Source organism: Globicephala melas, chromosome 4, assembly GCF_963455315.2.
Source record: "Globicephala melas chromosome 4, mGloMel1.2, whole genome shotgun sequence".
Taxonomy (NCBI): Eukaryota; Metazoa; Chordata; class Mammalia; order Artiodactyla; family Delphinidae; genus Globicephala; species Globicephala melas.
Genome location: NC_083317.1, coordinates 5627472 through 5699560, shown reverse-complemented (window position 1 = coordinate 5699560; position 72089 = coordinate 5627472). Strand labels below are relative to the sequence as shown.

At 43.7% G+C, this 72089-nt stretch overlaps 1 protein-coding gene across 3 annotated transcripts; it reads left to right on the top strand.

Annotated features, from left to right (window-relative positions):
- The first annotated feature begins 16061 nt into the window (after nucleotides 1-16061).
- On the top strand, nucleotides 16062-59341 carry IGSF5 (immunoglobulin superfamily member 5). Of its 3 annotated transcripts, none has more exons than XM_030835443.3 (9): nucleotides 16062-16359; nucleotides 19949-20024; nucleotides 26907-27224; nucleotides 32268-32567; nucleotides 43568-43705; nucleotides 46478-46502; nucleotides 49770-49882; nucleotides 51065-51138; nucleotides 58367-59341. In XM_030835443.3, the coding sequence occupies exons 2-9, from the start codon at nucleotides 19961-19963 to the stop codon at nucleotides 58460-58462; spliced, it is 1128 nt and encodes a 375-aa protein (XP_030691303.1). In that variant the 5' UTR covers nucleotides 16062-16359; nucleotides 19949-19960; the 3' UTR covers nucleotides 58463-59341. The 3 variants fall into 3 exon arrangements, with proteins under 3 accessions (XP_030691303.1, XP_030691302.1, XP_069901489.1); XM_030835442.3 differs by lacking the exon at nucleotides 16062-16359 and adding an exon at nucleotides 16373-16497; XM_070045388.1 differs by lacking the exons at nucleotides 16062-16359; nucleotides 19949-20024 and adding an exon at nucleotides 16381-16497.
- Nucleotides 59342-72089: the final 12748 nt, after the last annotated feature.

The following is a 72089-nucleotide window of genomic DNA, read 5'->3' as shown; positions in this document are numbered from 1 at the left end:
AGAGAAGGAAGGACTCTGGGAACTGGTCCAGGACTTTTACCTCTGGATGTTTTTCTGCGAGAGAAAATGCCTACATGAATGAGCCCCTGTTTTCTGGGGTTTCTCTCCTATATATCTGAAGCATATGTGGCTGCAACTAATCCTGACACATAGGGGATATTTACAACCTAAGGATGCGTCATAAAGAACAATTTGCCATCTCATCAAGTTAGCAGTGAGGCGAGGTGCTCAGTAAGACTCAGGTGGACTGTATTGTGTTTTCTGCTAAATGTGCCTGATTGATCTGTTGTGATTTTCTGCTCTTCCAAATCAAGAGATCATGACTCACTCCCCTGGTGGCTTTATTGCAGAGCCTGCTGTACCCATCTGGAATGTAAAACTCTGCTTTTGTATGAGTGCCAACATGCTTAAGCATGTTTTAGATATTTTTGCAGTCATTAAACATGGGAAATGGTAACAGCTCATAAATACTACTTGGTGTTAATCACTTCAAATGTCACTGCATTTACTCAAAATGGAACCAGGATATTTTTTCTTCCATTGTGTAAAATCAAGCCCCTTTGTTCCCCTGACATAGAAACTCCCAAATGATTTTCAGCATTTGAAAATGGTTCCTCTTTCTTCTCTGCTGTGGTTACAATAAAAGAGCTTCTAACAGTCCCAACATGTGAACCCCAAGTCCAAGTTTTAAACACTTTAACCGACCCAAAAGAAGACAAGTTTCCTCTTCTAGAGTAAAAAAAGGACTAAATATATAAAATCTGACTTTGGGCCAGATGACCATTTTTCCTACAAGTGGTCTATTAGATGATTCTAGATAGGACAAACACAATTTTAATTTTCATAGTTATGACTTTTATTTTAGTGTCAATCAGGAAAAAACATTACAAGAAAAAATCATGGCCTTAATTTCATGGATATTATGATTTAGGATGAGACTAAAGTAGGTAATTGTGCAAATTAAAGTAAAATATGAAGTGAATATTGGCTGCGGGTGACAGCTGCTGTTTCGGAATTCTGGACTCCATGGAGGGTGAAATTGGTCGAGATGGTAAGAGACCATGAACTCAGGTAACCTGCAGGATCCCAGAGGGAGTGCAGACAAGGAGGCCCCAGGGGCTGGTTGATGCTTTACATCCCATCAGTCTATGTGAATGAAATGAGATTGAAATGTTTAATATGAAATTCACATTGATATGATTGATGTGAGATTGATATGAGAATGACATGAGGGTTGTGATTTTCCTTCACTGAATGCGGTCTGCTTCCTAACTCCCTCTAATTATACTAATTTATAACCATATGAGTGTGTGTGCAGGTACATGTGTGTGCCTTCAACTCCAGTGATGGGGGGTGGGGAATGTGAAGAAAGGGGGCTAGAGTAGGAGAGATGATGAGGAAAGGCCTTGATCAATAGATATGGACTTTGAGAGATTTCCCCCTCATTTAGTCTGTGGGTTGGAATTATTTAAAAAAATTAACTGGAAATTCAGAAATTGAATGGAGACCTCTGGTGGAGACCTAGAAGAAGTAGGGTTGTAGATCAGAGACTGGATGCTATGGACTGAATTGTGTCTCCACCCCCTCCCCCTTCCAAAATTTATATGTTGAAGCCCTAACCTGCAATGTGATGGTATTTGGAGATGGGCCTTGTGGGAGATAACTGGGGTTAGATGAGGCCATGACAGTTGGCTCTTCATGATGAGATTAGTGTCCTCACAAGAAGAGACCAGGGAGCTCTCTCTCTTTCTTTGTTATGTGAGGACACAGCAGAAGGTGACCATGTACATTATTGGAAGTCAAAGTCAATTTAACTCTCACCCTCAGGAGCAAGAAAGATCCCACTACCAAAGCCCATGTTAGCATCCAGGGAGTATCATTTCCCAGGCAGCTCTGAGCCCCTGTGCAAGCACTGATTGCCAAAAAAGGGCGATGTGATCGTTTCCCAGACACGTGCACTTGTGATGTGTCAAGCCATTTTGACATGCCTAAAATGAGAATTCCGCCATAAAAATAGAATAGAAGAAATTAGATAATGATGTTCCGAAGGCAATTTATGCTTTCCCATGCTCTGGAATTCATTTAAAAAATAATTTATTTGTCTTTGAAAATCTAAGTTCACTTTCAAGGACCACTTTTATTTTGCTTTGCATACAATCATTAGTGTGTGAACTGTATCAGTGTGTGAACAGGATGGTACCTAAGAGGGGAACTCCTGGCTTGGGGCCAGGGTACCAATAGAAGCCCTCCAATTTAATGACTGCTTTTAAAAGATTTTGCACATTTTTAAAGTCCACTCATCCATCAACAAGCACTACTCTGCCCAGTGACAAAGCCAGGTTGACCTCACAGAGCTTCTTGTCACGTGGAGGACACCTGACACCTGAGGTCTAGGCTGCTTGACAAGGATGTACTTGTCAAGGAAGCCACCAGTCATTTGTTAGCAAGTTGATAACATCGGAGTCCTTCAGTTACAGCAGGAGGAATTTATCCTTACTGGAATTGACATCTGCTCTTAATATAAGTTTGCCTTTCCTGCTCCTGTCCTGCCAGCACCACCATCAGAGGGCCACAGGATGAATGATTTATCAAATTGGATCTGCATGACATCAGCTCAAACCAAGGACCCATTTTATGGACAAAGAAGTGTGTCATGAGTACATGACCATATAATCCATTATCTCTACCATGTACTACATAACCTGGAAGCAATCAGCCTAAATCAACAACAGAAAAGGCCATTAAAGGCTCAGCAACTGTGCCAGCTCAGAGCTGATGTCCCCTGGAGTCGGACACGTCCTCTGGGGCGGCAAACATATGGTGTTGCAACAATAGCCAACGTGATGCTGAACCAGCAGCTAACATCTGGTGCTTGGCTTCTAACGGTCAGAATCTGCAGGTCTGGAAAGCAAATCTTGGAAGTGGGATCAGCTGCCCTCACTGTCACTCCCAGTAGATTTTGCCAGAAAAATTACATTCTATAGGATTAGAGATTCTGGGGTTAGAGTTTGGGGGCTTCCACTCAGGTTCACAGTAAAGATTCCATTGCACCTGAATATGACATCACCCCGTCTTTTGGGCCTCCCCTGTGGATGGACTAGTAGGCAAAGAAAGAAGATACTCTTCCAGCTAAGATCATTAACCTCGGTTACCACCGGGGCTATGGTTGCTGCCATGCAACTGAAACAGGGGAGGATGCCTGGGACTTGGAGGTTGTCTGGGCTTCTCTTGGTGCTCCCCCATCTGGTGATAGCGATGACTGGACAGCACTTAGGCAAACAGCCTGGACCAATGGAAGAGCTGATGGAGCATGAGGGAAATGGAGAGCCAGCGGTGGAAGAGTGGGGATGACACATTTCAATCACGGTCCCTGCTTAGCTGCAGGTTGCTTACTCACCCACACCTTCTCTATGGAGTCATCTATAGAGATTGTGGCTTGTCACAGACTTGAAGATTGAGTAGAATTAACATAGAAAAAGAGCAATCTGAGAGGTGCGAGGGGTGTCCAGCAGACATGTGACGTTCTGACTTGTGTCCTCTTGGCCTGGCCTCTGATTTCAGCAGGGGCCAGGACTGCATTTCTGCTCTGTGTTCAAGTCACTTCATGCTGATAACAGCTTACATTAAGCATGTCTTTCAGTGTTTACTTTCTACTCCGGGGCTCCTTGGATGCTGTGACTTGGGGGAACTCAACGTGGGGAGTTATGTCCTTGGAGAAGATACTCTACCTGCGGGGGCAGAGGCTGGCGGGAAGTGCTCACTCCTCCTGTCCTTAGGTGAATGGTTCTGGAGGCAGTGTGTACACGTCTCAGGAGGTCCAAATGTGATGGAGTACTATGATCCACAGTGGTCTCCTTGATAAGATTGTTTCTTCCAAGAACACCTACTGAACACTGACAGAAGACCTCAGACTTCCCAAAAGGCAAGAAACTCCCCACGTACCTGGCCGTGTTGCTGACAGGGTCTTGGTGCTCCAGCCGGGTGTCAGGCCTGTGCCTCTGAGGTGAGAGAGCTGAGTTCAGGACATTGGTCCACCAGAAATCTCCCAGCGCCATGTAATATCAAAAGGTGAAAGCTCTCCCAGAGATCTCCACCTCAACGCTAAGACCCAGCTCCACTCAACGACGAGCAAGCTACAGTGCTGGACACCCTATGCCAAACAACTACTAAGACAGGAACACAAACCCCAACCATTAGTAAAGAGGCTGCTTAAAATCATAATAAGGTCACAGACACCGTAAAACACACCACCGGACGTGGTCCTGCCCACCAGAAAGACAAGATCCAGCTTCATCAACCAGAACACAGGCACGAGTTTCCTCCACCAGGAAGCCTACACAACCCACTGAACCAACCTTAGACACTGGGGGCAGACACCAAAAACAACGGGAATTACGAACCTGCAGCCTGTGAAAAGGAGATCCTAAACACAGTAAGGTAAGAAATATGAGAAGACAGAGAAACACGCAGCAGATGAAGAAGCAAGGTAAAAACGCACCAGACCAAACAAATGAAGAGGAAATAGGCAGTCTACCTGAAAAAGAATTCAGAAAAATGATAGTAAAGATGATCCAAAATCTTGGAAATAGAATGGAGAAAATAAAAGAAACGTTTAACAAGGACCTAGAAGAACTAAAGAGCAAACAAACAATGATGAATAACACAATAAATGAAATTTAAAATTCTCTAGAAAGAATCAATAGCAAAATAACTGAGGGAGAAGAACGGATAAGTGACCTGGAAGATAAAATAATGGAAATAACTACTGCAGAACAGAATAAAGAATAAAGAATGAAAAGAATTCAGGACAGTCTCAGATACCTCTGGGACAACATGAAACACACCAACATTTGAATTATAGGGGTCCAGAAGAAGAGAAAAAGAAAGGGACTGAGAAAATATTTGAAGAGATTATAGTTGAAAACTTCCCTAATGTGGGAAAGGAAATAGTCACTCAAGTCCAGGAAGCACAGAGAATCCCATACAGGGTAAATGCAAAGAGAAACACACCAAGACACATATTAATCAAACTATCAAAAATTAAATACAAAGGAAAAATATTAAAAGCAGCAAGGGAAAAACAACAAAAAACATATGAGGGAATCCCCATAAGGTTAAAAGCTGATCTTTCAGCAGAAACTCTGCAAGACAGAACAGAGTGGCAGGACATATTTAAAGTGATGAAAGGGAAAAACCTACTACTAAGATTACTCTACCCAGCAACGATCTCATTCAGATTTGAGAGAGAAATTAAAACATTTACAGACAAGCAAAAGCTAAGAGACTTCAGCACCACCAAACCAGCTTTATAACAAATGCTAAAGGAACTTCTCTAGGCCGGAAACACAAAAGAAGGAAAAGACCTACAATAACAAACCCAAAACAATTAAGAAAATGGGAATAGGAACATACACATCAATAATTACCTTAAATGTAAATGGATTAAATGCTCCCACCAAAAGACATAGACTGGCTGAATGGATACAAAAAGAAGACCCATATATATGCTGTCTACAAGAGACCCACTTCAGACCTAGGGACACATACAGACTGAAAGTGAGGGGATAGAAAAAGATATTCCATGCAAATGGAAATCAAAAGAAAGCTGGAGTAGCAATTCTCATATTAGACAAAATAGACTTTCAAATAAAGACTATTACAAGAGACAAAGAAGGACACTACATAATGATCAAGGGATCAATCCAAGAAGAAGATATAACAATTGTAAATATTTATGCACCCAACATAGGAGCACCTCAATACATAAGACAAATGCTAACAGCCATAAAAGGGGAAATTGACAGTAACACATTCATAGTAGGGGACTTTAACACCCCACTTTCACCATTGGACAGATCATCCCAAATGAAATTAAATAAGGAAACACAAGCTTTAAATGATACATTAAAAAAGATGGGCTTAATTGATATTTAAAGGACATTCCATCCCAAAACAACAGAATACACATTCTTCTCAAGTGCTCATGGAACATTCTCCAGGCTAGATCCTATCTTGGGTCACAAATCAAGCCTTGGCAAATTTAAGAAAATTGAAATCATATCAAGTATCTTTTCTGACCACAATGCTATGAGACTAGGTATCAATTACAGGAAAAAATCTGTAAAAAACACAAACACATGGAGGTTAAACAATACACTACTTAATAACCATGAGATCACTGAAGAAATCAAAGAGGAAATCAAAATATACCTAGAGACAAATGACAATGAAAATACGACGACCCAAAACCCATGTGACACAGCGAAAGCAGTTCTAAGAGGGAAGTTTATGGCATTACAATCCTACCTCAAGAAACAAGAAACATCTCAAATAAACAACCTAACCTTACACCTAAAGCAATTAGAGAAAGAAGAACAAAAAACCCCCAAAGTTAGCAGAAGGAAAGAAATCATAAAGATCAGACCAGAAATAAATGAAAAAGAAATGAAGGAAACAATAGCAAAGATTAATAAAACTAAAAGTTGGTTATTTGAGAAGATAAACAAAATTAATAAACCATTAGCCAGACTCATCAAGAAAAAAGGGGAGAAGACTCAAATTAATAGAATTAGAAATGAAAAGGAGAAGTAACAACTGACACTGAAGAAATACGAAGGATCATGAGAGATTACTACAAGCAACTATATGCCAATAAAATGGAGAACCTGGAAGAAATGGACAAATTCTTAGAAAAGCACAACCTTCCAAGACTTAACCAGGAAGAAATAGAAAATATAAACCGACCTATCACAGGCACTGAAATTGAGATTGTCATTAAAAATCTTCCAACAAACAGAAGCCCAGGACCAGATGGCTTCACAGGCAAATTCTATCAAACATTTAGAGAAGAGCTAAAACCTATCCTTCTCAAACTCTTCCAAAATATAGCAGAGGGAGGAACACTCCCAAACTCACTCTATGAGGCCACCATCACCCTGATACCAAAACCAGACAAAGATGTCACAAAGAAAGAAAACTACAGGCCAATATCACTGATGAACATAGATGCAAAAATCCTCAACAAAATACTAGCAAACAGAATTCAACAGCACACTAAAAGGGTGATACACCATGATCAAGTGGGGTTTATCCCAGGAATGCAAGGATTCTTCAGTATATGCAAATGAATTAATGTGATAAACCATATTAACAAATTGAAGGAGAAAAACCACATGACCATCTCAATAGATGCAGAAAAAGCTTACGACAATGTTCAACACCCATTTATGATAAAAGCCCTCCAGAAAGTAGGCATAGAGGAACTTACCTCAACATAATAAAGGTGATATATGACAAACCCACAGCCAACATCATTCTCAATGGTGAAAAACTGAAACCTTTTCCTCTAAGATCAGGAACAAGACAAGGTTAACCACCCTCAGCACTATTATTTAATGTAGGTTTGGAAATTTTAGTCACAGCAATTAGAGAAGAAAAAGAAATAAAGGGAATCCAAATTGGAAAAGAAGAAGTAAAGCTGTCGCTGTTTGCAGATGACATGATACTACATATAGAGAATCCTAAAGATGCTACCAGACTACTACTAGAGCTAATCAATGAATTTGGTAAAGTAGCAGGATACAAAATTAATGCACAGAAATCTCTGGCATTCCTATACACTAATGATGAAAAATCTGAAAAGGAAATTAAGGAAACACTCCCATTTACCATTGCAACAAAAAAATAAAATATCTAGAAATAAACCTACCTAAAGAAACAAAAGACCTGTATGCAGAAAACTATAAGATACTGATGAAAGAAATTAAAGATGATACAAAGAGATGGAGAGATATACTATGTTCTTGGATTGGAAGAATCAACATGTGAAAATGACTATACTACCCACAGCAATCTGCAGATTCAATGTAATCCGTATCAAACTACCAATGGCATTTTTCACAGAACTAGAACAAAAAAAATTCACAATTTGTATGGAAACACAAAAGACCCCGAATAGCCAAAGCAAACTTGAGAAAGAAAAACAGAGCTGGAGGAATCAGGCTCCCAGACTTCAGACTATACTACAAAGCTACAGTAATCAAGACAGTATGGTACTGGCACAAAAACAGAAATATAGATCAATGGAACAGGATAGAAAGCCCAGAGATAAACCCACACACATATGGTCACCTTATCTTTGATAAAGGAGGCAAGAATATACAATTGAGAAAAGACAGCCTCTTCCACAAGTGGTGCTGGGAAAACTGGACAGCTACATGTGAAAGAATGAAATTAGAACACTCCCTAACTCCATACACAAATATAAACTCAAAGTGGATTAAAGACCCAAACGTAAGGTCAGATGCTATAAAACTCTTAGAGGAAAACTTAGGCAGAATACTCTATGACATAAATCACAGGAAGATCCTTTTTGACCCACCTCCTAGAGAAATGGAAATAGAAACAAAAATTAACAAATGGGACCTAATGAAACTTCAAAGCTTTTGCACAGCAAAGGAAACCATAAACAAGATGAAAAGACAGCCCTCAGAATGGGAGAACATATTTGCAAATGAAGCAACTGACAAAGGATTAATCTCCAAAATTTACAAGGAGCTCATGCAGCTCAATATCAAAAAAACAAAGAAGCCAATCCAAAAATGGGCAGAAGACCTAAATAGACATTTCTCCAAAGAAGATATACAGATTGCCAACAAACACATGAAAGGATGTTCAACATCACTAATCATTAGAGAAATGCAAATCAAAACTACAATGAGGTATCATCTCACACCAGTCAGAATGGCCATCATCAAAAAATCTACAATTAATGCTGGAGAGGGTATGGAGAAAGGGGAACCCTCTCATACTGTTGGTGAGAATGTAAATTGATGCAGCCAATATGGAGAACAGTATGGAGGTTCCTTAAAAAACTAAAAATAAAACTACCATATAACCCAGGAATCCCACTACTGGACATATACCCTGAGAAAACCATAATGCAAAAATTGTCATGTACCACAATGTTCACTGCAGCTCTATTTACAATAGCCAGGACAGGGAAGCAACCTAAGTGTCCATCAAAATATGAGTGGATAAAGGAGATTTGGCACATATATACAATGGAATATTACTCAGCCATAAAAAGAAACGAAATTGAGTTATTTGTAGTGAGTTGGATGGACCTAGAGACTGTCATACAGAGTTAAGTAAGTCAGAAAGAGAAAAACAAATACTGTATGTTAACACATATATATGGAATCTAAAATAAAAAACAAAAAAAAAAAAACAAAAGAAAAACTGTTCTGAAGAACCTAGGGGCAGGACAGGAATAAAGACGGAAATGTAGAGAGTGAACTTGAGGACACGGGGAGGGGGAAGGGTAAGCTGGGATGGAATGAGAGAGTGGCATGGACATATATACACTACCAAATGTAAAATAGCTAGTGGGAAGCAGCCACATAGCACAGGGAGATCAGCTCAGTGCTTTGTGACCACACTGAGGGGTGGGATAGGGAGGGTGGGAGGGAGACGCAAGAGGGAGGAGATATGGGGATATATGTATATGTATAGCTGATTCACTTTGTTATAAAGCAGAAACTAACACACCATTGTAAAGCAATTATACTCCAATAAAGATGTTAAAAGAAAAGACTGTGGCTTCCTCCTTCTCCATCTCACTGTTGTAGGTTGAATTGTGGAATTGTGTCCCCATCAAAAAGAATGCTTAAGGCTCAACCTATGGTACCTGTGAATGTGGCTTTATTTGGAAATAGGGTCTTTGCAGATGTAATCATGTTAAGACAAGTCATACTAGATTGGGGGGGTCCAACCTAACATGTCTGGTGTCTTTATCAGAAGATGAAATGAAGATATGGGGAGAGAAGGCCATGTGACAACAGAGGCAGGGATTGGAGTGATGCCGCCACAAGCACAGGAGCACCAAGGATTGACAGCAAACACCAGAAACCAGGAGGAAGAATCAAGAGTCTCTTCTACGGGTTTCAGTGGTTGCACCGCCCTGCCGACAACTTGATCTCAGACTTCCGGCTCCAGAACTGGGAGAGAATAGATTTCCACTGTTCCAAGCCCCCAGTGTGTGGTTACAGCAGCCCTAGAAAACTAACACACTGGTTCTTTTCATTTCCTCTCTCTTGCCCTGGAATCACCTTCCAAATAAACTACCTGCTCACAAATGCTTTTTTTCTCAGGATCTTCTTTTTTAGAAACCCAGGCCAAGAAACCCCTATGCTGTGTAAAGAAGGTTACACTAGTGTCTAATAGAGTTAAGTTTATGCATAAACTCCTTTTTTCCTTTTTTTTTTGAAATATTTAATTATAATGATACTTGCCCATTGCTGGCCATCTATTATGTGCCTGGCGCTTTACAGACATATCAAATTTAATCCAATGCAAGCCCATGTGCTAGATATTAGTATCACTATTTTACAGAAGAAAAACTGAGTCTGGTAAGGTTAAGTAACTTGCACCATTTATGACCACAAATCATTGGTCTTTCTAACCATCTAGGACCAAAACCTTGGCCAGTAAATCTTGAATTTTCCTTATGGTCTCTAGCTTTTATCTATGAATCCTCTTGTATTAGTTGGTGTATAAGTTTGGCTGCTATAGAGACCAAAATAGCAGTGGTTTCAACATGGTAGACATTTATTTCTCTACGTATGAGGCAGTCCGGCTCTTCAGAGTCCCCGAGGGCTCAGATTCCTTCTACCTACTCTCTCTGCCATGGATGTTGGGCCTTGCCAGTAGCTGTGCGTGGGGCACCCTTTGGGCTTGGCACTGTATCAAGCCTTGCTGGGAACAGAAAGGTGAACACATCGTGGTTCCTAAATCCAGAGGAGGGAGACCACAAAGGTAAAGTTTTGCTAGCAGGTAGACACAGCCAATGTGGTCCATGGAATGGGAAGAATACCACAAATGGAGAGAGTAGATATCCAAGTAAGATCAGCCAACAGGTCCTGGCTGGGAGAATACACAAAATAAACAAAGTAATAAAGAGGTCTTTTGTTGTTTTTGTAATTAAAACAACAATTATTTAAGTATTTTTTTTGCCATTCAAATTGACAAAAATTAAAATAGCTGATAGTGTTGATTGCATTGGACATTAGCTGCTAGGGGCAATATAATTATCTTGGAGAGCCTCTTGCTAATCCGGAATGTTTCAGACTTCCTGAGATGTGCATGTCTTCTGACCCAGGGATTGCATTAAAAAAAAAAAAAAAAAGGAAAAAACCCACTTTATCTTTTAGAGCAGTTTTGGGTTCAGAGCAGAATGAAGCAGCAGATTCAGAGGGTCTATCCCCTGCCCAGCAGCTCTCCCCAGCCTCTGTGTAGAGCCTCCCCGCTATCAATCCCTCACCAGGGGAACGTTTGTGGCAATTGGTGAATCTGCATTGAAACATCACAACATTCAGAGTCCATAGCTGACTTTAGAGTTCACTCTTGGTGTTGTACATTCTATGGGTTTTGGCAAACGTATAATGACATGCATTTCCCCTAACAGTATCATGCATAGTATTTTCACTGCCCTAAATATACTCTCTTCTCTGCCTATTTATCCTCCCACCCCTAGCAGTCACTGAACTTTTTACTGTCTCCGTAGTAAAAATTGCATTTTTCAGACCTGATCCTAGGGAAATCACTAGGTGTTTATGCTCTGATCCAGCCATGACGATGTTCACCACTGTGATAAAATGTGCCAGTCATGTGACACCCAACAGCAGGAATATGCTTAGATAAGTGATGCACCTTCCTTTGATGGAATTTTGCTTAGCCATTAAAAATAATGTGAGTGTTTACTGACTGGGGGCAGAGGCTTACAATATATTAAGTAAATAAAATCTGGTTCCTAAACAGTAGATAAAATAAGAATATTTTTTAAACAGATATATGCCATGCTACTAACTGCTTGTCTTTGCATGTTGGGCTTAAGAGAAATCTTTAAAAATTTTCCTCCTTTTCTGCTTACCTGAATCTTCTAATTTTTCCATAGTTAATATGTATCACTTAATGAGGAAAAACAACAGAAGCTATGCATTAAAAATTCCTAATGCTTATCTAGGGGTGATACTTTCACATGGGTTTTATTTTCTTCTTTATAGTAGATTGAGCCTAATATGAAATTGCTGTCTATGTAAGTGAAAAACAGTTAAATATGGGCACTTTTCTAACAGGGAAGAATGTATCTGACTGCGTATTGGATATGTTTCTTTAACCTTTGTATTCTATTGCTTTTGTTAATGTTGCCTATAGCCTGAAATATATAGGGTAGTCCATTCTCAAGGCTCTGACCTTTAAAGGTATAACCCTTTCCCATTCATATAGAGATAAAAATTGCAGAACAGAGAATAGCATTTGTCTTGTGGGAGCTTTATAGGAACATTGTGACCAGACCCATGTGGACAGTTGCAAGAACAAAGGATTCTCAAGAAGTTTGCAGCAACCATCCCCACCTCCCACCCCCTTTTAGTACAAAAGCAGCCTGAATTCTAACTCGGGGAAGATGGTTCTTTGGGACACCAGTCCACCTTCATCTCAGTCTGCTGCCTTTCTGAATAAAGTAGCTATTCTTGCCCCAACACCTCATCCCTTGATTTATTGGCCTGTTGTGTGGTGAGTGGTATGAGCCTGGACTTGGTAACACTTTCATGATTCAACCTATTACTTTTAATATTTAAAAAATATTCCATAGAGATCATGCCACTCATTCACTTAAATTCCTCAGAGGGCTCCTTTTAAAAGTTCTAAAATCGCAGCTCTCATACAAATCTAAAAGAAACATGTGTCCCAGATTTTATTTAACTCACTAATTAATGAGGGAACCAGCAAGACGTTACAACAGACTGAATGGACAATTCAAGGGACACATATCTATGTACCATCAAGAATGTTAAAAAATTTACAAATAGATGCAAAACTAGTCAATATCTGTAGGGCAAAAATCAACTGCATTTTTGCCAAAGGTCATCGGTGTTTCTACAGACTAGAATCATTTATATTACTGTCAGTTTCTTACAACTTTGTATTAGTCAGTGTTAGGCAGAAACAGAACCAATAGGTTATTTATTTATTTATTTGTTAATTAATTATGAGAAATTGGCCCATGTGGTTATGGAGGCTGAAGAATCCCATGATCCTCTGTCTGCAGGGCGGAGGCCCAGGAGAGCTGGTGGTGTAGTTCAGTCCAAGTCTGAAGCCCTGAGAACTGAAGGACCGATGGCCTAAGTTCCAGTTTGACTCCAAAGATCTGAGAACCAGGAATGCCAGTGTCTGAGGGCAGGAGATGACCAATGTCCCAGCTGAACAGTCAGGCAGAGAGCAAATTCACCGTTCCTCCACTTTCTGTTCTTTTCAGACACTCAGTAGATTAGATAAGGCCCACTCACATGGGCAAGGAATCTGCTTTACTCAGTCTACTGATTCAAATGCCAACCTCTTCTGGAGATGCTTTCATAAACACACCCAGAAATAATGTTTAACCAGCTATCTGGGTGCTCCATGGCCTGTCAAATTGACACATAAAATCTACCATCCCAAACTTAAAAGAGTTTTCAATACCTCAGAGGCAGCTCAGGTCCTATTAAATCAGATAACCCCAGAATCTTTTTTGCCCATTTCAAAGTTTTCATCAGTTTTCCTGATGTTTCTTTCTATATTAGAAGATCAAGACCAACCTCTTGTCTGAACCCTTGGTCTGGACCCTGCCTCCCCTCTGGGCTCATCTGAGGCCCCCCTGGCCCCCCAGCTAACTGCATTCAGGTCCCATGAGCCTCTTTAACATCCTCAGGGTACCAAGTCTCCTGCCATCCATCCTGCTGCCCAGATGTACATTGTTCCCTCTGCTCCAGGAGTGGTCCTCTGCGCCCTCCACCTTCCTGCCCAATTTACTACTGACATCCTCCCACTCCAATCTGAGCTCAAACCCAGTTTCCTCAGGGAAACTCCTTCCTCACCCCAACCTTCATCAGAGTTCCTTCAGAGATTTTACTGCAATAGGAATTACAGTGTGAATATGTTTTATGTAAATTTGAATTTTACAATTTTAAAATAGCACAGGCTAAAAATATTAGTAAAATCTCTCTTTATGTTCAAACTTTGAAATAATGCAAATGTCCCAAATTAAAAAAAAAAAAAGAAAAAAAAAATCCGTCAGGACCACACAGTTTGAGCTGCATTTCCAGTGACCTGTCAGTAGTGTTTCCACTCTTGCCCTGGGGGAACCTCTCAGTAACTGGTAGATAGGAATACGCCGAGGAGACCGCGCATCTTCGGTGGAATTGCTGACAGTGCTTTTGATCATTATGTATGCGTAGTTGTTATGGCACTTGTGGGGAATCAGAACATGCCACCCTAAAATATTCCACTTTGGCATATGCATTCTTTTAAGTTGAAGATGAGTGAGAAACAGCAGACACCAAACTCTCCACCCTCCACTCTTTTGTACCATGAAGGGCAAAGGGATCTTAATACTGGAGACTTTTATCAGAATCAACACAAACAAAGCTTATCAACACAACACTTACCTTCCATTAGTCTCACCCATGTACTCACCTTCCCACAGGTGGCCACCCCAAAAGCCTCAACTCCTTTTTCTTTCCTTGTCACTTCTCTAAAATTTATTTTCTTGTTAGACACTAGGTAAGCCCAAGTCCTAACCGCCCCTTTGAGCTACCCGGCAATGAGTTTCCTCTGCCTGTATTTGTACTGCATGTGTTAATAAATTCTTGTTTTCCTCTTGTTAATCTGTCAGTTTAATTTCCAGCGTCCCAGCCACAGACTGAGGAGGGTAAAGCTTGTTTTTCCCCTCCCCTTTGTTATTATACCTTAAATTTTTCTAGAAGCTCTAATGATATTCTCCAGCAGTACTGCTGAGGCTGAGGGTAGGGCTGGAAACCTTGGCTGGTAGTGTGCTCCGAAGGCCGGTTCGCAGAACTGGTGAATGAAATTCTAAATGTCAGGAAGGAATGAAGCCAAAAAATATTTAAAAAGCACATTAGGGCAAACATGAGTGACCCTGGCCTTCAATTTTTATTCCTGCGGCTCACTGCCCTGGAATTATTTGAGTTTTCAAGTATGTTAGGCCTTCGGGACACAGCTCCTAAATAAGATGCTATAACCCTGTGTATATGTGTGAGATTGTTTGACAAACATATCGACTCTCTAAGTCTATCTGCTTGTTCACCATTTTTCTGACCAGCTCCTAGCACCAGAGCCTGGTAGGGAGGGGAAAAAACCTTTTCCTCTACGCTCTTATGTTCCTTTACTGAGACCTGATGAATTAAACTGACAAAAGAAAGGTGACTAGGAGAAAAAGGTTTATTTTGTGTGCACATGGGAGCCTACAAAGGAAGTAACTGGCTCATTGAATGGTTAAAGACTTATGTAGCTAATTTAGTAGGAGAAAGGGAGGGGGTGAGAAAAGGTATTTTAGGGGAAGAATTTATGGCAGCCTTATTTCCCAGGAGGTCCTGCTTTTAGTCAGAAAAGGGAAGCTCTGAGAAAGCTTTTTTTCTTTATTTCCTTTTTTCTTTTTTTGCATCTGTTGACTCTCAAATGTCTTCAGCTTAAAAATAGTCTTTATGCCAAAGTGACATGTCTTGGGGTGGCATGTTCTGATCCCCTTCAACTGGAAGACACAGCATTTCCCCTATTTATTCGCTTCAGGGTCTTACTCTAAGTATATGGTCCATACCTTCTGTTGTCACCTCTTCTGTGCAGATGCCCTTGACCCTAAGTCCCATGACAGGATTAGAATGTGATGGGGGAGACCAACCAGATACTCAAAAACAACTGTAAGAGAGCAGACAATTCAGTACACTGCTGCTTCGGGATTTTGGGGGATGGTTTTTTCCCAGGAATTCTCAATGCTCTGAAAAGCCAAGTTCCTCAGTTCGCTTGCCAGGGGCTGGGAGTGGGGTCTGGGATGCCTGCAGAAAACCTCTTAGCAGTTCTCCTGCAAACGCTCCACAGGAAACTGGACTTGACTTCTAAAGCTGGCCCCGTTCCAGAGGACGTCACTCTCAGGACTTTTTTTTTTTTTCTTTCACAAAAGAACCTGTTCTTGTGGATGTGGAGGGGCCGGGCTGCGAGAAGAAACCCGCTTTGCCAGCTCCGGGCCTGTGCCGGAGCCCAAGGAGCAAGGTTGGCCGGTGGCCGGCCACGTCCACGTCCAAGGGCAGGAGGGGGCCGCCAGCCTCCCACTGGCCTCCTGCAGGACACAAGAAAGGCTTGGGGCAGGAACAGGGTGTGGAGGCCAAGTGCGAGGGCAGCGTTGGCCCTGAGGCAGAGCGTGGTCAGCCTGGCCGGACCTGGGGCTGGCTGATGATTAATGGGGAGTCTGCGGCTCCAGGGCCCTGGTGCACAGCCCGGCCTGTGACGTGAGCGACTTCCTGGTTACAGGTGAGAGCGGTCCGGATTCTCCGTGGCCGAGAGATTTGTTCCTGCGTTTCTGTGGGGAGAGCTGAGAGGCAGGAGAGGGGCCTTTGGGGACCGCAGTACCTTCGCTGAAGCCCCAACGGGCAGATCCACCTGTCACAGGTGAGACACCGCGTGGGCCTGGTGTGTGGCCAAAGGACTCCCCGCAGGTATCCGCTTCCTCCTGGGGAGCCGGTACTCAGCCCCTGGCAGGCCGCTTGCTGGTCTGGGGTGGGGGTGGAGGGGGAAGTGCTGGACAATCCAACACGTATCTGTTTCCCAAATTCCACAGAGTTAAAAATTGAAAGATCGGGCTGCTCTGCGAGCTTAGGAATTTGAGATGGTTTCTAATCAAGCTTCACAGGGAGCTGTTCTCCGAGTGTGTTGAAAGCCGAGACTCGCTGGAATTTGGAAGGTCTGGATTCAAAGGCTGGGAAATTCCTGGCACTCCCGTTATTGACTGGACAGACTTTAAATGCCATTTATTCTTCCCCAATGAGAGGCCTGACGGAAAGGAAATTGCTCTAAACCTCTGGAAGTTCTAAGACTCCCCACGCCTGGCAGGCAGGGCCAAGGCGCCTCCAAATACGGGGGCGCCCAGAGCTGGGGTACTGGGGTGGAGGAGGGACCCTGGTGCCTTTGTATGTGCACATCGAGGTTTGTGGAGAGCCCCTTGTGTGCATTTAAATTCCCTCCTGTCCTACCTGTTTTGGGGCTTAGGGTTTATGCTGATGCCTAAAAACAGGATGTCTGCAGCCTCTGGATTTTATGATTTCAAGCTTTTTCCAAAAACGCAGACATAAGGGTTTGTGTGTGTGGGTAAATAAGTGAAATGATCTCATCTGGCAACTTTCTTCCTGAGATAACCAGCTTGGTGGGTGCAGACGGGTCTCCTGAGTGTTTCTGCCTTGCCTGGAGAGTAGGAAGTGGTTATGATTTAAATCCTGTCTTGATGCAATTTTCAAAAATATTTTGATATGTTGTGTTAGTTTCAGGTGTACAGCAAAGTGAATCTGTTATACATATACAGATATCCACTCTTTTTAAGATTCTTTTCCTGTAGAGGTCATTACAGAGTATTGAGTAGAGCTCCCTGAGCTATACAGTAGGTCCCTATTAGTTATCTATTTTATATATGGTAGTGTGTATATGTCTATCCCAATCTCCCAATTTATCCCTCCCCCCAGGTAACCATACGTTTATTTTCTACATCTGTAACTCTGTTTCTGCTTCAATGCAATTTAGTAAGATTTAAGATTTTTGAAAGACTTTGCAGTTTTTCAACTAAAAGTAGATAATCCAAGTCTTCTGTAACAAGATGAATGAGAAGTAAAATCTCAAACTACTCCATAGAGATATGAACTTGCAAATTACCTGGCAAACCTTCCTTTAATTAAAGCAAACTGTCAGAGTTCAGTTACAACTTAGAATCAATCTGGTGACAGTTCCTTCCTGTACACACCCTTCAAAAAATACTGTCCCCTCAAGATCCACGTCTGGGTTCCTGTAGCACTCGGGGTGTTCCTACATGCCCCCGCCCAGGGGGTTCTGCTGGGCTCTTAGAAATGGACTCGTTCTGTCACACACAGAATAAGCGAGTTAAGTCATCTGGTGCTAGTCTGCAGCCTGGCTCACTAGACAATCAGTGACTAGAAGCCTTTCCTAGTGGACCTTGAGCTTATGCTGCAGTTTCAGTAATGCTGGGTCCGCACTTCACATTTATTGCTTTCAGGAAAATGTGTGATTTTTATAACTCGGCAGCTCAATCTCTCCTCCATCCTCCTCTTGAGCCTAGATTTCTAGGTGACTCGTAGAGCGATTGACTGGTCCTCTTGTGTTCATCGAACCTTGAAAATTAGTAAATGGTTTATTTGGCGCTTGGTAATTTGGGATCTTGGATCCATCTGGGAAGGCCATGATTTCAGTTTGGTTTGTGTTCAGCTGCTGGACAGCTTGGTATCAAGGCGTATTTGTAGGGATTTACTGAGTCTTTTTTAGATGATGTCAGGAGCTGAGTTGCTTGGTGGGAAGGTCCTGCAGAACAGATGCTGGGACCCTTCTATTACACACACGAGCAGTTATGGTTTACTATACAGGCTGAATTTTGCTTTCCAAAGACATCAGAAAACGGGGATGGAAACCCCACGTTCCTGCTCGTGAGCTGTGAGCACCCCGTGCTGCAATTACATGTAAAGTGGGGTCACGGGCCGGGCATCCCGCTCCCTCACCCCCACTCTATTGGATTCAGCAGCTTGTATGAGGTGCTCTCTGAGGGAGCAGGCGAGGCAGCTCTTACCTGTGTCTATTTCAGTTATTGTATTTCGGCTTGTGGGTTGTGGTGGCCTATGTTCTCTTAGAGACGACGATATGGAGCCCGGGGGTGTGTGGCAGCTCATCGCGGAATCCTGCATGGGCTCGCTTAGGGAACCCGCTGCCCCCTGATTTGGGGGGAAGGGATGCATCCCTACCAGCGGAGCTGTGAAATCCACGTGGAGGCCAAAGCCAAAGTGAAAACTCCCCACAGCTCGGGTCTCTGTGCTAAGGATGTGTGAAATAAAGAAACCCCTTCCTGGGTGGAGGAGCCGGCGTTTTTGTAGACAGTTCATGATGTGTTCAGTGGGAGATTTAACTTATGTGCTCTAAGCAGCGCTGGTGGCCTCCCCGGATAGGCCTGTCCCAAGGAGAAGGAAAAAAAAAAAGCAGGGATGGAGAGTGAGCCAGAGGGTTATCAAAGAGCAAAGGAAGGGCCGAGAGAGGAACATGACAGGATCCCTGGGTGCTGCCAAGGGGCCAGGAAGGCCTTACTTGGCCTACCCTGACCTCTCTCCTGTCCCAGCCCCAGAGCCCCCTCTACGGTTCCCCAAACGTGCCAGGCACGGTCCCACCCCAGGGTCTTTGCACCTGCTGTTTTGCCTGGGAAGCTCTTCTGTACATACCCGTGTGCCGGTCGCCTCACCGCCTTCCCTGTTCACTGGGCACCTTCCTGGGGGCCTTTCTTTGACCTCTGCATTCGAAGCACCAGCCAGCCCACCAAACACACATCCTCTCACACACACTGCTCTCTTCTATTTGTCTCCATACCTCTTACCACTTAATAAGCTTGTGATCTAGTTCCTCCTTTTGCTGTCTGTCTTCCCTTTTGCTAATGTACACTTGTTGTGAGTAGGATTTTTTTTCTCAATGATTAAAGCATCCCGATTGAAGTGAGTAGCAGTATGCCCACGCTCAGACCTTTCGGTTAGTGATTCTGTGGTCGTGGTACAGCACGTGCTTCCCACGACTTATACATGGGCTTGGGAGGAAGATCGTTGAATACACTGATTCTCACACAGGAGCATCTACAGGAATCTGTACAATGTTTAACTTCAGGCAGATTTCTGAGCTTGCCCCCCAAAGCTTCTAATCCAGCAGGTCTGGGGTGGGCCCGAGAATTTGCTTTTCTAACAAGTTCCAAGATGAGGCTGGTGCCACTGGCCAGGCTGACTTATCTCTCCAGGGAAACACACGAGCTGGGAGGGTCCCCATGCGCCTCTGGATGGAGACAGGCTGTGACCTGCCCGCTTTGCTTTCCCAGGTGTGGAGGAGCATGCGAGATGCGGGCCGCTGCCGAGGCATCCTGGCCGCGCTGGTCGTCCTGGCTGGGCTGGCAGGTAGGGACCGCGGAGCTGGCTGGCACGCTCCCGGGCATCCACCCGGAGTGGGCGGGAGGGGCTCGGAGGAGGCCACGGGGGCGCGTGGCTGCCAACAGGTTCTGCCTTAGGCTCTTCCTGTTGGGTCCCCTCCACCCCACCCCCTCCATTTCCTGCTGCGCCGACCTCACTCCGGAAGGGTCCTTCAGGTGTGCAGGAGCCCACCAGTCCTCCTCCAGGGGTCCCTGCTTGGGTACCTTCCCAAGTTCATTGCTCTTGTTGAAGCATCCCATTCCCCCGCCTGGATATTCTCCCCTTCCATTTCTACCTAGTCTTCGAGGAAGACCTGACTTGGGCGTCACCTCCTCCCTGAAGCCTTCCTGGCCTTGCAGTTTTCTGGGTGATAACCCCACATCTCCCATTGTTGGCAGAGTGAGGGGCCCATTGCCTGTGAGACTTCCCAGTCCTCCCGACAGTCCCTCCTCATCCTGGAACTTTCCCAGAGTATCAGTGGAAATAGATTCCAGGTGCCCCAGGCCAGGGTCTCTGGATCAGATTCTGCGTTGCAGGAGATGGAGTGTGCAGACCCCCGGGTGCTTAGGGTAACAGGAGTTTGTATGCCAGCTTTCTTTTGACTATGTCTTGTCTTGATTTCATGGCTTCTGTCTGGTGTGATGTCTTGTTTTCCTAGCTAGGTTTTAAAGTCCTCAGGGTATTCTTACTTCAGGGATTTCAAGGCGCTGTATTGAAGAATAATATACATACAGAAAAGTACACAAGTCATAAAGGTACAGCTTGATGAAATTTTACAAACTGAGCACCTTTGTGTATCAACGATGAGCCCAAGAACACTTCACAAATGCTTTCTTCAGCCCCTCCCCCCCCCAAAGTGATCATTATTCTGACTTTTAGTTGCGTAGATAAGTTTTGCTTGCTTTATACTTTACACACCTATAAACTCTGTTTCAGACAGCTAGATAATAGGTTTTTTTCTTTTTTTTTGACTCCATCCACGACAGCTTGAAAAAATAAAACAGAATAAAATAGTATAGGAATGATCAGAGTGTGTGAGGTGCAGTAAGGACTGTCTTACAAAGTTTGGTTTTGGGTGTGTTTACACATTAAGACAAGGGACCCAGGCTGTGGTGTTAACATGTATTTAGGGGCAAAGATGTCTGGAAGCCCATGCCTTCTAGTACGTGGTGCTAAGCATTTAGTAGGTGCTTGATAAGCATTTGTTTGCAGGGTGGAGAGGAAAACATTTTCCCTGCTTGTGTAGGGACTCATGTGGTTAGCAAACCAGGCTCAGCACACATTTTAGGGATATGGCTCCAACGTGGCTGTCTCAGCCACGGTGGTAAAAATCTCTTCCGGCAGCTTAGTGGGAAACTGATGAACTCTGCATCTACAATTTTTCTGAGCTATTTTTCCTGAAGTACTGTTTTGAAGGCAGGGATGGCTTGGGTTGAGGTCTGGAGATAGCTATTCCAGGAGGGGAGAGGATTATGGGTAATCCTAGAGCCCTTTGGGGGATGGGGTCCATTGCAAAAGCCTGAACTCCTAGGATGCTTCATCATGGAAAGTGTCGGGTAGAGACACCTCCAATGGCTTTGAAGAGCTGAGGACAACCTCCACGTGCCCGCAAAGGACTCCTGCCAGCACTCACCTGTCCACCTTGCTCCTAGTGTGATGGGTTATTTGTTCACTCGGTGAATATTCACTGGGATCTTCTTACATGCCATTTAGGTGCAGGCACTGGGATGAGCAAAACCAGGCGCAGTCTCTGCTAACAAAGAGCTTAGACGTCAATTGATAGAAAAATCAATACAAAATCACCACCATGACAATTGCTTCACTCATCCGAAAGTCTGTTATGGATAATTTGACCTGCACAGGGTGGTCTGGGAAGGCTTCCTGAGGAGGAGACGACTTGGCTGGGAGCTGAGGAGTAAGCGAGACTAGTTCTTCAGGCAGTCACTGCCTGTGCAAAGGCCCTGGGGCCAGAAAGAGTTGGTGAGTTGGATAAATTGAAGATGGTCTGGTGGGCGGAGTTTGGGGCAAAATGAAGTTGGAGAGTACGTTGATGTGAGACTAAGAAGGGTCTTAAGGTATGGTAGTGTTAAGGGTGATCTGGTCTGTATCCTAAAGGATGGAAATATTTTAAACGAAGTCTGGGGTGTTGGGGTGGGAGGTTGGAAAGGGTACCTGGTCACATAGGCATGTTGAGAAGACCCATCTGGCTGCCCCGTGGACAGCGCAGTCTTGGGTGATGGCGGTGGCACAGCGGTGGTGGTGGCACCTCCTGCTATGGTCAGCGGGACATGGGGGGCAGCTCTGATACACCTCGGGACCCCCTCCCTCACTTGCCAGTTTCCTTCTGATGCTCCCAGCCCCCGATGTGTTTTGACTACCATTTTCTCCATCGGAACTGTCTTACCTGGGCACTTCCCTTCTACTGCCCTCTGCTTTATTTCCCTTTCTCCCTTCTGCTTTTAATTGTCTGCTTGTCTGTTCATTTCCAATGTTAAGTAAGGGATGGGAGCAGGTGAGGGGTCTACATGTGCAGGAGGGAAGCTGGAGAAGAAGTAAGTGGAAGAGTAGAGGGGTTAGTGGGTGCAGACCCTCTGTGCCCCACATGCCAGGGAGACGCCTGGCTGCTACTCCAGGGAGCTGAGAAGAAGCAGTTGCAGAAGAATGGTACTTATGTTTAGGATCTATCTGCAGAGGATTGGGAGGGGCCGGGCATCTGGCCCACATGCTACCGTGTGAGTGATTTCAGTTTTGCAGCTGTTAGGGCACAATGAGTAGAAGAGAACCTTCTCAGTCCTGGGTGGCAGCCAGCCATTTACACGGAGGTGCCTGGTGGAGCGGGATTTGCAAGGCAGGAGGAAAGCAAGGGGGGGCGGGGCTGAAGCCCTGGAATTGGAGGGTGTTGGCATGAATGAGCATCTTGCAAGTTGATCATCTCCTGCAAGGGAGGACCCGGTGTTGGGTGATCACCGTAGCTGGTGGCCGAGGTGGGTGCGGGGACACTCATCGTTCCCGTGGCTCTGCCCCTGGTTTGGCCCTTTGCTCTACAAAGTGAAAGGGAGAGCAAAGGGGAAAGCGGACTGTTTGATGAAAGGTCTTATTTACAATTTTCTCATATTTGTCCTGTGTGGGGCAAGTTACACACACCACAGCTGATAGGATGCAGGTGAGAGAGCAGTGAGATTCCGGGGCCTCACATTACTGGAAATAGAGCTTCTGAGTCACGAGGCAGAGCTGGAGGGGAGTTTACTCATGGTGGCAGCAAGGATCGCAGGCAACGACGTCAGGGGAGTTTAGTGATTAGGATTTGATGCCGCCTGTTTAATTTAAAGGCCAAGTTCAAAGTGGAAGAGTTTCCATTTGGTCCAGGTCCCTCCCAAGCTCCCACCTCCTGAGCTGCACAGTAAGGTCTGTACCTGGTGCATTCTTTCTCCTATGTGCAGTCCGCAGGGAATTTAAAGACTGGCTTGGAGTGAACAGTGTTTTGGAGTGAATAACCTACCCGGCACCAGGAAGTGATGGAACCAGGGTTTCAGATGCTTTGCTTATCCTGCTGGAGTGTCCTGGACGGAGCAGCTGGCCGGGCAAGCCCTGGTCTCACCGTCCCTGTGCTCCCAGCACCCAGACCCATGGGCTGTGTTCAACCTACTCCCATGGACCCGAGTCCGAGATGGGAAAGATGTTGTTATTACAATGTGGAGTATGAGGACACGTCTCGTCTTTTCTTCCTCGGGGTGTAGATTTGGCTGTTTCTTTCCTTTGAGCTTTTTTTTTAAAGATGCAATTCAGGGCTCGTGGAAAGAGCCAAGTTGGCACAGAGGCTGTGGCTTCCCTGGGGAATCATTTCTGCCTTCCCTTCTTCAGGCTTTTCCCCCTTTTTTAAAAATCCCGGATCAGAGTGATCCTTGGATCAGAAAGATGTGCCCAAGGGTAAGGGAGAATACCCAATTTGAGTGGTTATTAAGGGTCATACTTTCTCTCTCTTTCTATCATGCCCAGAGGCAAAACAAAGAATAGTGATCATGTTTACCCCCAAACAGGATTAGTCCTAGTTAATTCTGACCTTCCCTCAGTTCTGCCTCCTTGGAGCCTGGGATCTCCTAGTTGACCCAGTCTTACAGGTCTCAGAGACACTGTACACCCCATCCTCTCCCATTGACCTGGCCCTGCTGTGGGCACCATCCCTGCAGTGCATTCTGGGTACTCAGGTGAGTGTCAATGTGTTAATGCATGTCTGGTGGGGAGGTTCCTTCCCAGAAGTCTTTCAGGTGGTAATTAGATTCTTCTAGAACCTGCCTTACAACTTGACCTTATAAGATTGGAAGGAAAGAGGGGCTGCAGTTATTTGGGGGCACCCAGTGTGGATGGGGGCTGCCTGGTAGACCTGCAGGTTCATATCGCTCCAGAAGGTGATAGAAACATGTAGTCTTTATTTTTTTTTTTAAGATTTTTTTGATGTGGGCCATTTTTAAAGTCTTTATTGAATTTGTTACCATATTGCTTCTGTTTTATGTTTTGGTTTTTTTGGCCGTGAGGCATGTGGGATCTTAGCTCTCGACCAGGGATTGAACCTGTACACCCTGCATTGGAAGGTGAAATCTTAACCACTGGACAGCCAGGGAAGTCCCTGGAACATGTAGTCTTACTGATGGTGGCAGGCGTGGCTGCCAAGAGTGTGGGCTGTTGGGGGGTCTTTTTACTATAATCTCTGAGTGAGATCAGAGGGCAAAGAGTGGGAAAGAGGGAAAATTCAGAGTGGGAAGGACTGAGTTTGTGTCTCAGCCCCACCACTGTGATCACAGGTCTTGAGGCGTTGCTGGTCTTGGTTTCCTCAGCATTAAAATGTAAGAGGTAACAGAAGAGAAATCTTGGAGATTATCAATTGCTCTGTAAGTTCTACTTTGAATTATTATTACAAACATGGGAAAGTCTAGGAAAACTCTGACCACCCATTCGCTCTTCTGGGGTGATAAGAAAATCAGTCCTAAATGGCCGAAAGATTTCTTGAGTTCTTCAGGCGCAGAACACACTCCATCTTGAGTGTTTCTGACTGAGTTCCCATGAGCTGGAGAGGTCTTGATGCCCTCCTTGGGGAAGGCCAGTTAGGAGTTGTCATTCCAGTTAAAACCAGTGTCAGAGTGCATCTGGTGAGCAAAAGGTAGAACGTTGTGAGAAGTCTGAAGGAAACATTTTACTTTCCTCTATGATTTTCTTGGTTTGTGTTGTACGTCACATAGTAGTGACTGCTTACTGAGTGCTTGAGGGTCATGTTAAGGGCTTTATGTGGATCGTCTCATGTGGTTCTTAAAACTAGTTGCTGTGGTACTTTTAACCAACCTTGGGTCCACTTGTGCAACACGCGGCCAAGCCAGTCTACTGACATGAGGTTGTGGTGAAGGAAGGTGTAGCGTTTATTCCAAGCACCAAACAAGGAAAACAGGCAGCTAATGCTCAAAAGACCCAGACTCCCTGATAGCTTTCAGGGAAGGGCTTTAAAAGGCAGTGTGAGGGAGGGGGTCATGGGGCTCATGAACAGCTCTTGGACATTCTTCTGGTTAGTTAGTGGAGAGATAACAGGGTAGTATTTCAGGAGTTAACATCATCAGCCTTCTGGTTCCAACTGGTCTGGAGTCTATGTGCTTGTGGTCAGCATGCACTTAACTTCTTTCACCTGGTGGGGGTTTCAGTATCTGCAAAACAGCTCAAGAATATGGCTCAGGATATTATCTGTAGCCCTGGAGGAGGAGCTAAGTGTCCTTGACTTTGTTTTATGGCTAAACTATTATTATTTTGTCTTGTTTGACTGTTTTCCTTTTTTAATGCATTTTCTCACTTCTCTGGTTAAATTTGCTATTTGGAACTCAGGGAAGGTCTAAGAGGTTAAAGTTTTTATACAAACAAGAGGCAAGAGGGATAGGGGAGGGGAAGGCCTGTCTCTGGGAAGGCCCTGTAGCATTCTGCTGGGTTTCAGTACTAGTGTCCCTGTTGTGCAGTGAGGGGAGTGGTCAAGGAGAAGTGTGAAAACTTTCCCAGTGAGGCAGGACTCTGGAGTTCACAGTATTATGCTCTAGAACTACCTGCCCACCCGCTGGAGTTTTAAACACAACATTAGATGCTCTAAGACTCTCTACGAGGCTGCCAAATGCATCCCCCCAGTGTTGTCATTGAGGGATCCCACTCTCCTGCATCCTTTACATCCCCACAGGGTTCTCCTTGAGGGGTCGCATTCTCCTACATCCTTCTATGTGTTTTCCCTCTCTGTGTCTCCCCCACGTGTCTCTTCTCGTCCTTAGGAAGTGGGGTGTGGCATTAGTGACAGTTCCATCCTAAGGGTGCAGGGGGCATGCAGTGGACCATGGTCACGGCAACCTGGGGTCTCCACCCTCTATGCAAAGAGCAGCTTCTTTCCACTTCCCCCTTTGAGCCTTGGGATCTCCTCTGAGGTGGAAATCACATGTCCTTCCCACTTCACTGGGAGGAAAATTCTCACTTCATGGTGAGGCTGAAAAACTTGCCCGAAGTCACAGAGCTAAGCTAGTGGTCGCTCTCTGGACAGGCTGGGGTCAGATACTTAAGGTAACAGCCCGCAGGAGGTGGAGGAGGGACACTGCTCCCTCCAGTCCCAATCCCACTGGGAGTTCCGTGGACTGTGGACTGGGGAGAGGGCCATGGAAAGGAGGGCATGGGTGTGGCTTCCTGTTCACTGGAAGCTCCTGAGCTACTGGGAGACCTGGTACTGAGACCAGTAGGACATGGAATCTGAGCCACGGGATGGTCGCCCAGTGGCCACAACTGGTACACAGAAGTGCTACATTGTACAGTCGACTTCTGTAGTCATCCCCTCACCACCTTGAAAAATTGGTTGTCTTTTAGCTTGTGGATCCAGCAATGAAATCATAGAGGGTCCCAAGAACGTCACGGCACTGAAGGGCTCGGAGGCTCGCTTCAACTGCACCATCTCGCAGGGCTGGAAGCTCATCATGTGGGCTCTGAAAGGCACAGTGGTTCTGAGCATCACACCCACGGAGCCCATCATCACCAACGACCGCTTCACCACCATGAGTTATGAAGAGGGCGGTAACTTCATCTCTGAGATGATAATCCACGACGTACAACTCAGTGATGCAGGGCAAATCAAATGCAGCCTCCAGAACAGTGACCGGGATGGATCTGCCTTTCTTTCTGTCCAAGGTGTGTATGCAGGTGACTCCAATGGGAGCATTTGGAGTTCACTGGGTTAAATGTCAGGGGGCTGGAAGGGACCTTCTGAAGTTCATGTCGTATATGGGGACATATAGGGTCGAACTTCAGTTGGTGCTATGCTTAGAATTATTCTGAACTGATGGATATTTTGTTACTTATCACCATGCTCCCTCCCCCTCTCCCTTCTTCCTGGCCTTCCTTCCTTCTTTCACATGTGGACTTGCCTTCAGCTGGTATGCTTAGAGCTATTCTGAACTGACTAGTGTTTGTTGTTTTTAGGTGTTTATTTCTCTCCTCCCATCCTCACTGACTGTCTTTCTACTTTCTTTCTTTCTGCTTCTCTCCCTTTCCTGTTCCTTTTCCTTCCTTTCCCTTTCCTTTCCTTTTTTTCTTATTAAGACTATTAAAGACAGCTTTTATCACTTTTTCATCTGACCAATTTCAGTACTAATAACTTTTCTGGAAGTACATCCCGGAATTCTGGGGCCAGTTGCAGTCACTTGTCTTTGATTTAGAGAGAGAGTTGGTGATCATTGCCCTTTTTCTAGCTTTTTGTATACTTGACTCTATTTTTTTGCCTGACATCATTTATCAACTTTGGATCATGCTTTAACTTTTTCCTCTTTCCAGCTGAATTTTCCTAATCTATTACTTTTCCTTCCCACAGTGGTTTTTATAATCAAAGGTGTGTGTTCACTAAGCCCTACCAAGTCTTTTAGATAAAATAAAAGAGTAAACAAAATTTATAATAATGGATAACTTATTTTTCCTTTTATCATTTATTCATTTTCATCATAGGGCAGTTGTGGGATCAAAGGTAATTTTCAGGTGCTGAAGATTATGCTACTTAGTGAAAAAAAAAGGATACAAGGATTCAGAACATCTTTATCAAAGTTTAATCATTTTGCATTCCTTAAAAATGTAATTATGTACTATTTGTAGATGCATTGGAGCTTTTAGAGTTCCTGATTTCTATAGCAGCATTTCTTTTAACAGACTACATTGTGTCTTTGAAATTTTTTCTTATGCCTGTTTATTAGTTTGTTTAGGAGAAATTTCCAATGATTTGGTCTATATTCATATTGCTATCAAATCAAATTTGATAACGTTTGGTGGAGTTACATGTCTACTTATTTCTACTTGCATTTTTTAATTTAGTCAAATTGTTGTATCTTTACTTTTATGTGTCTTTAATTTTGTGTGGTTTAATTAGGGGCACAATGATATTCTCTAAATAAGTGATTCTGTGAAGGTACCTGGATTATTGACTTAGTTTGCATGACCAAATTATTATTCTAATAATTTGTGGTATAAAGGAAAGAACACAGGACAAGGAACCAAAGATATGAGTTCTGGTTTTGTTTTCATCAGTTACCTTCCTTGGTGACTCCTGAAATGGCTCAATTTCTTTATCTTTAAAGTGAGGATAAGGCTCCCCTGCCGACATCACAGGTTTACTATGAGGATCGGATGGAAAAATGACTAGGGATGGTTTGAAGACTCCAAAGCCCTGTCTGTTTCAAGTTACTGCAAATGAAGCTGGTGGGGCAGAGAGGTCTAGTGGTAAATAGCACAGAGATGGGAGCCTGACTGCCAGGTTCAAGTTCCAGCTTTATCACTGACTAACTGTGTGACCTTGGACATGTTACTTAATGACCTTGTGTCCTAGTTTGCTCATCATAGGGCAGTTGTGGAATCAAATGAGTAGGTCTATATAAAGCCTTTAGAACAGCACCTGGTTCATAGCAATGCCCATAAAGTCATTTGCTGTTATTTGTTGCATTCCCAGTAGGAGCATGCCATTGTGTTAGGCATTTAAGGGGCACTCAAGGTGAATGCAATAAGACACAGTCCTGCTCTCAAGAATCTTACAAGAAGAGTAGATAATGCAAGTGCATGAATAACAGTGGTGCAATGTAGATGCTGGCAAGTGCAAAGAGAGGGAGACAAGGTAAGGTTCAAATTGGGAAGGGAGATGAGAGACTTAGTGAAGGCTTCTAGGATGACTCCACAGAGCAGGTGCCATATGAGATGTGCCTTGAAGGTCTGTAGATAACAGGCAAAGTGGGGAAGAAAGAGGGGAGGAGGGCACCCCTGGATCAAGGAAACAGGGTTAAAGGCATGACTTATTATTGCTATGCTTATGGCATATCAGATTCATAAATCCATGTGGTTTTATAGCATCTTTCCCAAGATGCAACTATGAAGTTGTCTGAATACCCCTAACATGCATTTAAAAAAAATTAATTAATTAATTAATTTTGGGCTGTGTTGGGTGCTCGTTTCTGTCTGAGGGCTTTCTCTAGTTGCAGCAAGCGGGGGACACTCTTCATCGCGGTGCGTGGGCCTCTCTTGTTGCGGAGCACAGGCTCCAGACGCGCAGGCTCAGTAGTTGTGGCTCACGGGCCTAGTTGCTCCGCGGCATGTGGGATCTTCCCAGACCAGGGCTTGAACCCATGTCCCCTGCATTGGCGGGCAGATTCTCAACCACTGCGCCACCAGGGAAGCCCCCCTAACATGCATTTTTAAATGTTGGTAATTACTGTAGCTTTTGGTTTTAACACAGATGGAAGAACAAGAATCTAGGGGAGTTAAAGTCTTCCTCAAGGTCATGTGGAAGGAACCCATAGATCGAGACAGAACTCCATCCGTTTACCCTGGTTGCACTGGGCTGAATGGCACTTTGCTCTTAGAGAAACAGAAGTTCTCTGAGCAACAGGGTCTCTTCAATGGAAAAGAGCCATGAAAAAAGAGGAAGCATCCAGTTTATTTTGAAAGTGAATTTTCTAAAGTTTGTTTTTTTCTTCCCATATATCCACAAGAAAAAGAAAGAGAACTTATATAACTCCATGTTGAGTCATCCAAAATCTACGTGAATATTCTAGCCATCACCCTGTGTAAAGTGCTTGTCATGCCACTGGATGACCTTTGTGAACGCCAGTGGGAAAGGTGGATCACAAATACTGAAAAAGGAAAGGCTTCAGATTGCTGTATTTTTGCCCATACACCAATTAATCACACACCAAACTCTAGATCTCTTGTGTTTTGAAGTCCACTAAGCCTTGAGTTCAAGATCAACTGTTACTAAATGAAGCAATACCAGCCCCCTACCCCCAGTTTCTGTCATCTTAAACCTCTCCATCAATGAAACAATGAATGAACTAAAAAGAATAAACACAAGATCCTGTAGTCTGAGGGGACAAATCTGTTCCCTTTTCACTGCTGCGTTTACAGTAATCCTTGAAATAGCTAAGGTGCTTTACTTGCTCCAAGACATTATTCAAGAAACGAATAACTGGAAATTAACGTTTCAGAGTAAGAAGAGCTTTCAGAGCTGATCCAGCTCAGTCTAGCCTGGAAACTCCCAGGCAACCCCTAGATTCTTTCAGGGTGGTCTCTGTGGTCATGACTGTTTCCATGGTAATACTAAGATTTTAGTTGCCTTTCTCACTCACTGTCATGAGTGTACAGGGATTTTCCCACTGTACATTGGAAGGTCTGCCTAACTCAGTGGACCGGCGTTTTCCAGATGACTGATGTACAATGATACAAAATCGTGCAAGGGTAAAAAAGATCCATTCAAAATGCCATCTGGAGCAATGGATTCTAATGTAATGGCATGAAAGTGCCTTAATACGGTTTCAGTTTCCACAGTGTAACTAACCGTTAGGCAACCACTGCTTGTCAAGTTTTGGTGTATCAGTAGTATCAAAGAATATCCATGATTATCTGAAAAACTTCCTAACCATTCCAACCATATATCCGTGTGAAGTCAGATTTTCTTCATATACTCCAAAGAAGGCAATATATCGCAACAGAATGAAGGCAGAAGCAGATATGAGAGTCCAGCCAGATGTTAAAGAGATTTGCATGAATAGAACACATGTCATCTAATTTATTTGGGGTTAAAAATAAAGATATTTTTCATAAAAATATGTTAATCCATATTAACAGGTAATAGGTTATTCATGTTATTTTAAAACAAATGTTTGAAAAGAATAAGCAAATATTTAATTCTTATTTCAAATATGGAAAATATTGATAGAACCCACGTAAATCAAAGGTCTTTGGAGTCCTCAGCGGTGTTTAAGAGTATAAAAGTTACTGAAACCAAAATGTTTGAAAACCACTGATCTTGTTAAATCATCTTGTTCACTAGGTAGTAAACAGAGAGCCTGAACATTTCAGTGACTTACCCACGGTAACGGCAAGTTTGTGGGAAAGCCGATATCGAGAACAGATCTTTTGATTCTTAGTCCAGTGTTCTTTCCATTATATTACATGGCAGGGAGTTTTAGGGCATTTTAATCTGAATGTTTCACTGTCTATGTAGTTCGCTAACGCTGTGTTTTTACCGGGGCCCATCCTCAGGTTATTTTAGTAACATTAGCAATACAGGTGCTATTTTCAGATGGGTCATTTACAGTGTGAGCCCTGGCACATGCAAGCGTGTCTTTACTAAAAACTTTAAAATAATTGATCTAAGTAATATATTCTGATACAGAATTTAAGGTAGTTATTTCTATAATTAGATTAGATTAGATTTTTATTTAATTTGTACCTAGAAAAATATTTTAAGGCAATATCATAGGAAATTATCCTTAAAAATGTGACTCAAAAATAAAATGAATCTGACTGACCAAAGGCCAGGAGAGACTTGCTTCCCATGAAACTTTGAGATGTGTTCTCCTTACGATGAAAAGAATGTAAAGGTTGTTTCCCGTTTTACTTTGGCTCCTAGGGCAGCCCAGGGCAAGTTTGCAACTCCACTGCAGACGTTGTGCAGCCCTCCATGGTGGGCACATCCGCCCTCTCTTTCCCATGTAATTTATATTCCCTTGGATCCTGATTTTTATTTATTCATTTTCTCTGGAATCTATGTTTTCTCATGAGCCACCTCCCCTTCTTCTGTGAACCTGACAGGTATAAGTTAAATACACAGATCAAACCTGATCTGAAGGAAAATTTTAAAGACATCTATCACCGAGAAGCATGATCATTCCTTCCAAACATTTCTCTTTTCTTCTTTAGTTATGGGGCGGTTGTTCATTCCTGAAGGCAGTCTAGTAGTCATGGAGGATAAGCCTTGTAATGTGACTTGCCGCGCCTTGGGCTGGACCCCACTCCCACGTCTTTCCTGGGAGATTGGGGTTCCGGTGAGCCATTCGAGCTATTACTCCGTCCGGGAGCCTGAGGACCTTCAAAGTGCAGTGAGCGTTCTGGCTCTGACGCCGCAGGGCAATGGCACTGTGACGTGTGTGGCTGAGATGAAGCGGCTGCATGTCCACGAGTCTGTAACTGTAAATCTTACTGTGGTTCAGCCTCCCTTGGGTAAGTGAAGACTTTTTGCTTTATACAAAGTGGATTATTATTGCATGCTTTACATTTTGTATGTTGTGCTGCTTAATCAGTGATGCCCAGGAGAATCGCACGGTGATCTTGATCTCAGGTGGGGATGGTAATGGAGACAAATGACTTGTGTCAGCTTCATGACCTTGTAATTTCACTTTTAAAACTCCGTCTTCAAGCGCTTCTCTCTTTTCTACTTACATATGTAAACCATTGAGAATCTTGACAACTACTTATAAAATAGCATCAAGTTCAGATGTAAATACTTGAATTCAATGTTTTTCTCTAGCTTTCACTCATTGTTCCTGTCTGATCCCATCCCCTGGGCCAAGAAAGTGAGCTCTTTCAGTATCTGAGGAGGTCATGCACGTTCTCAAGGATTCCTTCCAATCTTAGTGGGATTAGAAGAGCTCAATTTTTTACCCAGCAAATCCACAGTGTATCTCAAAGTACCAGGTCTATGTTTTTTTTTTTTTTTTTAACTTCACAAAATGACATAAGTTTAAAGTTTAGATCCTGAAGAAAATCTGTTGCAGGGTCCTTGGGAAACACCAAACTGACCAAACCTTCATGGGGCCTCTGAACCTGCTTGACCCCTAAGGCCACCTGGGCCAACTAGAAAGCACAGGGGCGGGGGCTGAGTTTCATGCCTTTATTTTACAAAAGAGGAAAGGAAGGGAGGCCCAGAGAAGGACTACACTCCATTCCAGGTCTTATGCTGATGGCACAAAGGGATCCCAAAGCCAGGAGGAACTTCTCCCTTGGTCCAAAACTCTTCCCACTATGAAAACACTTCTACTTAGATCTTCCAAAGTTTGGAATAAAGTTACAGCCATAGCAAGATTGATAATAACAATAATAAAAATAAAAAACAGTACTACATAGCTCTTATTAAGTAAAGATGCATTTTTTTACCCCAAACTCAGTGTTTCACTTTATTTTTAAAAAAAAATTTATTGGACTATACTTGATTTAAAATGTTGTGTTAGTTTCTGCTGTACAGCAAAGTGAACCAGTTATACATGTACATATATCTACTCTTTAAAGACGCTGTTTTAAGCAGTTCTCAAATGTTAACCAAATTACACAACGTTCTTATGAGTGGATGCGGTGGTTATTCCTGATGTAAAGATGAGGCGACAGAGACACAGTGTTTGGAACTTGCCCACATTGATAGTCGATGGCAGAGGTGGCCTCGCCAGTGTGTCTCCAGAATCTGCTCACCCGTCCCCTCTGCCCTCCCCCTGGGGGCAGCCCTGGAGGGTTTGTGAGTGTCCTGGGGCTGCTGTAACCTCAGACTGGGGACTTAAACAACAGACATGGTTTCTCTCACAGCTGTGCAGGCTAAGAGTCCAAGATCAAGGTGTGGGCAGTGTTGGTTCCTTCTGAAGACCCATCTGTTCCAAGCTTCTCCCCCAGCTTCTGGTGGTTGGCTGGCAATCTTTGGTGTCCCTTGGCTTGTAGACCCTGCATCACCTGATCTCCGCCTTCATCTTCACATGATGTTCTCCCTGTGTGTGTGGCTCGTGTCCATATTTCCTTTTTTGAATAAGGACCCCAGTCATATTGGATCAGGGGCCACCCTATGACCTCATCTGAACTAAATTCCATCGGCAACAACCCTGTTTCCAAATAAGGTCACCTTCTGAGGCACCAGGAGTTAGTATTTTAACAAATGAATTTTGGGGACAGACAATTCACCGCATAAGAGATGATGTCTCTGTGAACCTGTAAAAAGCCATTTAGAGCCTAAGCTGTGGTTAGCGCCAGTCATCCTGAGCTTTGCACGGCAGGGATTGATCCCCACTGCAGTACCATCACAAGCTTGCACTCCTGATGTCTGGCCCTTGTCTCCAACTCAGATGTCTCCAGAGACCAGGCAGACAACAGAAATTAAAGCATGAGTGAATCCACATGTCAGGTAGAAGACAGAGTGCAGGGGCCTGCTGGGAACCAAACAGCATCCCCATCAACACGGAGCAGCTGTACAGGCACCAGCTGGTTGTTGCCATTAGGAATGGGGACTCAGCCTGCCAGAGCTTTGACCTGGTTCTGGTGAATATCAGTGTCTTTGAGGGTAAAGGACACAGAAATCTGTGTTTTCTTTGGTTTTAAGTCGAGGTTAACTTATTTCAGCTTATTAAATTCAAAGGATTTTAGCTGATTTCCTACCAAGACTGTATATGAAGATGAAGCTAGAATTCAAACCTAGCTTGCTTTCTTATTATTTTGGACAATTAAAAAACCTTTAGAAAAGTTGGTGCAAGAATAGTACAATGAATACCAATGTATCTTCACTTAGATACAACAGATGTTAACATTTTCTCATGTTTGCTTCTCTCTTAGCTTTTCTTTCCCTTCCTCTCTCCCTCCTTTCTTTCCTTCCTTTCTTCCTTCCTTCCTCCATCCTTCCCTCACTCCTTTTAAAATTTCTTTCTTTCTTTCCTTCTTCCTTCCTCCCTTCCTTCCTTCCTTTCTTCCTTTCTTTATCATTTGAGATTTAGTTGGAGATTTTATGACATTTTACCCCTAAATACCCCAGCATGTGTATCATAAGAACAAGGCCATTCTACATAGCCCCAATGTAGTTGGCAGTCAGGAAATTTAACATTGATACAATACTATTATACAATATTCAGTCCATATTCAAATTTCCCCTACTGTCCTTTCTAGATTTTTTTCCCCCAAACCAGTATCCAGGTAAAGGCCATGCGTTGCCTTTGGCTGTCAGGTCTTCTTCTGTCTCCTTTAACGTCCAGCGGTTCCCCCACTTTTTGTCTTTCCCAATATAAACATCTTTGAAGGATCCAGACCATTTTTGCAAGATACCCTTCAATATGGATTTGTCTGAATTTTCCCAACATACTTTGACTGAGGTTAAATATTTTTGGCAAGACATGGGTAATTTCATGTGGGCATGTGATGCCAATTTTCTCTATTATTGGTAATAAGTTTGATCATTTGGATAAGGTGGTGTCCCCCAGATTTCTCCATTGTAAAGGTGCCTTTTTGGCCTTTATAATTAATATCCGATCTACAAGTACAGTGTGATTATCTTGTTTCTTGACTGTCTATCACATAATAACATTTGCATTCATGGATAAGTCATTGCCTGAATCCCTTATTTCTATAGTGGTTGTAAAAGAGAGATTTTTCTGGTTCCATCATTTTTCTATATTTATTAGTTTGGCATTGTTCTGTAAAGAAGAGGCATTTCTTTTCTTCCTTTTCTTATTTTTTCAAAAAAATCTTTACAGTTTTAGTATGGACGCAGTTTTATCCAATACATTATGATTGATTTCCATCGTTACTCATTGTGACGCTCAGATTCCTCCAGATTCGGCCAGTGGGAATCCCTTCCAGCTGGCTCTGCTGTACTTCCGATGTGTCCCTCTTAGTTCCTTTTTTAGCACCTTTATTGGAGCATAATGGCTTTACAATGGTGTATTAGTTGCTGTTGTATAACAAAGTGAATCCGCTATATGTGTACATATATCCCCACATCTCCTTCCACTTGGCTCAGTAAGATGTTCCGAACTGTCTTCACCTTTCCCCTGTTCCAGCCTGGAATCAGCCAGCTCTCCAAGGAGCCAACCCAGCTTGCTTTTAAGCAATTTAACTATGACAAAGTATGGTCCAGGCTTTGAAAGGGAAGATTGAAAAAAGTTCCATTGGCACCAAATGGAATGGATTTGTTTAAACCACACACCTTAACAAGGTAATAATGCAGCGAAGAGCTCTGGTCTATGATGATGCCTCACAGAAATGGATTTGGTTATTAGCTTGCCTGCAAAGCTTCTCTTTTTAGGGGAAGGGCAAGGGACATTCGGTTTCCCGTGATGGGGTTTGATTCAGCTGAATTCTTCTTAGCCTGGGACCAGCGAAGTGAGTGGCCTTAATTATGGCAGCTGGAGTCACGACAGTTTCACAGAGGAGAGCCTTAGGGGTGTGTTGCAATGAGTCTGACTTTATTGGACTCATTTTGGAGAAGGGTAATTTGTTTCTAAATTATTCATCAAGATCGAGAGCAGCTGGTGGCTGGCTGCCTGTTGTGTGTTTTATGCAGGTTTTAGTATCTGAAAGCCTTGTTCCTGCCTTGGCTGGGAGAGCTGGCTTGTAGAAGCAAAGCCACGTTTACAAAGAGCTGAAGATGCACGAGGCTGTGCTTGTTCAAGCTTCTTCAGGAATCAGACAAAAGCATCAGTCCTGCCACTCATTCCTGAAAGTGCAAGGAATTTGTGTTCATGTCCGGAATAATCCTTTCAAGTCCCTGAAAGAAGAATAATACTGGCAGCTTAGGAAGTCTAGTGAGTTCAAGCCAAAAGGTTGTATTACACACACTGATTCTTTAAAGAAAAGCATATTGAAAGGTCGCAGGCTAATTTTTTTTGAAAATTCTATTTTCTCCATTATAGAGGTAACACAGACTTGAAGCATCCCAGACGTACATACAGCTAGAAGGTGAAGGCCCCCATCATGCCTACCATGAGCTAAGGTCCCTCAGTCCTCTGTCTGGTCGTCTGGATTGTTTTCTCTACATACTTACAAGTGTGTAGGCCGTGAATTGTGAAAGTGAAGTCATATTTTTCGGACACGTGAGCACCTTGTAGGCTGTGGTGATTCCTGGTATGATCTGAGTTTTGTGGGATGTGGTCATTTCGAGAGCAGACAAGAGTGGTGGGAGTGACCGTCCTGGTGGGAACTCTGGCACTAGCTGTGTGATGTTGGGCGAGTCACTGGCCTTCGGGGCTCAATTTTCTTGCCCGTAGAACGAGGTGGGGTGGAGCAGAGGGCAGACGTTCCCTCTCCTTGGCTGCCTGTCAAGGGCGCTTTAACACGTTTGCTGATTCTCAGGCCCCACCCCAGAGGTTCTGACTTACTTGGTCTGTGTGGAGTCTGGGAATTGGCATTTAAAAAAAAAGCTCCCAGGGCTTCCCTGGTGGCACAGTGGTTGAGAGTCCACCTGCCGATGCAGGGGACCTGGGTTCCTGACCTGGTCCGGGAAGATCCCACATGCCGCGGAGTGGCTGTGCCCGTGAGCCATGGCCGCTGAGCCTGCGCGTCCGGAGCCTGTGCTCTGCAACGGGAGAGGCCACAACAGGGAGAGGCCCGCGTACCACAAAAAAAAATAAATAAATAAAATTAAAAAAAAATAAAGAAACGCTCCCAAATTACTGAGCAGTCAGGATTAGGGGTTACTGAAATGGAAACTCTCCAAGCCCCCACCTCCTGACCCAGCCTCATCAGGTGCTACTATTCACAGTCTTGGACACCAGGCAGCCTGGCCTCAACCCCCAGCTTGCCTACTTACTTGCGGTGTGACTTTACGCAAGTGAAAACCTCTCTGTGCCTCAGTTTTCTCATCTGGGAAACTGAGATAGTAATAATCCCTACCTTATAGGGTAGTTGTTATTGTGAGAAGTAAGTGGGTTAAAACACCGAGAGGACTTAGGACAGTCCCTGTCCCAGAGCCCACAGGACAGGAGAGTGAGCGATGGTTATCATTTATTTTATGGATTCAGAGATCTCCTGTGTCCCTTCTAGTCAGGAGCATGCTTTGCCCACGCTGGTGGTGACATTTTGTAGTCATCCAGTTGGTTTTGAGAAATTCTATGTGCCCTTTTAAAACTCTGAGCATTCCTGTGAGAGCATCTGGGAAATACTATTTTCCTTGTCTTCACAGATGGGAAAAAGACAAGCTCGGAGCTGAGATTAAAACCACACAGTAAATCCAGTCATGCAGCCCTTACGTGCATGTAGTGTGTGAAGGAACGTAGGGAGGAAGGCGAGCTGTGTTGACCCTGGAGATAACCTTCCTTAGTCACTATTTGTGGGTTCTCAGGTATAGTATACCTATCCTCGCCTGCAAATCTGCCATTCACCTTGAACCATCACACCCACACCCTTCAGTAAGGCTTGGTGTCCACCTAGATTCCCTGTTTCCTTTAAGACGTGGGCTGTAACTTCCCCAGAAGGATTCTTCCAGATTGGAGACCCAACATGGCAGAATAGAAAGACATGAGTGAGAGCCCCTGGGGCTTTCCTGCTCTGAGCGCCCTTGACCCTTTTATCGAGTCCTTATCCTGAGTGTCTTATCTGCATGACAAAGGGGTTGGGTCATGGATGAGATCATTCCAAGATTCTGTTTTCTGTCCACCGTCACGATTTTTGCTTTATCAATATATGACTATTGTTTCTTTTTCTTTCAACCCACTGTAAAGGTGCTCATTTAAAAATTAGCCTCATGCTAAACAAAAGTACCCATGATATATATGCGTGTGTGTACATATATGTAAGTACTCTATGATAAATTAAAAGTTATTATTAAAGTAAGGAAGGTTCTTCTGTGTAGCTCCAATCCTAAATTACATCTCTTCACAGTGCACACCCCACACTTTTCTCTGGGCTCCCCTGGAGTAGAGAGTTTTAGTCTTTCTTAGGTAGGAAGCTCCATGGGAAATTAGACACCCCCCCCCCCCCCCCCGCCCCGTGGAAGCGAAGAATGAGCCCTATGGCTGCCATTTTGCTGAGAGCCTGGGGCTTTTAGGCGAGTGCAGGCATCACTTCATTGAACTTGGTGGTTGAATTAAGGGACACGAGAGGCAGGCAGGGCACAACATCACCCGCTCTCTTTCTTGATTCTGTCCCCAACCCCAGAGAGGTGGCCTCCCGTCCTTTAAACAGGCCCTCCCTGGGGATCGCTGGCTGCCTCTGTGCAAGATCAGAGGAAAGTTGTTATGCCAAGGCTCAGATGACAGAAGCTGGCATGCGGAGAGCTTTCTCCAGCAGCGGAGGAAACACCCCTGACAGAGAGGGTCTGAGGAGGTCAACAGTGTGTTGACTTTTTCCAGTAAGAATTTCAAGCCTGTCTCTTGGACCTTGAGCCAGACCTTAATGTTTAACCCCAGCTGGCTCCCTTTTACTATGAGAGCTCCTATGATTTGCAAACTTCAGTGTGTAAAAGAGTTCAACAGACCGAATTAAAATGACCACGGCCATCCTGAACACGTGTGCTGGACTTCACAGCGTTCTGCACGTTGACCCCCATCTCTCGAGTCTCTGAACAGCCTGGTGGGGTGAGAATGGTTACCGATGAGTGAGCCCAAGGCCGAAGGGCGCACAGGGACACGGTGGCCGTGAGATTTGATTGGTTCCACTGACGCAAAGCCCAAAGGGCTCTGTCAGTCAGGAAGCTTCCACAGAGTGGTCTGATTGTGAATATCCTAAATGCAGTTCTGGGCTTAATAATTTTATCATCACATCAGAGAGGGAGAATATAGGGGTGCCCTGTAAGGTGGCAGGTTGCTTGGGCGGTGCTTACATTTTGGCTGCATTTGGGGATCCTCAAATTGTGGGTCGCCAACCACCTGCATCAGAATCCCCTGGGGTACCAATTCCAGACCCCTGACTCAGCATCACGGGAGGTGGGCTCTGAATCCGTGTGCACAATAGACATTCCAGGAGATGCTTGGGATTCTGTCTTCTGTGGAGCGAGGGGATGAGCCATATTCCTCTCTGGATGTGAAGGGTCTGGCTTGTTTTGTTGTTTTTGGACCATATACTATATTTTATTTTATTTTTATTTTTAAAAATTGAAGTAGAGTTGATTTACCATGTTGTGTTACTTTCAGTCGTACAGCAAAGTGATTCAGCTATATATATACCTATATATGTATATATATATTCTTTTTCAGATCCTTTTTCCCATGTAGATTATTACAAAATATTGAGTATAGTTCCCTGTGCTATACAGTAAGTTCTTGTTCTTTATTTTATATACAGGAGTGTGTATATGTTAATCCCAGTCTCCCAATTTAGGGACTGGCTTGTTTTAAAGTTGCATGTATGGGACATGGGAAGGGTATAATCCTGTTCCTTCCCCCTTAATTTTTTTTGGAGGGTAACTCTTTTCTTATCTCTATCAGTCCCAGCTCGCCTCAGAAAAATGGTGACTGATGCGGAGATAGATGGCATTAGTTCTGACTTTTCTAAAGTCCTGTAATTCTTGTCTCAGCATCTTAATATGGGAGAAAGGTGAGTCCTAGGTCTGGCTCAGAGGCAGCTGACTGCCTGGTGTACAGATTTCTCCATGTAGAGTCAGAAGGAAATTCAGCCTCTTTTATCTGTCCATCCATCCATCTATCCATCCATCTATCAATTCATTTGTTCAAGGTGTCCAGTATGTGCCAGGTGCTTGGAGTATAAGGAAAATAAGACACAGTCCTTGTGGGGACTAAGTCTAATTTACATAGGAGCAGAAATGTAAGAAGAATGGACCTGAGAGTGGTCAATTTCGTAGACATTTAAGATGGCGTCGAATGTGAGATGTTAAAAAAAAGAAGGAAATGTAAAAACCATTGTAGGTAATGCAGACAAGCCTTGCACAAAGGGCAAAAGACAAATATCTTTTTATATTACATAGTTCTTCAAAACACAGAGTTCCCTGGATCTTAGCACTTGCTTTGAGATAAGCCTGTGGATTACTCTGCAGTAGGATCCTAGCTCGCCCATGAATCAGCAACCAGATGTCGACACCAGAACATTACTGATCATCTCTAACCATTCCTGCAACTTATTCTGAGAATGTAACTTTGAAACTATGATTTCAAAGAAAACTCTAAGTAAGAACATCCAAGAGACATTTTCCAGCTATATCTCTAGTTCCAAAGTGCGGGAATGCCGTTGATTTAAAAGCAAACCCTATCTTCCTTCATAGGAAGTCTGCTGTTTTAATACTTTTCTAATGACTAGCATCTAATAAAATAGCACAAATTTACACTGAGGTGCTACCCACGCACTCAGGGTAGAGTGACAGACTTTCTTGAATAGCAATTCACATTTAAGCTGACCAACGTACATGTGGTTTGACTTCAACGTGGTTCAGTAGAAGAAGTGAAATGCTGGATGAGGGCTGTCTGGAACACGCGTGCAGTTCCCACAGCCCATGCCTAGGCGGCGTGGTCCCACAGGACTCCCTGATGAAGTTGAGGTTCTACACCTGTGGCAACTGAGCCCTTGAAATGTGGCCACTCTGACTGGCGCTGAGTATTTAATTGTATATAATTTAAATTAAATTAAATTTGAATCTAGACAACCATATGATGTGTAGTAGAAAGTTACAGCTAGGACATGGCTATGAAAAATCAAAATGGCTTTTCTTCTCTCTTTCCTTCTCTCCCCAGCTCTCCCTCCCCCCTTTTTTCTGACTGCACTTTTTTATTTGGTCCAGAAATTAACATAATAATCACAAATTTTCTTAGTACTTCTAGCTTGCTTAATTAGTACAATGTATTTTGCACAATCACTATTTCAGCACCCTAGTTAAAGTAGTGTACGGCAAAACTCTTTTTAAGGAAAATGTCTTTGCTATCAACAACTTGTAAAACACATCATTGCAATTACTGTCTGGGGGAAAAAACCCTTTACATTGTTAAAGTACTACTAGACACGTTACTGTAAATAAGATGAAAGGAACTTCAAAAGTGTCACAGTCGTTTCCATTCCTAAAAATAAGTTGGTGATGAGCCGTAGCTTGAAACAGGTGAGAGTAGGTGAGACTTGCAGTTATATGTCCGTTAATCTCTGTACAGATTTGAACAAAACAAGCAGCAAGCGATATCCTGGCTCCTTTGTTTTTCTGCTTGCCTTGCCCCACCTGATCCTTCCTCTCTCCCACCTCCATGACTACTGGATAGAACAAGAAGGCAAAGTCGACACTAAGGAAGGTGGCTCCCAGAGAGCCATGTGAGGGGCAATTACTAGAAGAGAAGCGAATTGCAAGTGAGGTGTGGGTAGCACTGGGGTGGAGACTTGCACTAGGTTCCTTTGGGAGTGACTCTTTCTCAGTTTGTTCTGATTTCCTCTGGGCTTTGACTCTCCATGGGTGGGGACATGGAAATGAGAACCAAGGTCATCCTTCCAGTCTTGTCCAGAAGTAGCTGCTCAATACATACTTCTTTTTTAAATAAATTATTCTATTGAAGTATAGTTGATCTACAATGTTGTGTTAATTTCTGCGGTACAGCACAGTGATTCAGTTATACATATATATATATATTATTTTTTATATTCTTTTCCATTATGGTTTATGACAGGATATTGAATATATAGTTCCCTGTGCTATACAGTAGGACCTTGTTGTTTATCCATTCTGTACGTAATGGTTTGTATCTGCTAATCCCAAACTCCAGTTTATCTCTCCTCCATCCCCTTTCCTTTCGGTAACCATAAGTTTGTTTTCTAAGTCTGTGAGTCTGTTTCCGTTTTGTAAATAAGTTCATTTGTTTCATTCTTTTAGATTCCACATATAAGTGATATCATATGATATTTGTCTTTCTCTGTCTGACTTACTTCACTTAGTATGATAATCTCTAGGTCGATCCTTGTTGCTGCAAATGGCATTATTTCATTCTTTTTTATGGCTGAGTAATATTCCATTGTGTATATGTACCACATCTTCTTTATCCATTCATCTGTTGATGGACATTTAGGTTGCTTCCACGTCTTGGCTATTGTAAATAGTGCTGCTATGAACATAAGCGTGCGTGTATCTTTTCAAATTAGAGTTTTGATTCAGCAATCCCACTCCTGGGCTTATATCCAGTCAATAAGCATTTCTTGAATAAGTAAAGGATGTCAGAGCATGGAAACCACTGTTCCAACCTCAGGGAGTCATGGCCCAGCCCAGCTTATTCACCTCTCAGGAATTTTAGAGGAGTTAACCAGAGAATGCTTGGACTGTGTTACTAGGCTGGTATTTATTGGCAGCAACAAACACTGTAATGAAAAATACCATAGAGCATTGAATATTTAAGCACACCGAAGGGAACTTGGCCTTTGACATCTGGCTGTAGCATATTGAACAGTTACAACATGGTTGGAAAACATAATCTAATTTATAGTGTGGCAGAATCAGTGATTACATACCCTTGACAGTGGCAAGCATCACTAAAATATATATTTTTCTCCTTTCTACCTTATAGACAGTATTGATAAACCAGGTACAACATTGCCTGCCTGGGCCATAGTTCTACTTGCAGTATCATTGTCATTGCTTTTGATCCTGATCATTGTTCTGATTATAATATTCTGCTGCTGTGTCTCCAGGAGAGAGAAAGAAGGTAACTTTTTTGTTGTTGTTCGTACAGGTTTATATATATTTTTGAACTTTTGGTACAAGCATTTGCAGTTCATTAGCTCATCAGCTCTTTCAAAAGATATATTGGCTTTTAGAGTCCTTGAAAGGAAATGCATGCCATTCATAGAGAGGGAAAGAACTTTCTCAAGGAAGGAAGACATTCCTCTGGGGCCTGAGTCAACCGCCCAAGGAAGACAGATCTTCACACTTTGAGAAGGTGAAGAGACAGTGCCTTTCTCATCAAAGACACTGACTATTTGAGTTTTGTGTTTACTGGCAAGGATATAAGGCTGTCCCAATCTGTCATTTAGATGCTATGTTTTTTCTAGAATAATACCCACCTATATGAACACATCAAAAGATTATTTTCTATTTTTGTAGAATTCTGAGTCTCCTTTTGTAGGTGAATATTGGTGTAGTGGTAGAAAGAAAAACATGGTCTTCTGTTAACAAAAGTAGTACAAATAAAGTAAATAAAACTAGTTACACATGTCTTCTAAATGAAGTCTTTTGAGATACCCCAAGATATATGAAGGAGTGGCCTTGTTTCGGGGGCAGGCCAACATAGAGGTGAGCCTATTAATATTAGGGTGAGTTCATCAACATTGGGGTGGGCTTATTCTGGAGTTAGTTTGTGATTTCAGAAACCACAGGGACTTTGTCACATGGACAGCTCAGGACTTTCCAAGTGTTGAGTGTGTGTGTCCATCTTTGTCTTTCTTTCTCTCATAAAACCTCCACGTACTCCTACTGAATATTTAAATTAAATATTTAAATTTGAATATTAAATTAATTTTCTTAATTTTAGAGTTTTGATGTTTAGCTACATGTCAGTTTAATTGCACTTTTAATTTTATTAAGACTAACTGTCACTCGATGAGTGCTTTTTGCATGTCTGCCAGGCACCATGTTACCCAACTCTTTTACTCAGAATAGTTCTCTTAGTGAGATATTCCATGTGAAGTTCATGGTCCAGCCTTAACTAGGCTAATTGTCTAGCCTTAGCTCCTGAATGGGTTTGGTTTGTCCTTGGGGAATAAATTCTGTGGTATACCTTTATTCTTTAGGAAACAGAAGTGAAAAGTAGTAAATACCTGTTGACCCATATTTGATGGGAATTTGTTTTTACCTAGGAGTTACCCTGTGTGCCACAGATGCATTACTCAAAAAAAAAAAAAAAGAAAACCACTGGATTTTAATGAAAACTATGAATAAATTAAATTTTAATTTAGAACTGACTAGGATTGTTCATTGCCTTCAGATTATTATTTCTGACATTAGCTATTGTGGCATATTTGGAGAACATTCTATTTATTTGGACTTCTGCATCTCTCAGGCTTTTGTCTGTCCCACGCCAGCCTAGTAAGAAGGTTTGGGGCCACACAGGATGTGCACCAGGGAGATTCTCTGATTCTTAGCTTCCTCATTTACAAAATGGGGATAAGTCTTATCCTATAGATTGGTTATGAGAATTAAGTAAATTAACATAATAAAAGTTTGTATGATCATGATCTGTCCTAGATTTTATCCTTCATTTAACTTTGAAAAGTTGATTCACAATGGCCGCTACACTTCACCTTGACATAAATGTATAGGATCCAGCGAACACTTGGATTGTCCCATGATAATTATTTCCATGCTTACAAATATTAAATAGCAAGTGTTTTAAATAGTATTTTAAAACAAAGCTCTGCTTTGTTGGTGCCTGGAGAATTCTCAGTACTCTGCCTGGTTTGCTGGAGACTGACTGAGGACGGCTGAGGACCCCACTCAGCGTGGCCTGGAGGCTTTGGGGTCGAAGCTTCACGGGAACACTAGTGACATTCCTCTATTACCAGAGGGACACTAGATAATCTCTCCCTTTCAATTCAAATAAGATTGCTTCTGAGGTTCAATTTGAAGTGTGAATCAGCGGATGTTGTCAGAACTGCAAATAAGTGAGAACATTATCCAAAAAATAAGGAAAATGAATATTTTTTTGATCTTGATAAAGCTTGGGATGGCTAAAGTGCAAAGCACACTGGCTTTAGTGCCAGGTGGATGGGGGCTGCTGTGTGTTACTCCCCATTGTGAAATGCTAGAGTCCCTCCAGTCCAAGAATCCATTGATGAAAAACATTAGCAATTTAATGAGAGCTTTTGGGGTGTGGACACAACTGTATGAATTGATAACATTGGTACATATTGATTGAAAATGTATTTCAGAACAAAAGAAATATAGTGCTGAAGCAATGAAATTCCTTATCTGTTAAAGACATGGTTATACTCTTGTAATAGTATCTAGTTTGTTAAAAATATGATGATGCTAACACCTACCTCTCGGGTTGTTGTGACGATTAGATGAAATAACACCTTGCATAGCACTGGCATGGTGCTTGAACAGGTAAGTACTGAATGACTGACAGCACAGACTGGGAACACAGAGCATCTCTTTATGGTGAACAGTAGAGTCTTTATAACCTCAGAAATTAGATTCAGTACTCACTAAGTACTTACTGGGCACCTACTATATTTCAGGTACCCAAGTATCACAAATACTTATATTTATGATAGTGAATAGCGAATTCTGCTTTCCTTAAGCTTGGAAGTCATTTGATAGTTCACTGTTGGGAAGCTTAATATCTATTGGATCACAAACACTCAGTAATGTGAGTATTTAAAATCAGGGGACCTAGAAAAATTGATGAGATTTTATTTTCAGAATAACTATCCTGATTTTGCTAATGTGATTTTCTTCTTTTTTTTTTTTTTGGCAGAATCTAGCTATCAAAGTGAAATAAGGTAAGTTTGAGATCACATCAGTTTTCTGAAAATAAAAAACAAATGAAAACCAACCAACACAGACACACAGAGCTGTGGGATTTTAGGATTATGTTACTCAAAATTAGGTACTAAAAAGGGACAACTCTGAAAAACACATATGCCAATCACAAACTCATGGGGCAAAATTAATTGCAGAATAAAATAGGTAGGTTCCTACTGCCTAAGTTTGACTTGCTCACTTAGGAAGGTGGAGTGGAATTTAGTTGGTGTCTGGCATTCACAACTCTTTCCACAAGAGGACACTCTGTACTGTGACTGTTGGCCCTCCTGCTTTGAGTCAAGGCTAGAGATGTGAGGGCCATTTCAAGGATGTCAAAGAACCAGGCAGAGGTCCTGCTGGAATTTTTGGGGTGGTAGAGACAGTGAGACCAGCTGGGTGACTAAGGCAATGAAACCGAACAGGCAGACAGATTAGGAGTGTTCACAGCTCACTGTTCAGGGCGGAGGGACAGAGAAATTCCTGCCATCCTCACGGCTGTCCAGAAGTAACTGCAAGCACTTTTAAGGTAACTATGTCAAGCACTTACTAAAGCCAGTTTCAATGTCTGCAATATTTACATAATTATAAATACACTCAGGGGAAGGATTTTTAGACAGTGGTGATTTTGTTGGGAGTGTTAAAACCCCATCTACTTTTCAGTATTTTATTAGATAATTTTAATATGTGAAATGTTGTGATTTAAAATATCTTCTGGCTACGTGTGGTGAAGGACGATGTATGTAATCATCATGTAACAGATACCATCCATTTTCCCTCGACCCCAGTCACTCCCTGGTGATAACGTGGTTCGCTTTCTCTGAGGATGCCACAAAGCAGAAATCTGAAAATGCACCTCCTTTGGGGCCTGACTTGGGGCAAGAGGAGAGGAAGGAAAACTGACCTCTGTAATTATACTGGAATTTCTCTCAACTGCTATCACCAGCAGGGTGGCGGTCTGAATTCTTCTGTTCGTCATTATTGACTGTGTAATGTCAATTCTATTCTCTGGGATCTTAGGTGATTTCAAAACGTGGTACAGTGATCAACAGCTATTCAAGGCAGTGGGTAGAGAACAGCAATAACAATGGCAATAATAATCATGACACAAGTAGCGACAGTAAGAGCTAGCATGAGTGCCTAGCATGCGTGTCAGGCTATTTTACACTTGGTGGAGGTTATCTTCCTGAATTCTCCCAATGATTTTATGAGACTGTTTTTCCATTTGGTAGATGAAGAAGCTGAGGGGTATAGGGAGGTTAAGTAATGTGCTCAGTATCTCCTGTCCAGAGAATGGAAGGGTCTGAATGTGAACCAGCTTACCTTGCTCAGGGCCTGAGCTCTTGTCCGTGTGCAGATCTTACCCTTAGATCCAAGTGCATTGGGCCCAGGGAAGAAAAATGGGGCAGCTCACTGGGGCCCCTGTGTTGTACCTGTTTCCCCTCCCACTGGGTCAACAGTGCTAACTCTAGCTGCTCACAGATTTCTACTGCATTAAAAGAACATATATATATATATATATATATATATTTCGTATATATATTTTTCCTATAGGATCAATGCATACTTATTTTAGAAAAAAATTTTTAAGTAAAGATAGTTTATAAAAAATGGTTTTAAAATCACCCCTAATTCTATTGCCCAGAAGTAACTGTTACCTAAGTACGTATATATTTACACATATGTGTGTTCACCAAGATACACACACGTATATGTTCTGTGAAATTTGGATCATAATAAACATCATTTAATATCTTTCTCTCCTCACTTGACACTATTCTGAAGATTATTTCTGTTGACAAATACTTGCCTGCAATGTTTTTGTTTCATTTGCTTAATAAAGTTTTTTATTAAAATATAACTATAGAAAAGTACACAAATCGTGAGTACGTAGCTTGATTAATTTTCATAAAGCATGTGGACCTGGACTGCTGACGCAGAACTAGGACACCCCCAGGACCCCAGCCCCTACTCAGGCCTCCATGAAATCATCTGCTGCCTCTTCCTCAAAGGTCATGTCTTCTGACATCTATCCCCACATCCCCAGAAGTTAGAGTTGTATAAACTTGATATAAATGAAGTCATGTGATATGTCTGCCTTCTTGAACTTCAGGCTGTGAGATCAATCATATTATTGAATGTAGATGTCAGTGGTTTCTTACTATATAATACCAAGTAAGGGGTATATAAGCAGTTGATTTTTCCATTTTACACTTAAAGGGCATTTGGGACCGTGACGAACATTACTGCACTAAGCGATCTTGTGTGTGTCTTTTGGTGACATGTATACCAGTCCTCATTCCTGTTTTGTATTCTGTTGGGTATAATCTATTAGTGCAAGCTGGGTCATAGGACAGGTATGTGTTCAGCTTTAGATGATGTTACCATACAATTTTCAAAGTAGGTGTAGCAGTTTACACTTCTACCAGCAGTGTAGGAGAGTTCTCACCTGTAATAACTTTTACAGGTGGCATGGAATTCCACTTTAGAGATGCATTGTCATTTATTTTACTAGTTCCCTACCTATGGCTGGGCACCTGTGTTTGCACTTTTGCTAGTATAAATAGCTCATGAATGAACATTCTTTCAGATAAATCTTTGCACATACCCTTGCGTATTTCCCTTGCTTATTATAATCAATTCTTAGTGGTTAAGCATAAATATTTAAAAATCTTTGGGTATCCATTGCCAAACTTCTTTCCCCTGGGAAGCTGCACCAACTTCTGCTTTATTTCAGAGGCAGGCATACTTCTTCTATCAAGGACCAGATGGTGAAACTTTGGGGTTTTGGGGGCCACGTGCTCTCTGTTACAACTACTCAACTCTGCTGCTGTAACAGGAAAGCAGCCATAGACAATATGGAAGCAGACGGGTTCCAGTAAAACTTTATTTAAAAAAACAGACAGGGAGCTGGATTTGGCCTGTGGGTCATAGCTGGCCAGCCCTGCTTTATCTGGTCACTGGTGTCTGAGTGTTGAGTACCAACCACCAGGGGACTGGAGTCTATGGACCTATCATGATAAAGTTCCATTTCTCCCCATAAGAGGAGGGTGCGAGACACAGGGCATCCACATGGCCGTGCTGGTGGCTGTGAGGGTACATCCCGTTGCTAGCCACCCTCCAGAGGCCAGTGCCTGAGCGTCGGCCTTGTGGTGAGTGCATCGTGTGTGAATGCTCTGGGTGGAGTAGTGAGACACGAGCGTCCATTGCTGATTAACATTTGGCTTTTTCAAATGGTCTAATTCTAGGAAATCTGCAAATATGAAGACAAACAAAGACATTTCTGGGACAAAATTAAAAAGCGGGAATGAAAACTATGGCTACAGTTCAGATGAGCCATGGACCACAAGTCAGTGGCCAGGTGGGTGCAGCGGAAAGATCTGGAAGAGAAAGTGTCCGGAGAGAGGCTGACCCATCAAACACCGGCTTCTGAAGGCGGCTGCCTTAGTGGTTGGCGGTCATTATTTGGGGAGTAATTTTTAGAAGAAAGCGACATTCCAGAACTAGAAATATTCTAGGAGAAGATAACAGTCAAAACCCACCTATTTGTCTAAAGTTTAAAAGAAATCGAGGTGGAAATCTTAAGAATTTTTTAAAAATAATTTTTTTCTCAGTGTTTTCTCTCTTTTTAAAAAAATGCTTCTACCTTAAAGTGTGTGAAGAGGCATTTGAATACATTGAGGGTAACTGCCCCCAAACTTCAATTAAGTCTGAAATTCAGCAAGAAATCTTTTCCTCTTCAATCTGACAGTCATAAGGTGGGGGGGGGTGTCTCTGAAACCACTGTCACTAGTGAGGGACAAGGGTAGTATCTGAACCAAGATCCTTTTGAAAGCAGTTGAGAGAAAGAGAGATGGTACAAATTACCCCTTAGCAGTTGGGGAGGGAGACTGGCCCTCACAAGTTGCCGGCAAAACAAATTCCAGAGATAGAGTTTTGGTTAATTGATTCTTACCGAGAGGCTAGAAAACTTTTGTTACTGAGATTGGGACTCTATTCTTGGCAACCCCATAATTTCCATTTTTCCGTGGCTGTCTCCTATGTACATTCCAAATTGTATGCTTCAGATTTAAAAGAATTCCACAAAGCATAGACAGTTTCCTTTGATAATCTGATCAAAGCCTCTTGCAGAATTTCCTGTGATAGAATATTTATTCATTAATATTTTATATGATTAATTAAGTAGCTTGACCAAAATCATGGCCCAAACTGAACCTCTCTGGCTCCTTTTTTTCCCCTGTGTTTATTTCCCTCGACGAGCCATTATAGCAATGGATTCATCTTGTCTCTGGATGAGACTAACCTGTCAAGAAAGGAATCGATTTTGAGTCCTTTTGCTATGTTTTTAATTTCATTAGAAAGATAAAGTTCTAAAAATATGTAACCTCAAGTAAACTTAAAAAAAAAAACCGTGTGTGGTTACAGATTATTGATGCCAGGGGTACTACTTAAAAGCAAAGGTATTTCTTTATGGATTGGAATTGGTAGAATAGGTAGTGTGGTTTTGGTCACTTGTGACTCTAAAATTATTTTGCTGTTGCAGAGACTGCTTCTCTCCCTGCAAAGTCCTCTGAATCCAGTGTTCCAGAACAACGTGTCAGTAGGCAACCGTATCAGGTGATTCAGACATTCTTCTCCCTTTTGGACTTTTTTTTTGCTACTTAAAAACCCTTCCCCTATGGTAGGTGATTACATTACATTCATGATGGACAAAAGTGGCCTTTGCTCACCTCCAAGTCAACGGGCCAGCATGGAGGAATGGGGCTGGGACACGTAGTATCTCTTTGTAGTGGGTTTTTTTGGGAAAGACCAGAAGTTCAGTTGGGGGCTGGTAATCTTGATGTGTCAGTTAGACGTCCACACAGAGGTATGGGGCGTGCAGATGGATGTGTGAGTCTGGGGCTCCAGGCAGAGGCATGATCGCAGGTGTTCCTGGTTGCTAGGCAACTTTCGATGGACACCTCCTTCCAAGGGACATTAAACATAAAGAAAACCATCCATTAGGAACCGTGAGGATACCGTACGTTCATTTTCCAACACTGAGTTAGCATTGGTTGTCACTCATGAATGAATTAGAGTTCATATGCAGAAAATATGATTCTTTATATCCAAAAATCATATTAAACAAATGTGCATATAACCAGGACCATTTTCTGGCCTGTGCATCTTCAAAGGAGAAGTACTGGGATGCGATTCTGCCATAATGTCCCCAGTGGGTGTTTTCCCCATTTAGCTTTTGGGAAAGCCAGACTCACAGATTGGGCTTCCGGCAGTTTGCTGGATCAGGTGGCCTTGGCTTTGTTCTGCCTTGGAGTTGCTACTGGCCTGAGGAGCTACTGCTGAGCGTGTGCCTTCGAAGCCCCATCTTTCCTTCCTGGCGTAGATGTTCACTTGAGTTTCCAGGCGGCTCCAGGATGTAATATTTCTTTCTGCGGTCGGGATTCAGCTCCATACATACAGCTTGCCAGTGACGTGTGCCTCCCAGGCCTTTGGGGGGAAGGGGAGCTTTGATTGTTGCTCAGCCATGTATCGGGAGGAATGAAATGATGCTATTAGCGGCAACCAAGGTAGCCAGGCGGGAAGACGTATGAGGGGTCTTCACAAAAGCAGATGGGCCTACGTGACAAATTGTGAGCCCCTGGTACGAGTTCAAGCTACTTCCTCAGGCTGGGTGGCAGGAAAATAGAGACATAAAATTCTTCCCATCAAGGCTGCTCTCTTGGGCACATATATCTCTTGACTGTAGAGATGCAACCGTTTCCCCTTCGAAGGGCTGGTGGCTTGACTAAGAGATGGTGGGCGAAAGGGAGTAATTGCTGGGCTGTGAAGGGTGTTTCCTGTCAAGACCCCCCGACTGGACCTGAGTGGGGAATGCAGTCTGATGAAGAGGCTCTCTCTTCCCCAGCGCCAAGCATGGTCACTCCAAGAAGACACTTAAGCCAATCTTTACTTCCGTGGCCTTTCTGTGGTTACCTTTTTCTGTTCTGTGTCTTTCCACCTGACAAGCCACAGTGCTCAGGTCTGCAGTGGAGGATGGGGCAGGTGGGGAGGAGATACAGAAGAGGGTCATGTCAGTTGATTCCCCTTGATATAAATGAGGAGAAAGGGGAAGTCCGGATGCATTTGGATACAGGAATGGAGGATGACGTTTGGAGCTCTGAATGGGTGCTCTTAAGCTTGAAGTGTTGTTTTGAAAATATACAGGGAGAGAAATTTAAGAAGTTTCTGCTACTTAGACATGTAACCGGTTAAATAATCTATTGGTGGAAAAAGCACAGTGGCCGTTGAGCTGCTGGGCCCTGGGGGCTGGTAACACACATATCTGTGTTTCTTGAAGTGTTTGTAAGGCTACTAGGGAAGCAGGGCATCTTGGCCAGAGCACCAGGGTCCTTAAGAAACAAAGAGGATGAAAGGAAGATGAACTGTTTTTGCCTGAGCTAGAAACTGACAAAGGGTTTTTAAATAGCTGGATTTTTCTAAGCGAGGGAACTTGGACAAGCACATTTATGAAGAGGCCTATCTTTGGTCATTAAGCTAAGGGTGCCTTGCCGGTGTGGGCCCAGGCACTCTGTCCTGGATGCCCATTTGAAGAACCTGAACGTGAGATGTACTGTGAGCTATGCTTCCCGTGAGGCACTTAAAGGAGGAGGGAGCAGACAAATATCATATAATATCACTTCTGTGTGGAATCTAAAAAAATGATACAAAAGAACTTATTTACAAAACAGAAATAGACCCACAGACACAGAAAACAAAATTACGGTTCCCAAAGGGGAAAGGGGGAGGAGAGACAAATTAGGAGTTTTGGATTAACAGGTACACACTACTATATATAAAATAGATAAACAACAAGGTCCTACTGTATAGCACAGGGAGCTCTACTCAATGTTTTGTAATAACCTATGAGGGAAAAGAATCTGAATATATATACATTGGGGCTGGCCAAAAAGTTCATTTGGGTTTTCTGCAACATCTTATGGAAGAGCCCGAACGAACTTTTGGGCCAACCCAATATATGTAACTGAATCGCTTTGCTATACACCTGAAACTAACATGACATTGTAAATCAACTGTACTTCAATTAAAAAAAAAAGGAGGGAGGGAACAAGATGGTCAGTAGAGGAAAGGGCTGGGCCTTCAGTAGGTCTCTTCTGTGTCCTTATTCCAAAGAGGACATAGTCCTGCATGTCATCATCTGGCCACTGAAGAGCCACCAGGTGGTCAAGCCATAGCTTGTAGAAGTAGGTCCAGGCGACACTTAGCCAGAGGTTCCTTTAGAACTTGCCAAGGCCGGGTCTGCAGCCCAGCCTGGTCTGTGTGGCCACGCCCCCTGCTGTGCAGGCTCATGCGGACTTTCCTCGGAACCCCTTAGGCCACAGAGCAAGGACAGTGCAATTTGTGCTTTCTTTCCTCATAAACTTTCTCCATGTGCAATGAGCTTTGCTCCCTGGAGGGCCCAGGACAGGAGAGCTCTTCAGAGCCCCGTCCTTTGTCCTTTCATCCTGCCTTCCTCTCCACTTGTCTCCGTGTGACTCATTTTGTCCACTTTGCCGTCCTTGCTGCTGTGGGGTGTGGCCACCCACGTGGGCCTCAGGGGCCCAGAGCAGGTGCCCAGCGAGACTCCTGCCTGAGAAGCTGGCTTGTTAGAGCTCAGGGTGGTTGACTACAGATGACACAGTTTTGCAGAAAATCTGCGCTAGGCTCAGGTCCCGAAAAACCTGTCAGTTAAACCGAGAGAACTCAAGCTGTGAGTCAGCCTGCAGCAAAAGCGCAGCCCAGGCTCCATCACTGTGGAGCTGGTTGGGTCAGATGCAAGTCCTGTGGGCGGAGACAGGGTGTGCATGACAGCAGCTAAGGCTCCTGCTCTGGGTCAACAGGTCTCACTCAGAGCAGCGCCATCTTGGCTTTGGCAAGTACAACAACTCACAAGTCCGCGTGTGCGTGTTCTCTCCACGCTGTCTCCTCTTCTGCTCGGCTGGTGTCTTATTTGCCCTCTGCATCGCAGGAGGTCGTACGTAGTGGACGGCCATTGGCTACACACAGTCTGGCACAGCATTCATTCTGGGCATTCCTTACACAGTAATTCCTTCCAGTGGAGAAGGTTCTCAAAGCCCAGCATTGTGCTGTCACCAACAGGGCGACACCAGGAGCCCGTGTGCCTACGGACTGATCACCACAGTGAAATCATGACAAAAAATATTATTTGACAAACATAGACGAGGATGCAACATTTTGTTTTGAATCCCTGAAGAAAGATACATGATTCCAGGTCAAACGGCCATTTGGCTCCTTTGGAATCTTGGTCACTTTGGGTTTTCTTCAAGGCTCTCTCGTTCAAACATGATCCAAGAAAGGGGAAACCCGAAGGGCCTGGGGTGCTTAGGGGACTCACGCTGTGGCCTTTGGGATGTCCAAACTCTTGGCCCCCACCTGCAGACTTCCTGTCTCAGTAGAGCTGGGGAGGCAGCCTGGGCATCTCTGCCTTTTAGAGCCAGCTGAGGGGGCTCTGACACGTGGCTAGATTGAAGTGTTATTGGCTGCCTTATAGTAAGATGGCAGTGGGGCTTGCAGGAGGGAAGAGTGCGGCTTTGCCAAAGATGGACTTGCCTACTTTGTCATTTCACCCCATCCAGTACTTATGATTTGCTCAGAGTCCCAAGGCATTCATGGTAACCACACTGGGCAGAGGCTGTACTGGACCCCTCCCCGGGGTTGATGGTGCCTGTACTCTTGCTGACATCATGTGGACTCCCTTACAAGGAGAGAAGGCCCTGGAGTCTGTGGCCGTGTCTGCTCAGAGCTGCGCACAGTTGCTGAGGAGAGGGCGGTTTTCGGGGTCACTCCCACCCAGAGTTCCACCACCTGTGTCTACATCTGCAGGCTGCAGAGAGCCTGTACACGCTGCGTCTTCATCATGCATTGCCAAGTACGATTTAAATTACATCCTATGCTCAACAGTTACTAGAACAGGAGCCTGGATTCTTAATGCTTTAGGAAGGGGTGAAACCCCGTCGCCACGACACCAGCCCCCCACGACTCTCGCTCCTCCGACATCCTTCCCGTTAAGGTCTGGAACGCCAGAGGCCCACTCTGCTGTGGGGAAGGGCAGCATGGATGTCGTGGCGAACCTCTTTTCTCAGATCTCCAGTTGTCTCCTGACGCTTTCAGTGCTGACCGTCCTTGAAAACGTCAGAAGTGGTGAGGGCTCAGCTCAGGGACAGTGTCATCAGGGACAGTGTCATTGGGGACAGGCTGTGGGCTGGAGGTTGGCTCCATAGAAGGCCAGCCACTGTGGTCAGAGGCCACAGGGGGCCATGGCTGATGTAGGCCAGGTCCATTGGGAGTTGCTGGCTTGTAAACCGTGGGAAGACACCCCCGCTAGCCGCCTGGAGCACCTCCCATGCTCATCCCTACCTCTCAGCCCGCTGCCTTGCCAGGGTGCCCCGTGAACTTGGGGCTCTTTACCAGAGGCTGAGATGGAGAATCCTCATTCCTATAACCAATGGGCAGAAATGCGGGAAGTGTTTCCTGTATCCTGGGTACCAAAGAATGCTCACTGAGCGTGGAGGTGCAGCCAGCACCTGGAGACACACTTATCTGGGTACCTGCTCATCGAGCCGTGGTCCTCAGTACAGAGAAGCCCTTTGGGGGCGGGGGGAGGGCTTGTTAAAGTGCACACTCCTGAGTCTGTTCCAGAATTTCTGGATCAGAATCTCTGGAAGATACGACCGAAGAAAGGGCATTTTTACCTTGTTCCCCAGGCAATCTGCTTTAAGGAAATTGTTTTGTGGCTCAGCGTGAAGACAGACACGTATTGCATTGTTTCTAAGGGAAAGTCATTCTGAGTTTTGGGGGTTTGCTTACATCTGTGCATTTGGAATGATCCGTGTTCACAACCCCACTGCATGGCGCTTGCCACAGAGCATGGAGGATCTGAGATGCTTGTGGTGGGGCTGTGATGAAGATCAAATGGAAGCGTCTCAGCACCAGAATATTCCATAACCACATGGCACCATAGCTGAGGAACACTTTTTAAATCTCCCATGTTTTAGGTGGGTCTAAGGCACATCGCATTCAATATATATGAAGGATAGAAAGAGGATTTGGGGCTGTAGAGACCCCAGAGCATGCACTAAATTTTAAGAAGGTTCAGAAGGTAAAAAAAGAGACTGATTTTACAAACTGACATAAACCAAAACATGCCGCTTTTCTACACTGATTATTTCTATCCTGGCTGCATCTCCAGTTAGGATATATAACACCGACATTATTTTCCAGACAAGAATTTCTGTTGGTGAAGTACAGATAACGCAGATGTAACTGCCCACGAAACACACTGGCACAAAACTGATAAATAAAATCAGAAATTCTTTCTGAAAATTACAGTTAATGGGAAAGGGAAGCACCTTTTATTTTGATAGGAAGTCATAGGGTTTGCAAATATTTTGCATCATGATGAATATTTCAATCAAACGATCCACCTTTTCCTCTCCTTGACTCGCTGTCAGTCCATTTTTCTGGTTATTTCAGGCAATTCTGTGTCTTTCCTCCTGACTCTTTCAGTTTTGGGGGGTGAGGTTATGAATAACTTGAAACCTGGATGATGTCTCCCCTGCTAATCTTTTCCCCACTGAGGTCAACAGAAATAAACTCTTGATAAACTTAGAAAACAACAATGGTTGGTGCAACCATGTCATGGGGACAAAAGGCAAACGACAGCAAAACTCCCAGGCATCATCACAGCAGAAGCACTGCCTTTATGGTGCAATGTAGCCCCATCAGACCTGTGGGGCTGCATCCTTGTGTGATGGGGAGTCAATGAATTAAAACCACGAGTCAGCGTGATTCCACCCCCCAGACTTGCTGACGTTCCATTGTGATGTAAATTATTTATGGTGCCCAGTTACATTATTTAAGATGTTAAATGCAGCTCGGGTGCCCTGGAGTCTGAGTCAGCATTCTCAGGGTGGCAGGAAAATACGCTGCATGTATTATATTTTATTTTAATTATTTATTTATTTTTTATGTAAAGGACTGATGACTTTTAATTAATTAATTAATTTCGTTTTGGCTGCATTGGGTCTTTGTTGCTGCACACAGGCTTTCTCTAGTTGAGGTGAGCAGGGGCTACTCTTTGTTGTGGTGTGTGGGCTTCTCACTGCGGTGGCTTCTCTTGTTGTGGAGCACGGGCTCTAGGTGCACGGGATTCAATAGTTGTGGCACACGGGCTTAGTTGCTCCGGGGCATGTGGGATCTTCCCGGACCAGGGCTCGAACCTGTGTCCCCTTGCACTGGCAGGCAGATTCTTAACCACTGTGCCACCAGGGAAGTCCACTGCATGTATTTTAATAGGGCAACACTCTTCCACAGGCATTGGCCCCTCAGAGGAGTGAGTGGTCTGCTTGGTAGTACATTTCGGAATGTAAGAGCCAGGAACACTGTCCGAGGAGACAGGTGGATGATTGACACGGAGTCAGTTCTTCAGTTTTGCTCCTTTCCTTTAGAAAGAAAGTGTGCTATTTAAAGAAGATTAGAAATATTTTACATTTTCACACAATGGTGAGAATTTCCATAGGAATATTGAAAAACAAAACAGTGAATCTTTACTGTAATTTGCCTTCATACAAACACTGGATTCTTTGAATTGGATCGCTCTTCAGGCCCTGTACTTGGGAAACATCTGCAGTGTGTGTTATTGAAAATCATAGAGGAAGGACCTGTGTTAACGTTTGTGCTCCTCTCTGCACCCTCGTTTTATCTTAGCTGACGAGTTGAGCTTCCTTCTCAAGTGTGCCGTTATGATGATCTCAACCAACTCAATCTACCCTTTTCTCTCTGTCTCCAGGGATCTGACCAGCACCAGCTGGGCCCAGCAAGTCGCCCACAGGTTTCCTTTAACGTGGCCAGTCCTAAGAAGGTCAGGAATGTGACTTTGGTATAGTACAGCATCCCTTTGGCTCCACACGGCACTTGGCTGATGACCTACATCGCGACGATATCGTCAGTGCTCATGATGATGTCATCATTGCTCACAATGGTGTTGCCATTGCTCTCCATCATCCTATGGCTGGGCTCCAGCTTTGCCAACATGACCTAGAAGAAGCGATGCTGGCATCATCGGAATGGATATTTTATAGGGACGGAAGGAATCCATTTTCCCAGCTTCTAAAGTGGAATTTGACTTTTAAAATGTTTTGAGATTTCAGTGAATTCCATAATTACTAAGTAAAAGCTGCAAATTCATCATGATCGTGCTTCTCATCACTCAACACTCCTGCTTGCTGACCCAACAAATGGTAGATAAGTCTACATCCCACCATGACATTTAAGAAGTTTTTATTATCTGAAATCCTATGAAGTGATATTTATGTATGTTTACTATGTGGGTATTATTGCATATTATCTGTGAAAAAAAGAGGATAAAAATTAGGATCAATCAGACATCGAAAATTGCCCAGAATGGGGAGCTCCCTGGTGGTCCAGTGGTTAGGACTTGGCGCGTTCACTGCCATAGCCCGGGTTCGATCCCTGGTCGGGGAACTAAGATCCTGCAAGCCGCATGGCGTGGCAAAAAATAAAAATTGCCCAGAAAATCAGGACTTATAGGTTATAAGTAATTTTAAATTCTAAAGCTAATGTGCACCTTGAGAAATATCTCATTATTGAATATTGACATGAAGACATTCATTTTTATCTGCTCCCTCATCAGTCTTGTTCTCTTGTCCTCAGATGAGTTAGATGTGGATTATGTTTTGTGGGGGACATACTCCAGCCATGAAAAAACTGGAAATGGGCAATATGTTCTTTCATAAATAAAAGGGAAAACACCAAAAAACTTGTATTGCTTTTCTTAACTCTTTACTATTCAGGGGGTAGTTTAAAGAATCATAGAGCTTAGGAACCAAGAATTTTCCAAGAAACAAAACAGAGACCTCTATAAAATTTTCTTTCTTTTTTCATGTAGAGATTTTCAGTGTATTTCGCTGTCCACCCCATCACTTCATATTTAACGTAGAGGCTAGTATTTGGCTGTGCTCTGCACTGGTTGGAACAGATTGCTATGATGGTCAGTAATTAGCAACTGCTCTGGGCCTCCAGGCCCAACCACGCTATTGCTGAAGTGGAATTCGAATTTTTTTTTAAACATTTTTATTGGAGTATAATTGCTTTACAATGGTGTGTTAGTTTCTGCTTTGTAACAAAGTGAATCAGTTATACATATACATATATCCTCATATTTCCTCTCTCTTGCATCTCCCTCCCACCCTCCCTATCCCACCCCTCTAGGTGGTCACAAAGCACCAAGCTGATCTCCCTGTGCTATGCGGCTGTTTCCCACTAGCTATCTGTTTTACATTTGGTAGTGTATACATGTCCATGACACTCTCTCACTTCATCCCAGCTTACCCTTCCCTCTCCCCGTGTCCTCAAGTCCATTCTCTAGTAGGTCTGCGTCTTTATGGAATTCAACTTTTAAAAGTGTTAAGATTGTGGTGAATTCCTTGAAGTTACCTGGTAAAAGACACAAATTCATCGTAATGATGTTTCTTATCACTCCACACCGCTGCGTGCTAATCCAGTGGTAGAGAAGTTATACAGGCAGACCTTGGAGATGTTGCAGGTTTGGTTCCAGAACACAGTAATAAAGCAAGTAACAGGAATGTTTTGCTTTCCCAGTGCATGTGAAAGTGACATTTACACTATACAGTAGTCTATTAAATGTGCCCTAGCACTATGTCTAAAACACAACGCACAGACCTTAATTAAAAAATATTTTCTTGCTAAAAAATGCTCCCCGTCATCTGAGAGTTCAGTGAGTTGCAATCCTTTTGCAAGAGCCACATCAAAGATCACTGATCACAGGTCACCATGTCGATTGAAAAAAGCTGCACAGCCTAAAAGTTGAGAATTATGTTTTACCTGGCAGATTTTCTGAGGACTTCAAGCCTGGAAGGCAGCCTCTCAGTGAACCCTGAGGGACCGCTCCAAAGAGGGCAGGGGGGAGCCAGGATATATAGCAGTTTTGCAGCAAAGATCAGGTAGTTGGAACATCAAAAAGTTACTGTTAATTAAAGAAAACCAGACACCTCAGGCTAAGGAATTTATTGCTTTTCTATGCATGGGAAGATGCAAGAGCCTGGGCTCATTGCAATCATTCCTTCGATGTGCACCTCAGCTCTCTGGGGCCAGCATCCTCTTCTTTCCCATCCTGAGTCCCCTCGGGGGCACCGCCTGGGGGGGGGCTGCAGTGGCTGAGGTCTTGATGGCTGCACGACCCTTTGCTGGTATGGCAGGCAGCGTTTTTCATCCACAACCATAACGAGTATAATAATAATGAAAAAGTTTGAAATATTGCAAGAATTACCAAAATGGACTCAGAGACGTGAAGTGAGCAAATGCTTTTGGAAAAATGGCACCGATAGACTTGCGCTGGGTTGTCACAAACCTTCAATTTGTAAATAATGCAATATCTACATAGCACAGTAAAGCAAAGAGTAATAAAACAATGTGTACCTGCATACTATCATGATTTTTAAAGTATTTCTTCATCATAAATCACATTTGGTCTCTACCCTGGACCCCCTCCTATGAATTGACAACTAACTCAAGGGGTATTTGCTGGTACAACGTGGGGCTGTGTGCTGTTCTGTACTGTTCTGATTGGTCGGTGCCCCTACACTACCCACTCTGATTGGGTGGTGCCCCTACACTGCCCACTCTGATTGGGTGGTGTTCCTGTTTTATAGGTTGTCAAATATTTTGTATATGCCCGCTACTTACAGGATCCTAAAAAAAAGATCACCTCTTCTAAGACTGTGTCCCTAATGTGAGGGAATTGGTCACTATTTTCTTTAGAGTAGAACTAAAATGCAAAATTTCGAAACACCATGAATATAGCTGTATCACTTTTGTCACCTACAAATCGGCACTTGCCATCTAGATTTACAAGGATTAAATTATGAGCCACTGCAGCTGCTGACCTTCAACACCTTCTGAAAGGAGTTCAGGAATGAGGCACTCTGTGCTCTAGAAAAAACTGGCAGAACAGGCCTTCAGATAGTTATTTTCAGGAGATGATTTTTATGAGCCTAATTCTTGTATCTCCGCATATCTAGAAAAGCGCTAAAATCCTTCATGGCGACGTCTGCTCCTCGTGACTAGAAGTAACCTTCACGAGACTAGCAGAAACCTTCTGCAAAAATTATGTACTTGATGGCATGGACTCCCCCTTCACCAAAGCCACATATATACTGACCTTCCCCCCTACCTCTTTGGAACAGTTTCTCAGAGCTCTCTGAGATGCTGTCTCCCGGGCTATAGTCCTCATTTTACCCCAAATAAAATTTAACTCACAACTCCCATGTTGTGCATTTTTTTTCAGTTGATACTTTCCAAAGAGTCCTTTTTATGAGAAAAGTTGACAATTCAACTGCTTAAAAGTGAGACTCTTGTTTATTATAATAACTTCTTTACTCCCTGTCAATGTGATCCTGTCTCCTGCCACCATCCTTGAATGGGTACAAGTCAAGGATAAAGCCCAGAAGGTTCAGGAGACCTTCTGGTCTCCTGTTAAGCAGAGCTGTTCAGTGAGTGAATTCCATATTCTTTTCTTCATAGTTTACTCTCTCCAAATTGCCACAGAACACGGATCCCGAGACAAAACAAATGTCATGTCATTTACACTTTTTGTAACCTTTACAGAACCTAGCATTCTGGAGGCACTGAGTAAATATTGACCTCAAACAAGTCAATACTGGGAAACACAGTATATTGAAGTATAATGAATATTTGCCATCTGCCTGCTATAAGAATCATATTCTTGTGGTTATTTTAGAAGTCGGTGGGGGGTTGCATGTAGAATATAGTTGAATTTCAAGTTTTAGACTCTGGAGAACAATGCCGAATGATCTTCACAGAAATTTCTTCAATTTGCTATGTGCTTGGTGAATCAGTCTATAATATTTTTTTCATTTATCAGGCTCGGGAAGGTTTCCTGTGTCACAAGTAAACAGGTTCTTTCTTATAGTAGCTTGTTCTATGAGTAAGTTTTCTCAAAGGGACCCCTGGCTAGTTTTTATTTTGCAAGAGGTATGGATATTTTATAAACAAAACTATCTAGAGTTTCTCTGTCCAATACCATAGACATACGTGGCTATTTGCATTTAAGTTATTTGAAATTAAGTAAAATATAAGATTTATTTCCTCAATCCTACTAGCCGCATGCCAAGTGCCCAATACCACGTCTGGCTAGTGGCTACTGTATTGGACACGCAGATTACAGCCTTCATTGTTGCAGAAAGTTTTTTCTGGACAGTGCTGACCTAGAGCTAGCTACTTGGAAATGACCTAGATGTGTCAAGGGTGGGCTCTTTTACACAAACATGCCATCCATGTTTTCTCTCAGTGTTATGTCTGTGTACTTTCCAGTTTCTATTTAGGAATCCTGCAAACCCCAGGGCAGCTCTCAACTGATAATGGGATTTTGCTGATGTGGTAGATTTATCTCTCACTCCTGCAGTGCAGAGAGCTGAAGCAGGCTCAAGGGGAAGGGGTGAAAGGAGTCAAAACATCATGGCCAAGGGTGTTTCTCTGAAAGATAGATATGGCTCTCTGCTAATAAATGGCTGATGAAGGCCCAGATATATTTAAACAAATGTTCCTCAAAGCCTTGAGTCATAAAATGCTACCCAGGGAGACCACACCTGCCCATGCTTCCAAGGGTCTTTGACCCTGGTTATGCTGTCAGATTCCAAGCCTGCCCTATGGAGTCAAGGATCTTTCATCATTTACTTACGAGTAGGACTCAAGTCATAATGTAAACACATTGAAGATAGTTGGAGAGGTCCAATAAAAGCACTTCCTTTGCTCTATGTGGCCCTGTTCTTGGAAACCAATTAGGGGCATTAAAGCTGCGTTGCCAGTTCCTAGGCGGTGATGACCTCAAGGTGAATGGAGGCTGCTGAGGATACAGGAGATGCTGTGTCAGCATCTGGGCCTGCCATTTAAGTGAGTATGATGCCCTTGGGGAAGAACACGTGTCCTGTCCAAAGACGGAGGAAAATCCTCTCTGTGGAACAGTTGAGAACATGGAGTTCAGAGACGAGAGGACTAGGTGAACGGCAAGACAGGAGGGAGGGTTCAAGGGCACATAGGATGGGATAGATGGCGGTTCAGCAGGCCTGTGAAGGATGTGTGTGTCTGAGAAGCTGTCACCATCCATAGAGCTGACAGGGTAGGAGAGGTGGCCAGCCCCGTATGGAGAGGGTCTCTGACAGTCGCTGGGCCACAGGTAGAGGGACACAGCCAAGCCCTGGAAAGCTGGCAGGGAGGGAGTCAGGTGACAAAGAGGCCACCTCCCCACTCTTCTGCTCACCAAGCCCATCCAGAGCTAGGGGTCCAGGGAGCCCACTGACGGTGTCCACATGGGATGGAGAAGGGCAAGGGCGGCCAATGGATGGGAGAGGCAGGGAGAAGACACCCAGCCAGGAGGGTTTGGCAACATTTAGGAAACAAATCAAGGCATGGAGACATGCCTTGTGCTCGTGACATCACGGGGAAAGATGTTTTGACTTGTAGGGTTCTGCTTTTTCCTCTCCTTGGGATGAATCCATTTACCAAAAGAGGACACACATGGGGGGAAAGGAATTTGGCTGCGTTGAACTTGAGTAGGTCATGTCTTCGGTGACACATCAGTAGAACAAAGGGATTGAATTGTGGACCCCTGAAGTCCCTTCTGGTGCTTACCCTCGTGGAGATGTTCACACACAGACACACATGCACACATACACACCCTGCCCTGTCTTCACCTGACATGGCCCAGTTCTTAGGCCCGAGGCTGCCCTGCTCTGAGTGCGTGCAGGCCTCCCTCATCCCTGCAGCCTTTGGAGGGAGCTGCATTCCCCTGAAGATGGTAAATATTTAATTCTCACCCTGCACAGCCTGTAAATCATGCCACAGGCCACGGCCTCGGATAAGACTCACTCTCCAACATTTATGAAGCAGGTGCCCTGGTTTCTCAGCCTGGAAAATGCAGAGTTTGGGGTAGCAGGCTGGGTCTTGAGCCGAAACAACCCCACAACTGTCTTCCTTCTTTTGTTGAGTGAGACGTTATTTCTAATACTACATTGAGATTCAGAACCCTGCGGGCTGGTGGGAAGATTTGTGAGAATCATTGCTCAACCAATGGCTTCAGAATGAGAGGTTCACGCTTGGCCTCGTAATCATACTGTGTTGACAAAGCAGAAGTTTTATAAAATTCCAGTAAAGTCTATGGGGAAAATGTAGTACAGAATGTATTGATTACATTTCTCTACAGAAACCTTAAGAATGTGGGATGTTTCACAGAGTAACTTAATTTGGGAACTCTTGGTAATAACTGCTTCAATTTCATGGCTAATAAAGTCTGTGGTCATTCAAATCATAGCACATTATTGTCTAAATCAAAAACCAATTTTAAAAATTCCAGTTGATCTAGTTTTGTTTGTTTTCCTCAGAATGTACAAATTGGACTGAAATAAAGGAAATGCAGTCAGCACGAAGGCTTATATCATGGCAGCAGTCTCTTCACAGTTGTGTGGTGTGCATGCGTGCATGTGTGTGTGTTTGTGCATGTGTTTGTGTGATGTGTATGTATGTGTGGGTGTATATGGTAGTATATATATGAGTGTGTGTGCATGTGTGTGTAAAGAGCAAAGTTAAGGGGAGAGACACTAGTTTTGTGTCTACCACAGGGGCCAACAAACTCTAGCCCATGAGTCAAACTCAGCTGTTGCTTAGTTTTATAAGGCCCGTGAACTAAGAACGGTTTTTACATTTTTAAGTGGTTGAAGAAAATTGAAAGAAGAATAATATTTCATGACACGTGAAAATTATGTTAAATTCAAACGTCAGTGTCCACAAGTAAGATTTTTTCGGAACCCAGTCGATTTTTACATGTTTTCTGTGGTTACTTTCAGGCCTGATGGCAGAGTTGAACCATTGAGACCATTTGGCCCACAAAGCCTGAGACAGTCACTATGTGGCCCTTTGCAGAAGTGTGCCCACCTGCCTCACGCACACTCACAGTTTCATGGGTTGTTTCCCTTAATCCTCGCTCAGTCCTGTGCGGTTCCAATGAACAAAGTGAGCTCATAAGCTGTGGTCACAGAGCAACACGTACACCTTCTGACCCCAGGCCTTTCGGACTTCTAGGCTGCTGCTCTGCCTGTGCAGGGCAACATCTCGCCCGCATCTCCACCACTCTTAGGACGAAATCTAAAATCCTGCCAAGGCCTCCAGGGATCAGCTGGGTGTATCCCCAACCCTCCCTGGCCAGACGCCACTCTGTACAAATCCCACTGTGGTCTCCGAAGCGCGGAAGGTTCCCCTGGCGTCTGTGGTCCTGCCTGGATCACTCCCTCCTCCTCCCTTCACTTTGTCCAACTCTGGCTGATTCTTCAGATTCTCCTTGCTGAAGCCTTCTGGATGCTTCTGTACTCTGTCAGTTAGCCACTCTTCCTGCTGTGGTTCCGGGTGGGAGCTGCCCGCACAGAAAGAGGCCCGTGAAGGGCCAGAGGCAATGCACGTGGAAGGGTGGTGTGCGGCCCCCCGTGCCCTTGGAGCCGCCCCCCGTGCCCTTGGAGCCGCTCCCCGTGCCCTTGGAGCTCACACCTGCGGAGGCTGGCCTGCTGCCTGCTGGATCTGCAGCCCCTCCAGCACTGTCGTGACCTTTTCCTTGGCTTCTCTGGGTCCTGGCAGGTGTGTGTGGCTCTGGGGGAAGGGTGCCAGCTTCTGCAGGGTGCCTGCGTCACTGGGGGTGGGTGAGCTGAGAGAAAGGCAGGCGGCCGTGTATCTCCCGGGGTTCAAGTTTGCGTGGCTGCTGACTGTTGCTTCACACTCCACTCTTCTACTGGGGCCTGATTGCAGGGACCACGCTTGCGGTGGACTTCTCAGCTTCCCTTCGCAGGCCCTGGTTAGTGACTCTTTTCTGACCATCTAACCCTCCGCTTCTGGACCTTTTCTTCCCCGGCATCTCCTGTGATGTGGGAGGTGGAATTCTGATAATTAATCCCTTACTCTGTATCACTCGGAACTTTCTGCTTCCCTAATGGAACTCTGACTCCCTCCCTGCTGGGTTAATGCTTCCATGCTGCTAATATGTCACTTTAGGCGTCTCCTTCATTGCATTAGTGACGTAATTGTGTAATTAATTACTGACTGCCTACTTTCGCATTAAATTCCGTGAAGGTGGGCGGGCTTCTCATCCACCTGCTCCCCCATGGCCCTGGCGTTGCTCCCATCGGGGCAGGTGCATTCCGCGTGGTCTATAAATGTTTGCAGAATGAACGATTTATTCCAGAACCAGCAAGGGAACATGGAAATTGGTTTTGCTCTTAGGCTGTGGTTCACATAATTTTCAGAACCTCCAGGCTGTCGAGACCCATTGACCAAAACACACGTTAGTGGCCACTCTCCCCTCCTTGGCTCACCTGGTTCCACAGTGTTCCCAGCCAAGGGGACACAAGCTGAGGCTCAGAGATGCACAGTTAAGGTAATCATCACGATTTAAAAAAATCTGGGGGGGGGGTTGTTGCAGAGTTAGATTTTCCCTTTTTGGAGCTTAGAAGCCCCCAGAAACATGATGCAGAGGAAACACCCTGCAAAGAAGCGACTGGACTTGCAGCCAATTTGCCCTGTGACCTCTGAGTCATGGCATCTTTGGTCAAAGGTGTGGCCCTTCTTCTGGTGTAGGTGCAATGCTTGAACTTCTTAGCGATTGACAGTCCTGGTGACTTTCAGTTGAGGGCGGGTTCCTAGATGTCCTACAATACTTGGGAAAAGCCTGAAAAATTTCAAATGTCCCATCGGACATCTACATAAGTGATAACTCTGTTTACTTGAGCCTATATTTCACTATAAATATTTCACAATAAAAAAATCATAAAGTATATTTATCATGTGTGTAAGGTACATCTAATTTTCTATGAATGAAGCTACCTTGAAAATCAAGGGAAAGTTAAAGTTGGTTTTGGGAGGAGCTTCCTCAAGACTTGTTTGCCATTTTGGAAAACTGCATCACCGATGGCACTGCTACTTAGAGTATCTGAGCTGCTATTACAGCGTACTGGGATCCATCTGGATTTATAGCTGCTGCGTCCCCAGTAATTCTTATTGTAGATTCAGGGATTTGACTACTTCATATGTCTTCTGGTGTTGTCCTACTGGGTGTTATTTTTGCTGTCTTATAAATGACTTCCCTTTTATATCTCCTTTACTTTTTTTTTTTTTTGCGGTACGCGGGCCTCTCACTGCTGTGGCCTCTCCCGTTGCGGAGCACAGGCTCCGGATGCGCAGGCTCAGCGGCCATGGCTCACGGGCCCAGCTGCTCCGCGGCATGTGGGATCCTCCCGAACCGGGGCACGAATCCGTGTCCCCTGCATCGGCAGGTGGAGTCTCAACCACTGCGCCACCAGGGAAGCCCTCTCCTTTACTTTTTAAAAAATTTATTTTATTAAAGGTAGTTGATTTACAATGTTGTGTTAATTTCTGCTGTACAGTAAAGTGATTCAGTTATAGCTATATATATGCATTCTTTTTCATATTCTTTTCCATTATGGTTTATCACAAAATGTTGAATGTAGTCCCCTGTGCTCTACAGTAGGACCTTGTTGCTTATCCATCCTATATACACTAGTTGGCATCTGCTGACCCAACCTCCCAGTCCATCCTACCCCTTCCCCTACCAACCCCCCAACCACAAGTCTGTTCTCTTCGTCTGTTTCTGTTTCATAGATAGGTCCATTTGTGTCATATTTTAGATTCCACAGATAAGTGATATCCTATGGTATTTGTCTTTCCCTTTCTGACTTACTTCACTTAGTGTGATTATCTCTAGGTCCATCCATGCTGCTGCAAATGGCATTATTTCATTTTTCTTTATGGCTGAGTAGTATTCCATTGTATATATGTACCACATATTCTTTTTTTAAAATTTTATTTAATTTATTTTTTTAAACAGCAAGTTCTTATTAGTACCACGTATTCTTTATCCATTCATCTGTTGATGAACATTTAGGTTGTTTCCATATTTTGGCTATTGTGAATAGTGCTGCTATTCTATGAACATAGGGGTGCATGTATCTTTTCGAATTATAGTTTTGTCTGGATAAATGCCCAGGAGTGGGATTGCTGGATCATATGGCAACTCTATTTTTAGCTTTTTGAGGAACCTCCATACTGGTTTCCATAGTGATTGCACCAATTGACATTCCCACTAGCAGTGCAGGAGGGTTCCCTTTTCTCCACAACCTCTCCAGCATTTGTTATTTGTAGACTTCTTAATGATGGCCTTTCTGACCTGTGTGAGGTGGTATCTCATTGTAGTTTTGATTTGCATTTCTCTAATAATTAGTGTATACCTCCTTTATATCATACACAGGGCATTATGTTGGAGTTTTTTATTTTGAAATTTAGGTATGTAGTTAAGTTACATTATCTATGAACTTAATTTCAGAAAAGTAAAGTAGACATTGCAAAATAATTTTTACTCATATGCAAAATAATCTTTACTTATATGGCATTGCATTTGAAAGTGTAAGAGTCTTTAGACTCTCTGCTTATGATTGTCCTTTTAGCTTTAAAATATCTCTGTGTTTCCCCCATCCCACAGAGTCACATGTGGCTTCTGAAGGAGGTTTGGCAAAGGGAAAAGAGAGGAATCCACCAAACTGTTTAGGTATGTTCAGGTATTCATTTTGTCTCTTCCCATCTGTCGTTTTTCTTAACTGGATATTTACACATTCCTTGGAAGATTTTTGACTGCTGGAGAATTATCAGTGATATCAGAGCCTCGTGGTAATTATTGTGCTGGGCTTGACATTGTGTTTTTGCAAAATGTGTTTCTGCCGGTGCTGAATTCAGCATTTATGTGCAGCAAAGGTGCCACTTAAAATTGGATGTGGGTTCCACTCCTGCCTAGGATGGAGAAAGCTGGAAAGAACATCACCCAGACGTCCATGAGAAGAAGCCAGATAAGCTACAAAATCATAGCTTTTCCTGAACCCATCAGAGGGGTAATCGAGTAGCCTGAATTCCCAGGGGGCAGAGTCTCTCCCCTGAGAATAGTCAGGACACAAGTGCTGCATCAGAACAGAGAGAAAGTCACCTCTGCCATAAAAGTGTTTCAAAGAAATCAGCAAAATTTTGACTAGTCATTACAGGCCTAGTGTGGACTAGCATGGCAGCAGAGAGACCCCCAGACATCATGGAGCTCACACTCACCCCCAGACTCTCTCCTATGGAGCTCCACCTGGGACTCTCCAGGTAGATTGGGTGTGAGGCTGGAAAGAGCCTCCTTGGTGATGCAGGCCTGCAGACAATCTAGGTATCATTGCAAGGGTAGAGTGGGCAAGAAGTTGGGGGGAGGGTCAGGAAACCCCACCCTAAGGCCTGATCCTTCACTCAAAGCCTTAAGCTTCTGGAAGAAGAGGCAGTGGGATCTGTAGCCTCCAAGGTGCAGGTACACACCCATTGCTGCTGAGGGAAGGAGAGAAGACAGACCCCCTACCCGGGAGAGGGGCAGAGAAAGCCGTGGGCCTGGAATCCTACACACGCTACTAGGTGGGTAGGGAGTGCTCTTGTGTAGGACTCCCTGAAGATACAGAGCAGCTTGACCTTCATGGGAAGAAGGCTCAGGGATACCCAAAAAGCTCCACCCTCAAGTCCCAAGCACAGAGGACCATCTGAGGCTGATGTTGGGCTGGGTGACAGAGATGCCGGGCACATCCTCCTGCCAGCCTGACAAGTACTGAGCAGCCAACAGCAGGCTGCAGGGGAGGGAGTGAGAGCCCCCAGAAGCTCAGGAAACTCAGAGAGGCAGCTGCACAGGGCTGGGTGAAAGCTGAGGATGGGGCATGAACACAGAGGAGAACCTTTCTGCACTCCAGCCCCCACCTGAACACAGAGCATCTTAGGGAAGTCAAGCCTTTGGTTCCATGAAGGTAACTGGATCAGTCAGCTTGGGCTGCCATAACAAAGGGCCACCGACTTGGGGGTTTGGAACAACAGAAGTCATTTTCTCACAGTTCTGGAGGCTGGAAGTCTGAGATCAATGTGTCAGCAGGGTTGGTTTCTCCTGAATCCTCTCTCCTTGGCTTGTGGACGATGGCTGTCTTCTCACTGTGTCCTCACATGGTTTTTCCTCTGTGAACATGCATCCCTGGTGTCTCTTCCTCTTCTTATAAGGACATCAGTCAGGTTGGATCAGAGTTCACTCTTTTGACTTCATTTAACATTTATTACCTCTTTAACTGTCCATCTCCAAATGCAGTCATGTTCTGAGTTACTGGGGGTTAGGACTTCAACATCTGGATTTTGGGGTGAGCAATTCAATCTACAACAGTAACAATAAAAAAAAAAAAAACAAAAACTGAAACCCAGTTCGATCCTAACTAGAATTACTCAATTCCTCACACTTTTAAAAAATCACCTGTCATTATATTATAAATTCTTTCCCTGTTGCTGTACAATCTTTGTAGTTACCATGTTTAATGGCTACATAATATTTTTCTTCATGTGGTTTTGTCATCCTTATGCTCCTTACTGTTTTTGCACATTTTAAGTTAGTGCTGTATTTTTTTCCTGCAAGTAAAAATCTTTATGCACATGTTTTTCCATGTGCATAAATGATGATTTTAGAATCATCCCTTAGTATAGATTCTAAAAAGAGACATTATTGCATCAAAGGGCATGACCCCTCTCATGGGCTAAATTGTGTCTCCCATTAAATTCATGGGCTGAAGCCCCTAACCCTAATATGATAGTATTTGGTGGTGGAGCCTTTGGGAAGCAATAGGGTTAAACAAGGTCATAAGGGTGGGGCCCTAATCCAAAGGGGTTGGTGTCCTTATAAGAAGAGAAGGAGACACCAGAGAGCTCTCTCTCTCTCTCTGAGCAAGTGCCCACAGAGGAAAGGTCATACAAGCACACAGTGAGACGACAGCCTTCTGCAAGCCAGGAGGAAACATCACCAGGAATCAAATTTTCTGGCACTTTGATCTTGGATTTACAGCCTCTAGAACTGGGAGAAAAAAATTTCTGTAGTTGGAGCCATCCCTTCTGTGGTATATTGCATGGCAGACTGAGCAGAATATTACAACCCATTTCCACACATGCATTACTTATCTATAAATGCCCGTATTAAAAGTCAGCTGCTTTTCTTCTGGCTGTTTACATAAACTTCTCTGTGCCTACCCCTTCTAAATGGACTTTTCTGTCATCTGTAAACTTAAGATATTCAAATGCACTTCTCTCATTTAAATAGTTTTTGAAAATCTATGTCAGATCCTAACACTGATATCCCATAATTCAAAAGTGTATATTTTGTAACTTTAAGCTTATCAGTAACAAAGTGGTACCCTAATTCTGACATTTATTTTCTCTTTTTTTTTAGATCATCCCTTTCATGTACCAGGAAACAAACACATGAGCAAATGAACAAATAAGCAAAACAAAAAACAAAACCAAAAACACCCAAACACCCCCCAAACCAAAACACTCTAGAATTATAGAAATTCATGCCTAAAGCTTAT

What these genes read in the sequence shown, in the direction of transcription:
- IGSF5 (XM_030835443.3), top strand. Translation starts at nt 19,961, where the DNA reads ATGCGAGATGCGGGCCGCTGCCGAGGCATCCTGGCCGCGCTGGTCGTC. An exon ending in CGTCCTGGCTGGGCTGGCAG is followed by an intron (nt 20,025 to 26,906) that starts GTAGGGACCGCG and finishes GTTGTCTTTTAG; the next exon opens with CTTGTGGATCCAGCAATGAA. An exon ending in TGTGGTTCAGCCTCCCTTGG is followed by an intron (nt 32,568 to 43,567) that starts GTAAGTGAAGAC and finishes TCTACCTTATAG; the next exon opens with ACAGTATTGATAAACCAGGT.